The sequence below is a fragment of the Lathyrus oleraceus genome, chromosome 7 (genome assembly GCF_024323335.1).
Source record: "Lathyrus oleraceus cultivar Zhongwan6 chromosome 7, CAAS_Psat_ZW6_1.0, whole genome shotgun sequence".
In the NCBI taxonomy this organism is placed as follows: domain Eukaryota; kingdom Viridiplantae; phylum Streptophyta; class Magnoliopsida; order Fabales; family Fabaceae; genus Lathyrus; species Lathyrus oleraceus.
The window spans coordinates 120158172-120230260 of NC_066585.1; the positions used below are offsets into that span (position 1 = coordinate 120158172).

Consider the following 72089-nt stretch of genomic DNA (forward strand, 5'->3'; position numbering starts at 1 on the left):
TCATTTCAGATTTCTTTTGGAGATACTGCTCTAATATCCTCGGAGTGTCTTAGATTCAATTAAAGTATTTTTCCCTTGCTGGAATATTTTAATTATATCATATAAGATGTTGTTTCGACTCGATATAGAGAATCTCACTTTTACTGTTGAGATGCTGCTTCATCGATATGAAGAGTCTCATGCCAGATTTTCTTATATACTGCTCTAGCATCTTGAAAATTTTGAGTTTTAGCTAGGGATGTCATTCCATTGCTAACATATCTCGATTGTGACGTCCAAGATACTGTTCTGACAACTCCTAGAAAGTCTTGACTATTCCATTTTACTGTGGGATGATGTCTTTTGCCATTTCTCACCGCATTTTCTTCCTGTATTTTCTTCCTTTCATTGCCTAGGACAAAATTTGGGTCTTCTTGTATTTAATTATCTCCCACAGTAAATGCGCAAAGACTACTGTCATTATCACTTACCGGATTGAGGTAATTAAATAGGGGCAGCTGTCATACCCCAATTTTGTCCGGCCATTTATGGTTTACCCATGAGATCTCTTTGTTTCAAAGGCCTATTTGCATAAGTGTATCCATAATCTAAAATATGGTTTGAATCTTTTTACATTACTAATCCAAAACTTATTTTTTTATTAGTAAGTATTAAGAGCCATGTTGTTATTTCTATGATCACTATTTACTAGTCCATTTACATGTCCCAAATATTTATACCAAGTTCTAAGTTCTTCATGGGTTCCCAAATTAAATTTGCATTTTTTAGAAACATGTATGTGTTTTTTTTTTAAATTAAAAGTCCCATATTTAGATTTTTGTATTTAAAAAAGAATTGTGTTTTTTTTAAATAAAAAGTCCCATGTTTAGATTTTTGTATTTAAAATAGAATTGTGTTTTTTTTAATTAAAAGTTTCATGTTTAGATTTTTGTATTTAAAATAGAATTGTGTTTTTTTTAATTAAAAGTCCCACATTTAGGTTTTTGTGTTTAAATTAGAATTGTGTTTTTTTATAAAATTAAATTACTATACTTAGTTTTTGTGTTTAAGATTAGAATTATGTTGTTCTTTAGATTAAGTCATTATGCTTAAGTTAGAAGTGTATTGTTTTTAAAAAAGGTTGAATGATTAACATAAATAAATATTGAGTTAAATTTTGAAAGATTAAAAGGTAATTACATAATTAAAATTTAATTCAATAAGTCCCAAATAATCCAAACACACATTTTGTCTAAAAAAAACTAAACTAAGTAATTACAGTAAAAATTGTTACAGATGGAAATAGGTTCCTAATGACTAAAACCAAGCAATTAGGATGAAATCACTTTGGACTTGGTCACGAAAACAGGTTGTCTTGAAGCTTGGAGCAGCCACCTTCCATTCCAGCAGGTCATCTCAGAGTTGTAATCTACAAAGAACAAAAATAGCTTATTTTAAAAGCACTTTTCAAAAGCACTTAGAGAGCTGAAAAACAACTAAATGAATCATTCAGTTTGAAGCTTTATCCATAAGGTTAATCTAAATATCCAAAAGGTACTTTTAACATTAGCTTAAAACAGGAAAAAAACCAAATCCCACATAATCTGGGATGAGACAAATTGAAAAAAGAAAAGAGTTTTTTAAAACTGAGAAATTTTCTTCATAAAACGTTCATGAGGCGTTAAGAGGAAAGATACACAGTAAGAGATTTCTTCTCAAAAGTCAAAACCACAACAACAACAACAACAGAAAAACAACTTTTTCTCAAAAAGCCTAAAGAATAACACATCACAGTAAGAGATTTTCCCAAAATCAAGAACAACATAAACGCAGCAAAGCTATTTTTCAAAACCCTAAAACAACAACAGCAACCGCACGACAAAATTATTTCTTTCTCAAACCCTAAACAAGAACACGAAGAACACACAGAAGCATTTTTTCCTAAACCAGAACAACACAGCAAGAACACATCAATATCATCAAAAAACCCTAAAAAAGAAAAGAAGGAGGCTTATCTGGAGACGGGAGGCATCACCGCCGGCAGCTTCATTCTCTTCTCCTTCCAACGAATCGTCCAAACACCTCCTCAACCGTAACTCCGACGACGAGTCACTCGCGATCTCTTCTCGTCTCTCGCTTTCCTCCTTATCTTCAAGCTCACCGGAAAATACGTTTTCCGTTAAGGTATAGTTGGCGTGCTCCCTCCTCAAAATTTCTCTCATACACTTCCTGTTGATTTATATCTGAAGTCTTGCTTTCGGTTTCGTCGTTTCGGTGCCTTCGTTTTCTCTCATCTCTTATATATTTTTCATTTTCTGACAAGAGTATATTGTGTATGTTGAATAATGAGGAATCTGGGTTCAGATTCGTACTTAGGAGAGTGTTTTTATGGGTAAGGTGGAATTTGGTTTTGTTCGCCGGAGTAGAGGGGCGCCGCCGCCATAAGCGGCCGCCTTCCACCTTCTTCTCAGGAAGGTAGGTTAGAGTGAGAGGAGAGTGTGTTTGCAGAGCTTCATGAGGATTTAGAGGAAGAGAGAGAAACTTTTGTGGAAATGAGTTTTCGTTCCCTACGCGTTTGTATTGTAGCTGCTTCCTTTCCAACTTATGCGTGTTTCTGTTTTAGTTTTGTTGTGGATCCGGTTTGGGCCCAAGGCCCAAACTTAACTCTTCTTTCATACTCCCCCTATACCCATGAACCCCTAGTATTTGAACCAGGAACAATCCCTAGGCCCGGTCCAAATCTTAGAACTGCAATGTTATTAATAGATTTGAAATTTATTACCAGTAATTAGGAGTTTAAGTAGTTAATTAACATTGGTTTTAGAATCATGATTAGGATGTTACTTAGAGTTCATTTTAGTGACAATAATTTGGTGATTAATATTAGTTCTGTTAGAATTTGATTAGGGTAATGGCTTAGAACTTAATTTTTTGACGTTTTGTTTAGAATTTAATTCTTGGATAATTGTTGTTAAGTTTAGAATTGTTTTTAAAATTTTAATTTAATTTAGAATGATTTTAGATTTTAATCTTTGAAAATATTTTAGAATTTAATTAGATCCTTTTTTTAAAAATAATTGTAGATTAATTAGAATTATAAGTTGATTTAGAATTATTTTAGAATTTTTAATTTAATTTAGAATGATTTTAGATTTTGATCTTTGAAAATATTTTAGAATTTAATTAGATCCTTTTTTTTAGAAATAATTGTAGATTAATTAGAATTATAAGTTGATTTAGAATTATTTTAGAATTTTTAATTTAATTTAGAATGATTTTAGATTTTAATCTTTGAAAATATTTTAGAATTTAATTAGATCTTTTTTTAGAAATAATTGTAGATTAATTAGAATTATAAGTTGATTTAGAATTATTTTAGAATTTTTAATTTAATTTAGAATGATTTTAGAATTTAATATTTATTAGTATTTTAAAATTAATATTTTGGATAATAGTTTAGAATTGAGATTTTCGATTGTTTAATATTGTTTTGAGTTTTAATTTAATGATACCTTTGTTAATTGTTTAAACTTTAGTTATTTGTTTTAGATTTAACATTTTATTACAATTCTCTTGTTATTTCATGTTGATTTCAACTAACACCTAACATTTAACGATAAACTCTAATTTTTTAATTTCCGCAATTAACATCTAACTCTTTTAAATCCCGGTTCTAATATTTATTTATTTTTGTGTATTTACTTTACTTCGCTTTATGCTATATCATTGTACATTCTTCATCTCATCTTAAAATGAACCTAAAAATAATAAAGACTTAAAAATACAAAAAGATTATAATTCCCATGCCATAAATTCAAACCAATTTTAAAACAAACAGAACTGCTCGATTCAAAGTCGAGCCCATTTTAAATGCCTTTGTAAGTCGATCGCTTGAAAAAGCATCGCCATCAACCTCACATGGCTTACTCTTGGGCCTTCTTACAATGAGACCTATTCGATTTTAATTAATTCAATTCATTCACAAGAATGCAAATTTTAAAACCACGATCCGACATCGAAAGTTAAATTAAAATACTTAATCACATCTAAACAATACTTCATTTGAAAATGAAAAAGGGGATGGTTTTGAGTTTTCAACTCCTCTCCTCGATTATTTGAATACGAGTTTTCTTACTCGGTTAGTCAAATAGTCGTCATTTCTAATTCATTTAACTACAAACAAATCAAATCCTTTTATAATAAGAAACCAAAAGGGAGATAACTTTGAGTCTTTAATTTTTCTCCTCGACTATTTGAATACAAGTTCTCTTACTTGGTTAGTCAAATTATTGTCGTTCCTATACCAACTTCCAAACTCCGATTAATCAAAATATTTTCACAATAAGCTAAATGAAAAGGGAGTTGACTTTGAGTTTTCAATTTCACTCCTCAATTGTTTGAATACGAGTTCTCTTACTCGGTTAGTCAAACAATTGTCATTTTTACAAACATACAACTTAATCAAATCATTTCCATAACAAACTGTACGAAAAGAGAGATGGTCTTGAGTTTTCAATTCCTCTTCTCAAATGCTTGGAATATGAGTTTTCTTACTCAGTCATTTGAGCACTTGTCGTTCATTCTAAAATACATAAACCATACACAACCTTATTTTCATAACCACTCGGATGAAACAGAAAGTGGTCTAGAGTCTTCTATTCCTTTTCCGATTATTAGGATACGAGTTGTCTTACTCGATTATCCGAGTATTCGTCATTCGTTCAAAACACTTTAATTATTACCAAATCCTTTCTATAATTAAGGATGAAAAAGAAAGTGGATTAGAGTCTTCTATTCCCCTTTCCCGACTATTGGGATACGAGTTGTCTTACTCGACTATCCGAGTAATCGTCATCCAACCAAAAATATCTTAACCTATCAAGTTTATCCTTTCTCGCCCTCGTGCGATCGAAACCAATCAAACAAAATATCAAACATATCAACTCAACTCTTCACCCCCGTGTGACCAAAACTCTTTTCAAAAAGAATATTATTTAATCCTTTCTAACGCGCACAACAAACTAGTGCTTAAGCCTCCGCCGAGAGTAGACAAGCCAACGTTTATCCTTTAGGATGCGATCTAAACAGTTGTTCATTAAAAAAAACCAACCAACCGTGGTTCCCCGAACTACGAAGGCTCTGATTTCCTTATTATACCATAAGGATACGTAGGCAGGAGATTGTTGTATCTTCAATAGCACACTAATAAAAAACCTCTCGTTTCTCCTTTCTGAGGTTCTCATCCATTTCTATTTTCAATATTTTATAACTCAAAGATAACAAACAAACATAAATTAACACACGAAATGCAAATTAGAACTAAAAGGTTCCCGTTGAGTACAACGGACGCAAGGGGTGCTAATACCTTCCTCTTGCGTAATCCACTCCCGAACCCGAATATGGTTGTGATGACCATTATTCTATTTCCTACAAGTTTTATTGATATTTCCCTCTCCCTCTATTGGGATAAATAAAGTTCGATGACGACTCTGTTCGAACGTAATTTTTTCCGCGACCATCGCGAGGAATCGTATTTTTCGAGATGCGACACCTATGTTTTCCGAGAATGTTCATCAATAAAAGTCACAAAGAAATATGCACAACCAAGTGAGTGTGTCTTCATCGGACCACACACATCAGAATGTACTAATTCTAACACTTCCAATTTCTCCTTTGGTTCGGATGACATAAAGGAAACTCGCCTTTGCTTACCCTCCAAACAATGTGAATACTTTCTTAACTTTTCATCAAAAACACCATACAATACATTCTTCTTTTCCAAAATCTTCAAACCTTTTTCACTCATATGACCCAAACGCTTGTGCCATAATTTGGACGAGTCATCATTGTCACAAGTGTTGATGTAGCACTTTTAAACCCCAAGTTGGACGATATACAAGTTTGAATTCATTTCTCCTTTAGCAACCACCATTGAGCCTTTCTTTAACTTCCATTCATTTCCCAAAAGAGAATTATCATATCCTTCATTGTCCATCTTCCTTTTTCTAAACATATTATAGTGGGATCCATTCAAACTCACCATCCTAGATGTGTTCGTCTCCATCGTTACATAAATTAACCACGCCTCTAGATATAAATTGTTGGGAGGAAATCTACAATGTAATGGAATAATCAATAACATAATCTCTCCTAAAAATCAAGTGCAATTTATAGACAATCAATAAAACACACCAAACAACACAACACAATTTTAGCGTGGAAAAACATATGTTAACTAGAAGTAAAACCATGGCATCCGTAGGCCACTTAAATCTACACTATAACCAAATAATGGGTACAATCAAGGTTCTCACTAACACTAGTTATAGGTATACATCAACATACTAAATACTTACAATAAATCTCATAACATATCCTTCATTGTCCATCTTCCTTTTTCTAAACATATTATAATGGAATCCATTCAAACTCACCATCCTAGATGTGTTCGTCTCCATCATTACATGAATTAAACCACGCCTCTAGATATAAATTGTTGGGAGGAAATCTACAATTTAATGGAATAATCAATAACACAATCTCTCCTAAAAATCAAGTGCAATTTATAGACAATCAATAAAACACACCAAACAACACAACACAATTTTAGCGTGGAAAAACATATGTTAACTAGGAGTAAAAACCATGGGATCCGTAGGCCACTTAAATCTCCACTATAACCAAAAAATGGTATACAGTATGGAAGCAATTCTCCCTATAGAAGTAGAGATCCCCTCGATGAGAGTCCTCATGGAGGCTAAGCTAGACGAGGCGGAATGGGTTCAATCAAGGTATGACGAGCTCAACCTTATTAAGGAGAAACGCTTGAAAGTGTTAGGTCATGGTCAACTCTATCAGAGGCGTCTTAAAAAGGCATTCGACAAGAAAGTTCGTCCTAGAGTGTTTCAAGAAGGACATTTAGTACTGAAGAAAATCTTGCCTATTCACAAAGACTCCAGAGGGAAATGGACACCAAATTATGAGGGTCCATTTGTGGTGGTTATAGCCTTTTCCGGAGGCGCTCTAATTCTAATAACTATGGACGGTGATGAGTTGCCGCTTCCCACCAACACTGATGTTGTTAAAAAGTACTTCGCCTAAAAAAGTGGACTAATAAAAGTCGCTAAATTGAAAACCTGAAAGGGCGATTTAAGCAAAAAAAAATGGCTATCCCGGTGGATCGAAAACCCGAAAGGGCGATCCAGGCAAAAATTAGGAATAAAAATAAAAGAGTCTGACCCGCTGAGTTGAAAACCCGAAAGGGCGGCTCAAGCAAAAATGGGTATCTCGGTGGATCGAAAACCCGAAAGGGCGGTCCAGGCAAAAGTTAGGGATTAATTCCAAGGCAAAGAGTTGTACTTACAGACATCTGACATACCCTCGAAGACAAAGAATCGATCTACCTCACTTTTCAAAAGCAAAGTGCTCAGGCTATCGAAGATATAAGGATCATAGCAGTGTGGAAACTCAATAAGAACTCAATTCTCATTGCCATTTTGTTTTCTATGAACAACAATTACCTCATTAAGGAATTGCGTCTTTATGTACAATCACCCATTTAAGGGTCAAATCAATAAAAGAGAATTTTTCTCAACAAAGTGTGCCCAAATCATTTTTATTTTATCTGTTTGTTTGCAAAGAACCTTTTGTTTTTGATAAACATCACTTTTTAAAACTATTGGAGAAAATAAAACGCATGTTTTAATAAAGTTGTAAAATTACTTTTGAAACAGTAGGCGGACGAATCCTTTAGTCCCCAAGATTCACTTTTGTCTTTCATAAAGGTGCGGGACTGATTGCAGACGGTTACGTTCCTTTCAACTACTGATTCATACCTCTCATAAATGTACTCACGGTATAGCCAGACCGGGGCAAGGCTCCATCACATTTCCAATAGAAACATTGATAAATCATGGACGAAGTATCGCGTGTTGAAAATTTTGAACCTTTCAATGACTCGGAACAACCCAAATATATTCCCAAAACCACCTAGCAGGGGCATTAAAATTTGATCTCCATTGATCGCCCCAATGATAAAAAATACATACTGTTGGCATCATACCTTAAAGCGAAATGTCCTAACCGGGGCATATCCAATTACCCAGTTGCATTCCCACATGCATCACACGAATCATCCATACATGGTTTTCCTACCAAACAAAAAAAAACACAGTCATATCAATCACCAGCATACTCATGCATAACACTCCCACAAAATGGGAATTTCAACTAAATAAAAATCATTCGCATTCCTACATGTATAGCCAAATATCCCCAGCAATTGCATACTTGCATACATCCCATGCATCATCCCATGCATGGAATTACCACCCAAAGTGGGACATTATGCAAGAATCAAATATAAAATAACAGGATCCAAGGTCATTCGTATATGTCTCGGACATTCCTCATTTCCAAATGAAGTCACTACCCTACATAGGCTCGTAGGGTTATTTCTCAGCAAATCACTTTTCAACTTTTTTTTAATAATGATATTCCCAACATTTTTCTTTACAGTCATTGCTCCCCAAGCAGAGGTTACCCTAAAAAGTCTCTTATGAGCTTTTCCCTGTAGAGCATTTCTAGTAAATCTCCCAAAAGGAGTCTTTTCAAAAAATTTCCCCAACAGACGAATATTCGAGATACTGCTTCATTTATCTGAAGAATCTCATTTTTACTGTTTGAGATGATGCTTCATCAATATGAAGAGTCTCATTTCAGATTTTTTTAGAGATGCTGCTCTAATATCCTCGGAGAGTCTTAGATTCAATTAAAGTATTTTTCCTTGCTGGAATATTTTAATTCTATCATATAAGATGATGTTTTGACCCGATACAGAGAATCCCATGTTTACTGTTTGAGACGCTGCTTCATCAATATGAAGAGTCTAATTTCAGATTTTTTTTAGAGATGCTGCTCTAAGTATCCTCGGAGAGTCTTAGATTCAATTAAAGTATTTTTTCCTTGCTGGAATATTTTAATTCTATCATATAAGATGTTGTTTCGAATCGATACAGAGAATCTCATTTTTACTATTTGAGATGCTGCTTCATCAATATGAAGAGTCTCATTTCAGATTTTTTTAGAGATACTGCTCTAATATCCTTGAAGAGTCTTAGATTCAATTAAGGTATCATTCCCTTGTTCGGAATATCTTAATTCTATCATGTAAGATGCTGTTTCGACCCGATACGGAGAATCTCACTCTTTACTGTTCGAGATGCTGCTTCATCAATATGAAGAGTCTCATTTCAGATTTCTTTTGGAGATACTGCTCTAATATCCTCGGAGTGTCTTAGATTCAATTAAAGTATTTTTCCCTTGCTGGAATATTTTAATTATATCATATAAGATGTTGTTTCGACTCGATATAGAGAATCTCACTTTTACTGTTGAGATGCTGCTTCATCGATATGAAGAGTCTCATGCCAGATTTTCTTATATACTGCTCTAGCATCTTGAAAATTTTGAGTTTTAGCTAGGGATGTCATTCCATTGCTAACATATCTCGATTGTGACGTCCAAGATACTGTTCTGACAACTCCTAGAAAGTCTTGACTATTCCATTTTACTGTGGGATGATGTCTTTTGCCATTTCTCACCGCATTTTCTTCCTGTATTTTCTTCCTTTCATTGCCTAGGACAAAATTTGGGTCTTCTTGTATTTAATTATCTCCCACAGTAAATGCGCAAAGACTACTGTCATTATCACTTACCGGATTGAGGTAATTAAATAGGGGCAGCTGTCATACCCCAATTTTGTCCGGCCATTTATGGTTTACCCATGAGATCTCTTTGTTTCAAAGGCCTATTTGCATAAGTGTATCCATAATCTAAAATATGGTTTGAATCTTTTTACATTACTAATCCAAAACTTATTTTTTTATTAGTAAGTATTAAGAGCCATGTTGTTATTTCTATGATCACTATTTACTAGTCCATTTACATGTCCCAAATATTTATACCAAGTTCTAAGTTCTTCATGGGTTCCCAAATTAAATTTGCATTTTTTAGAAACATGTATGTGTTTTTTTTTTAAATTAAAAGTCCCATATTTAGATTTTTGTATTTAAAAAAGAATTGTGTTTTTTTTAAATAAAAAGTCCCATGTTTAGATTTTTGTATTTAAAATAGAATTGTGTTTTTTTTAATTAAAAGTTTCATGTTTAGATTTTTGTATTTAAAATAGAATTGTGTTTTTTTTAATTAAAAGTCCCACATTTAGGTTTTTGTGTTTAAATTAGAATTGTGTTTTTTTATAAAATTAAATTACTATACTTAGTTTTTGTGTTTAAGATTAGAATTATGTTGTTCTTTAGATTAAGTCATTATGCTTAAGTTAGAAGTGTATTGTTTTTAAAAAAGGTTGAATGATTAACATAAATAAATATTGAGTTAAATTTTGAAAGATTAAAAGGTAATTACATAATTAAAATTTAATTCAATAAGTCCCAAATAATCCAAACACACATTTTGTCTAAAAAAAACTAAACTAAGTAATTACAGTAAAAATTGTTACAGATGGAAATAGGTTCCTAATGACTAAAACCAAGCAATTAGGATGAAATCACTTTGGACTTGGTCACGAAAACAGGTTGTCTTGAAGCTTGGAGCAGCCACCTTCCATTCCAGCAGGTCATCTCAGAGTTGTAATCTACAAAGAACAAAAATAGCTTATTTTAAAAGCACTTTTCAAAAGCACTTAGAGAGCTGAAAAACAACTAAATGAATCATTCAGTTTGAAGCTTTATCCATAAGGTTAATCTAAATATCCAAAAGGTACTTTTAACATTAGCTTAAAACAGGAAAAAACCAAATCCCACATAATCTGGGATGAGACAAATTGAAAAAAGAAAAGAGTTTTTTAAAACTGAGAAATTTTCTTCATAAAACGTTCATGAGGCGTTAAGAGGAAAGATACACAGTAAGAGATTTCTTCTCAAAAGTCAAAACCACAACAACAACAACAACAGAAAAACAACTTTTTCTCAAAAAGCCTAAAGAATAACACATCACAGTAAGAGATTTTCCCAAAATCAAGAACAACATAAACGCAGCAAAGCTATTTTTCAAAACCCTAAAACAACAACAGCAACCGCACGACAAAATTATTTCTTTCTCAAACCCTAAACAAGAACACGAAGAACACACAGAAGCATTTTTTCCTAAACCAGAACAACACAGCAAGAACACATCAATATCATCAAAAAACCCTAAAAAAGAAAAGAAGGAGGCTTATCTGGAGACGGGAGGCATCACCGCCGGCAGCTTCATTCTCTTCTCCTTCCAACGAATCGTCCAAACACCTCCTCAACCGTAACTCCGACGACGAGTCACTCGCGATCTCTTCTCATCTCTCGCTTTCCTCCTTATCTTCAAGCTCACCGGAAAATACGTTTTCCGTTAAGGTATAGTTGGCGTGCTCCCTCCTCAAAATTTCTCTCATACACTTCCTGTTGATTTATATCTGAAGTCTTGCTTTCGGTTTCGTCGTTTCGGTGCCTTCGTTTTCTCTCATCTCTTATATATTTTTCATTTTCTGACAAGAGTATATTGTGTATGTTGAATAATGAGGAATCTGGGTTCAGATTCGTACTTAGGAGAGTGTTTTTATGGGTAAGGTGGAATTTGGTTTTGTTCGCCGGAGTAGAGGGGCGCCGCCGCCATAAGCGGCCGCCTTCCACCTTCTTCTCAGGAAGGTAGGTTAGAGTGAGAGGAGAGTGTGTTTGCAGAGCTTCATGAGGATTTAGAGGAAGAGAGAGAAACTTTTGTGGAAATGAGTTTTCGTTCCCTACGCGTTTGTACTGTAGCTGCTTCCTTTCCAACTTATGCGTGTTTCTGTTTTAGTTTTGTTGTGGATCCGGTTTGGGCCCAAGGCCCAAACTTAACTCTTCTTTCATACTCCCCCTATACCCATGAACCCCTAGTATTTGAACCAGGAACAATCCCTAGGCCCGGTCCAAATCTTAGAACTGCAATGTTATTAATAGATTTGAAATTTATTACCAGTAATTAGGAGTTTAAGTAGTTAATTAACATTGGTTTTAGAATCATGATTATGATGTTACTTAGAGTTCATTTTAGTGACAATAATTTGGTGATTAATATTAGTTCTGTTAGAATTTGATTAGGGTAATGGCTTAGAACTTAATTTTTTGACGTTTTTGTTTAGAATTTAATTCTTGGATAATTGTTGTTAAGTTTAGAATTGTTTTTAAAATTTTAATTTAATTTAGAATGATTTTAGATTTTAATCTTTGAAAATATTTTAGAATTTAATTAGATCCTTTTTTTAAAAATAATTGTAGATTAATTAGAATTATAAGTTGATTTAGAATTATTTTAGAATTTTTAATTTAATTTAGAATGATTTTAGAATTTAATATTTATTAGTATTTTAAAATTAATATTTTGGATAATAGTTTAGAATTGAGATTTTCGATTGTTTAATATTGTTTTGAGTTTTAATTTAATGATACCTTTGTTAATTGTTTAAACTTTAGTTATTTGTTTTAGATTTAACATTTTATTACAATTCTCTTGTTATTTCATGTTGATTTCAACTAACACCTAACATTTAACGATAAACTCTAATTTTTTTAATTTCCGCAATTAACATCTAACTCTTTTAAATCCCGGTTCTAATATTTATTTATTTTTGTGTATTTACTTTACTTCGCTTTATGCTATATCATTGTACATTCTTCATCTCATCTTAAAATGAACCTAAAAATAATAAAGACTTAAAAATACAAAAAGATTATAATTCCCATGCCATAAATTCAAACCAATTTTAAAACAAACAGAACTGCTCGATTCAAAGTCGAGCCCATTTTAAATGCCTTTGTAAGTCGATCGCTTGAAAAAGCATCGCCATCAACCTCACATGGCTTACTCTTGGGCCTTCTTACAATGAGACCTATTCGATTTTAATTAATTCAATTCATTCACAAGAATGCAAATTTTAAAACCACGATCCGACATCGAAAGTTAAATTAAAATACTTAATCACATCTAAACAATACTTCATTTGAAAATGAAAAAGGGGATGGTTTTGAGTTTTCAACTCCTCTCCTCGATTATTTGAATACGAGTTTTCTTACTCGGTTAGTCAAATAGTCGTCATTTCTAATTCATTTAACTACAAACAAATCAAATCCTTTTATAATAAGAAACCAAAAGGGAGATAACTTTGAGTCTTTAATTTTTCTCCTCGACTATTTGAATACAAGTTCTCTTACTTGGTTAGTCAAATTATTGTCGTTCCTATACCAACTTCCAAACTCCGATTAATCAAAATATTTTCACAATAAGCTAAATGAAAAGGGAGTTGACTTTGAGTTTTCAATTTCACTCCTCAATTGTTTGAATACGAGTTCTCTTACTCGGTTAGTCAAACAATTGTCATTTTTACAAACATACAACTTAATCAAATCATTTCCATAACAAACTGTACGAAAAGAGAGATGGTCTTGAGTTTTCAATTCCTCTTCTCAAATGCTTGGAATATGAGTTTTCTTACTCAGTCATTTGAGCACTTGTCGTTCATTCTAAAATACATAAACCATACACAACCTTATTTTCATAACCACTCGGATGAAACAGAAAGTGGTCTAGAGTCTTCTATTCCTTTTCCGATTATTAGGATACGAGTTGTCTTACTCGATTATCCGAGTATTCGTCATTCGTTCAAAACACTTTAATTATTACCAAATCCTTTCTATAATTAAGGATGAAAAAGAAAGTGGATTAGAGTCTTCTATTCCCCTTTCCCGACTATTGGGATACGAGTTGTCTTACTCGACTATCCGAGTAATCGTCATCCAACCAAAAATATCTTAACCTATCAAGTTTATCCTTTCTCGCCCTCGTGCGATCGAAACCAATCAAACAAAATATCAAACATATCAACTCAACTCTTCACCCCCGTGTGACCAAAACTCTTTTCAAAAAGAATATTATTTAATCCTTTCTAACGCGCACAACAAACTAGTGCTTAAGCCTCCGCCGAGAGTAGACAAGCCAACGTTTATCCTTTAGGATGCGATCTAAACAGTTGTTCATTAAAAAAAACCAACCAACCGTGGTTCCCCGAACTACGAAGGCTCTGATTTCCTTATTATACCATAAGGATACGTAGGCAGGAGATTGTTGTATCTTCAATAGCACACTAATAAAAAACCTCTCGTTTCTCCTTTCTGAGGTTCTCATCCATTTCTATTTTCAATATTTTATAACTCAAAGATAACAAACAAACATAAATTAACACACGAAATGCAAATTAGAACTAAAAGGTTCCCGTTGAGTACAACGGACGCAAGGGGTGCTAATACCTTCCTCTTGCGTAATCCACTCCCGAACCCGAATATGGTTGTGATGACCATTATTCTATTTCCTACAAGTTTTATTGATATTTCCCTCTCCCTCTATTGGGATAAATAAAGTTCGATGACGACTCTGTTCGAACGTAATTTTTTCCGCGACCATCGCGAGGAATCGTATTTTTCGAGATGCGACACCTATGTTTTCCGAGAATGTTCATCAATAAAAGTCACAAAGAAATATGCACAACCAAGTGAGTGTGTCTTCATCGGACCACACACATCAGAATGTACTAATTCTAACACTTCCAATTTCTCCTTTGGTTCGGATGACATAAAGGAAACTCGCCTTTGCTTACCCTCCAAACAATGTGAATACTTTCTTAACTTTTCATCAAAAACACCATACAATACATTCTTCTTTTCCAAAATCTTCAAACCTTTTTCACTCATATGACCCAAACGCTTGTGCCATAATTTGGACGAGTCATCATTGTCACAAGTGTTGATGTAGCACTTTTAAACCCCAAGTTGGACGATATACAAGTTTGAATTCATTTCTCCTTTAGCAACCACCATTGAGCCTTTCTTTAACTTCCATTCATTTCCCAAAAGAGAATTATCATATCCTTCATTGTCCATCTTCCTTTTTCTAAACATATTATAGTGGGATCCATTCAAACTCACCATCCTAGATGTGTTCGTCTCCATCGTTACATAAATTAAACCACGCCTCTAGATATAAATTGTTGGGAGGAAATCTACAATGTAATGGAATAATCAATAACATAATCTCTCCTAAAAATCAAGTGCAATTTATAGACAATCAATAAAACACACCAAACAACACAACACAATTTTAGCGTGGAAAAACATATGTTAACTAGAAGTAAAACCATGGCATCCGTAGGCCACTTAAATCTACACTATAACCAAATAATGGGTACAATCAAGGTTCTCACTAACACTAGTTATAGGTATACATCAACATACTAAATACTTACAATAAATCTCATAACATATCCTTCATTGTCCATCTTCCTTTTTCTAAACATATTATAATGGAATCCATTCAAACTCACCATCCTAGATGTGTTCGTCTCCATCATTACATGAATTAAACCACGCCTCTAGATATAAATTGTTGGGAGGAAATCTACAATTTAATGGAATAATCAATAACACAATCTCTCCTAAAAATCAAGTGCAATTTATAGACAATCAATAAAACACACCAAACAACACAACACAATTTTAGCGTGGAAAAACATATGTTAACTAGGAGTAAAAACCATGGGATCCGTAGGCCACTTAAATCTCCACTATAACCAAAAAATGGGTACAATCAAGGTTCTCACTAACACTAGTTATAGGTATACATCAACATACTAAATACTTACAATAAATCTCATAATACAACAAGAATCAAGAGATACAATCAACCAAAACAACCACAAAAACTGCACCTCAGAAAACCACTCGGCAGACAAGTCTAGAAAACTAAAATCAAATCTCCACCATTAATAATTTACCTCTATGAGGGATGAACACTGTCACCAAAATTTAGGACGCTCTAACGGTTGGATTGTGAGAAAACTTTGATCTTGTGGAATTGGTTTGTGTTGAATTGGGATTGCGAGAATAGTATTTTCTCTCTAGCTTTTCTTCTTTTTACTTCTCACCCACGTAATGAATGGCCTAATTCTATTTGTTGGATTGTAACAAAGGCTTACACACACATGGCTACTAACCCATATTCATTTGTGTCACTAGAAATAGGAGGGATAACCCAACAAATTGATTAAGTGACACATAAATATGGATTTCCTTTCTTGCCTTTACCTAATCGATTAGGTTTGTGTTAAGCGCAAAATCCCATAGATTATTGTATTTATGATCCGATTTGTTTCCTATATAAAGGAATGATTTCCTTGTTTTAATTATTATACATATTATGGTTCTATGTGATGTGTGTGTAATATCGTTAAAAGGTGTTAGTTTTGATGATGACATAAGAATTGTGTTGATGAAAACTGTCAAATGTTGGTGACATGTGTCAAATAGTGGTGTTGGTGGCAATTATCAAAAGATTTTGATTACAATAACTCTTCCAAAGTTTCTGGATGGCGACATTTGATCAAGAAAGAAATATCATAATTCTCATCATTCAAATGTATAAAGATCTAGTTTAAAGTACTAGTTTATGTTGAATAAAGAAAATGATCTTGAAAATGTGATGTGAAAGCTAGAAGTTCTCAGAAGTTTTGAAAGTGTGAAAGTTTAACTAGTCTTGTGCTTAGGGTTTTTTCTAATTCTAATTAGATTAATTAAAAAATAAAGAATAATAAGTCTATGTTCATGTGCACACACACACACATAAAAAGTATTGTCAAACTTTTCTTTTGAAAAGACTTCTCAAAATCAATTTGGGTCAGAGCTTAATTTATTAGAAGCTTAATCAACTAGGAAGGTAAAATACATTGTCGAATCGATTAAGAGTTTTTTTAATTTGATTAAATCAAAGTATAACGCCTCCTATAATCAATTAAAGGGTTGATAATCAATTAAGTGATTGAGAATTTTAAACTTTTCTAATTTAGCTTTGTTAAATGATTAACTTATATATTTAGTTTACTAACTCTTTAAAATGACTCATGTATTGTTTTTTAGGAAAAGTATTTCCTATATAAAGTATGTTAATCCTCATTTAAAAAAACACCCGTTTTCTGAACAAAAACGTTCTTTTAAAAATCTTTCACTCATTCTTTTATAAATTTCATTTTCGCTAAAGTTGTTTTAGTGAAGAGAGTGAAAAGTTTATTTTGAGTTGTTGAAAACTTAACCTGTTAAAAACTTTGGTTTAGGTTTTGAGTTTAAAGTGTATAAAACCTCTAGTGAAGATTATTGAGTTGAATATGTGAAAAGCTCTGATTTATGTTTCGAGTTGAGCCTGTATAAAAGCTATGTTTGTTTGTAGAAGGTTATTGGGTTGATCCAGTGCAAAATCTTAAATTGTATTGAAACGTTGTTAGGACTATTCCTATAAAAAAATGAAGTTTTATCTTAGTGGAAATCTCAAAGAAAAACTTTTAGATACTGAAGTAGGTCAAGTGTGTTATGTCGAACCAATTGTAGAACAAGTGATATGTGCATGAGAGCCAGTTCTATTTACACGAGAACATGTTTTATACATCACTAACTACCTATCTTTTCAGTTAGAAAGTTAGTTATAAAGTAGTTAGTGTTAGATGTTTATACTCTAAGAAACACTAGGGTGTCTTAAGGTGTCGAAAGGTTATAGTTGCAGTTCTCTTTCTTTCTTCATATTTGTCGGTATTTGCACTACATTGTTAGATGCAGTCCTCTTTCCTTCTTCATCTTCATCATCGATCCAACATGTCGTTGCACCTAGCACCAAGTCACCAACTTGATCTCGATTTATCTACTACATTCATTCAAGTGAATGTCCTAACTATGTAAATGGTACTCCAAAACTAGATAGTTCCAATTATCTATCATGGACCAGGTCCATGAAACGCGTTTTGGGAGCCAAGAACAAGTGGAAGTTTGTTGACGCATACATTAAAGTCCCTGGTGATTATGATCTCAACTTTGCTCAATGGGAATGTTATAATCATCTCATCCATTCTTGGATCATCAACTCGGTTAGTGATCAAATTACATTGACAATTATTTATCATGATCATGCATTAGATGCTTGGATAAATTTGCACAGACGGTTTTCAAAAGTTGACCGTGTTAGAATTTTAACTTTGTGTTCCACCATTAATAATCTGAAACAAGATTCCAAATCTGTTATGGAATATTTTATTGAGTTAAAGGGATTATGAGAGGAGCTCAATTCTCATCGACCATTACCAATTTTCACATGTGCTCATAGATGTCTTGTAATTAAGTTAAAAAGGCTCAATAACATAGACTTGAGGAATGAGCCATTCAATTTCTCATCATCTTGAATTATACATTCTCTGTTGTTAGAACTCAAGTATTGCTTATGGATCTCTTGCCTTCTATTAATCGCATATACTCTATTGTGATTCAAGAAGAGAGTCTTCATATGAACCTTACACTTGTTGAAGATAATCATGTTTTGGTGAATGTTTCACATAAGTCAGATTTCAAGGATAAAGGCTTTTCAATAACACCAATAATGCTCCTAGAGTGTGCATATTTTGCAATAGAGCTGGCCACACAATAAACTTTGGCTATCAAAATCATGGTCACCCTAACTTCAACAAAAACAAGTCATTTGTCAATTCAACTTAAGTTGAGTCCACTCATTCATCTCAACCAGTTGATGAACCTCGAGATGCTTCTCATACAAGTAACCATATGACTATATCTAAATCTCAGTATGAAGAACTTCTTAACTTACTTCAATACTCACATGTATCATCATCGGTCGCTACTTCCACTACCAATCAGGTTTCCTCTAGTTCTACTCATGCTGATCATGTTTCAGGTATTGTACGCAATACCACTTCCCACATCATTATATCTTATCACACATGGATCTTAGACTCAAGAGCTAATAATCATGTTTGTTCTTCTCTAGAACTATTTAATTCTTACTATAAAATCAAACTTGTTAAAATAGCATTTCCTAATGGTAAATGTATTATGGTTCATTATGCTGGTAACATCGGTTTTTCTTCAATATTAACCATGTTTTATTTTCACCTGATTTCAACTTAAACCTTATTTCTATTTCAAATCATTTTCAATATTTGAAATGTTCCACTGTCTTTTCTATTGATCAATGCATTTTACAGGAAATGAATACCAAGAGGATGATTGGTTTGGGTAGAAAAGAGAATGGTTTTGTGTAAATTGCATTTAAAGGATACTCACTTTGAAGTTCAAGTTTCTAGTTACCAAATTGATCACAAACTCAAATTTCCAACACAAGATAATACTTTCCATGTTTCCAGTCCATTACCTATTTCAAATTTCCAAAACATTGTAATTCCTAAGTCTGCCCTATGGAACTTTAGGTTAGGTCATGTGTCATCTAATAGAATTTCACAAATGTCCAAATTGTACTATTATTTTGAATATGAAAATAATGTTACTTGTGATATTTTCCACTTGGCAAAATAAAGAAAATTACCTTACCATATAAGTGATTATATTGCTTCTCATAATTTTGAACTTTTACACTTTGATATTTGGGGATCCTTAGCTACTCCTTCCATACACAATCGCAAATATATTTTTAACTGTCCTTGATGACGACACACCTTTTGTATGGATCATTATTTTTAAATCCAAATCTTAAGTCTCTTCATAGGTCAAAAACTTTATAATTATAGTCATTAATCATTTCACATTACGCCTAAAACTGCCTTGTCAGATAATGAACTTGAGTTCATGCTACATAAGCTTTATGCATCCAAAGGCATACTACATCAAAGGTCATGTGAAGAAAATCCTCATCAGAATGGTATAGTTGAGAGAAAACACCAGCACCTGTTGAATGTAGGTAGAGCCATCATGTACCAATATAAACTTCCCAAGACATGTTCGTCTTTTGCACTTAAATTTGCAACTTTCATTATCAATAGAGTTCTAACACCTATCCTTAAACAACAATCGCCATATCAAGTTCTCCATAACAAACTTCTTGATCCTACCTATTTCAGAGTATTTGGCACCTTGTGCTATGCTTCAACTCTTCAAGTTCATAGAACCAAATTGGATCATAAGGCAAGGTGTCGCACCCCAAAATTTGACTTTGGCTTTGTTGACCATATCCTGATTAATCTCGTTGTCTCGTATTCATCTCAATTTCTTAAACTTCGCATGACAACTGGTTTGATTAGGTTTTATGTGTTTTCGTTGCTTACCGCGTTGTATTTCGTTGTTTTAGCAAAACCTGGCCGATATCGTTGCCTCGCATTTATCTCGCTTATCTCTTTTGTGCGTGGCATCGCTTCGATTAGGTTTTGTGCGTTTTTATCTATTTAATTGTTTGTTTGTCGGTATTTTGACTGTATTTCGAATATATTAGGGTTTTCGTATTGTCCGATTATTTGTGATTATGTTTGTCAGCGTTTTCGTGATGTCGTGTTGATTTTATTATTGCCTAGGTTTGTTTATTTAATTACGTGTCGTGCCGTGTGTTTTAATCGAGTCCGGTAGTGTCGTGTTGTTGATTTTACTGGTTTACTGGTTTTTATCAATTTGTCTGGTTTGCTGTGAAATTGTCATCGTTTTTATCGTGTTCGTGTCGCTCGATTTTTATCGTGTTTTAATCGTGTGCCGTTTATTATTTGTGTTTAGTATTTAATTGTGTTTAGATATTAATTAGGTTTAATTAGTTTAATTATAGTTTATATTATTATTATTATTATTATTATTATTATTATTATTAATATATAAGTTTATATATTATTATTTGCTAGATATTTTGGTAGAAAACCTTCACCTTAAGTTACGTTTACACCGCCATAGTTGCTTTTGGACATAATATATATATTAAGTGTTAACATATAAGAGAGGGGGGAGATATCAGTAAGTAAGAAAGGAGTGGCGGTAAAGATCAGTAGAAAAAACAGAGAATACCAGAAAAATTTCCAAAGCCATCGCTTTCACCTTGTTCATCACTTGTTCTTCATTTTCGGTAACCCAAAATCGTCCCGATTATCCACCGAAATTCAGAAACGACAACATATCCGTGAAGTTCGTCGAGTCCAGGTCACAAATATCCAAGGTTCATTTCATTCCGGCGTCGTTTCATCGATCAAAAGTGACGTTGAAGTCAGGTACTCGCGAAGGTAGCCAGCAGTGCGTCGATGACGGTTTCCAGCTTTCGGTCGATCATTTGGACGATCAGAAGTTCATCCTCTTCACACAAGGTGAGGTTCTTCACTTATCTCTGAAATCGGCAAAGTTCCGGCTTGCCGACATGTGTTTTAATATATTATTTATCTATATATATATATATATATATATATATATATATATATATATATATATATATATATATAATATATATATATATATATTATTTTTGTCTATTATATATTATTTATCTAAATATATATATATATATATATATATATATATATATATATATATATATATATATTATTTGTCTAAATATATATATATATATTATTTTTGTCTACTATATATTTATTGTCTAAAATATAAATATATATATATATATATATATATATATATATATAATATATATATATATATATATATATATATATATATATATATATATATATATTACTTTTGTTTACTAAATATTGTTTATCTTTTATTATTATTTTGCATATATGTTTTATTTAAATGTTAGTTAAATTAATTATTTGTTTAAATGTTTATTTTAATTAAATGTTTATTTATATCAAATGTTTATTTTGTCTAAAGTAAATGTTTATATTGTTTTTTTATATTTGTTTATGTTGTTACTAACCGTTTCGTTTCAGTTTCAGCTCGATTAACTCCACTAACTATTCGTAATACTAACTATTCATAGCTAACTGTGTTGTAATAATTTACTTTCTCGCATTTTTTTTATTTTTTTTATTGTGTGTTTAATTGTATTGTTCACGTTTTATGTTAAAAATCGAAAAATCCAAAAAGAGAAACCCGATGCGATTCCAACGGTCGCCGTTTAAGAAACCCTTTTCACACACTCATAAGCTTACTCTTGGGCTTTCCTGTAATGAGCCCATTTATTTATTTCTTTAGGGTTTAGGCTCGTTCAAATCTAAAATCAACAAAACAGACTTTCCCCTTTTCTTTTGGGAGAACTACGTGGATTTTGATTTCTCCATTGCACCTTGGAGATACGTAGGCATGAAGTCTACGACTTTATCGAGTCCAAAAACAATAAAATCCAGTTCTTTTCTCATCTCCCCAATCAAACGATCAAAGCGAAAAAAGCAAAGCATTCACATAAACATAAGCAAAAAGGTTCCTGTGGAGTACCACAGATGTAGAGGGTGTTAATACCTTCCCTTTGCATAACCAACCCCCAAACCCGTAACTCTAAAGGGATTTATCGTTATTTTTCCCTTCCTCTTTTTGGATAAAATAAAAGACGGTGGCGACTCTTGCATTTAAAATATTTTTCAAACGGGTTAAGTTCAATCAATACTTAATCTCGTGAAAAATCCCGCCGCGACAGAATGGCGACTCTGCTGGGGAGTACATGATTAAACTTATTTGAGGGTTTAACCTATCTTTGCTTGTTTATATGTTTGCTTTGTGAATATTTGCTAAATTGTATTGTTTGTAATGTTTGTTATTTTGGGTTTTGGGGGATACTTGTGATAAATCCTATACCCGGATTTGGGGCACATTTGAGATAGGATGGATGATAATTCAGGTTGACTTGATAGGAGATAATCCTTACCGAGTTGACTTGAGCCTTTGTCCGCTTGGTGGAGGCCTCTTTGAGGGTGATAGTGCTAAACAAGTCATTTGTGAGGCATTGTTGCTTTTGACGGGCCCTTGAAGCCAAGGACCTTAGTTTACCTTTACCCCATCTTGGCCTTACTTAGGATGTGATGCGGTGACCACTTCGGACCAAAAGTCTGGTTTGGTTGATACGCGATATCACACTCAAGCGAGATTCTTTTGAGAATAATATTGGAAAGCGAGCAGTTGCTTAACCCGGTATTATCCGAAGAAGGATCCATAACCTTGGGAACTTTTAGAACCCGTTTGGCAGGTGAAACTTAGAACTTATCTTGGGGCTTTGTCCTAAACTCCATGCTGGTGATGAACTTTGAGCCTTGTATTGTTTGACCATGTTTGTGTTTGTTGCATTCATGCATGACATGCATTCATTCCCATCATTTCAACCTTTTTCCAAGGAACTTAAAGTGAGGATTGCAAATATTGTAGGAAACATGGATTTTGGACGGAGAAGTGTGAAAAAGTACAATCTCATCAATCCAAAGATAGATGAACTAAAGAAACTGGTTTCTTCGATCGCAGATCCTATTGGTTTCAGAGACAGATATGGGGCACTTATATCTTTATTGACACTTAGGATGGAAGAAGGGTTATTGCAGACATTAGTACAGTTCTATGATCCAGTCTATCACTGTTTCACATTCCCAGACTATCAACTCATGCCTACATTGGAAGAGTATGCCCAGTTGCTTCACATCCCAGTTGCTGATACAGTACCTTTCTCTGGTTCAGAAAAGTTACCCGAGCACAGTTCTCTTGCAAAAGTGTTGTACATGAAGAAGTCAGAATTCAAGAATAACTTCACCACCAAAGGCGGACTTCCAGGTTTCACTGCCTTTCTTATTTTGCCAGTCAAGGTTGTGATATTATTGTGGAGCATCTGTTTGCCTTGTTAATCTACGGTTTGTTACTATTTCCTAATATTGAAGGTTTTGTGGATTCATATGCTATACGCATCTTCCTAAGTGGTAATCCTGTTCCAACTTTGCTCGGAGACACCTATCATTCCATCCATTACCGTACTTTGAAAGGAGGAGGAACCATAGTCTGCTGTATACCGTTACTCTACAAATGGTTTGTCTCTCATCTTCCTAAGTCAGCTACTTTTTGGGATCGCAAGTCAGGACTTCAGTGGTCACAGAGGATTATGTCTCTTACCCAGTCAGATATTGCATGGTATAGTAGAGTTTTAGACGATGTGAAGATCATTGATAGTTGCGGGGAGTTCCCCAATGTGCCCCTCATGGGCACAAAGGGAATCATTTCTTATAATCCAGTACTTGCTAGGAGACAACTCGGTTACCCTATGAAGGACAAGCCTCCTAACATTCTTTTAGAAGGTATTTTCTTGAGGGATAACGAGGAGGACCCTACCATGAAAGAGAGAGTAGTAAGAGCTTGGCATCGTGTTTGTCGCAAAGGGAGACTTGAATTGGGTAAGAAAGATTGTACCTCCTATGAGCCGTACCTCCAGTGGATCAGAGCCAGAGCTATACAGTTGAAAATGCCATACCCACATCATGATCCTATCAAACCCGCTCCGTTGAAGACCCCCTACCTTCCGCTAGATGACAAAGAAGAACTCCAAGCCACCTTGGATAGGGTCGAGAAAGAGAGAGACGCTTGGAAGGATAAGGCCCAGGTGCTCGAAATGGAAAATGAAGAACTTCAGAGACAGTTAAAGGAGTAGAGTGGAGAAGATCGTGCAGGTAAACGTCCAAGGGTGCAAGAGGATTTATTTTCCTCAGGCACAACAGATTACTCCCAGATTCCACAGTCCTCAGGTGCATGGAAAGGTCTTGTAGACAGTTTGGTGAAGGAGAAAGCTTTTATGCAGAAGGCCTATGAAGAAAGAATTGAGAGACTTGAAGGACAACTCCTACTTGTTTATGCTCGTCCTGATGACACATGTCCTTAAATGGTTTTCTTGGTTGTATTTTGGGTTGATAACTTTGTATATTTTGATAAAAATGCTTAAAATGAAAATATTTGTTTTGTTATCAAAAATGTTTGCAATTCTATCTTTTCCTTCACTTAGAGTTCCTTGGAAAATCATTCATTTTGCATATCCATGCATCACGTGCATACAGGTTGTCTGTCTTGGTCCAGTCTTCTAACAATTGCTTCCCGCCAGCAGATCCATTTCAAGCTGACGCATAATTACAACACAAGAGCCAACTACAAAAGAAGAATGGAGATAACAGATAACGAGAACCGAGAATTGAAAGCTCAGGTTGACCGCCTTTCTGCTATGGTCGAGACATTGATAGCAAACCAAGCAGCCCAAGCTGCTCAACTTCAAACAGCACAAGCTCAGGTTGCCGAAGCATAAGATGCACAGATCCAGGCGCAAGCACAGGCAGCAGAGATGCGCAACCAAATGTTAACCGCCCGTCTACAAGCAGAGGAAGCCTAGGCTAGGGCTCAAGTTCATAATTCAGGACAGACTTCGGCACAGAATCAACCTCAAATTCAGAATCAGACAACAGCAGCACCCGTCACTACAGTCATCGCTTCAGAAATCAACGCTGTCCCAGTCACTTCTGTTACCATCACAGCATCCTGTCCTTGGGAAATACCCAGGGATCTTAATCAGGATAGATATCAACAAGAGTTCGTTCCACCAAATGCTCCTGTCTTCACTAATGTGCCTCCCGTTGTTCACTATACTCCTCACCTAGGAGAACCTATCTATCACGGCCCTACCCCAAGTGAGGATCCTGGTCTCAATGATAGAATGGATGAATTCCAGGATCAGTTAGCGGAATTACAAAAAGAGATAAAAGCTCTTCGTGGGAAAGAACTGTTTGGCAGAGATGTAAATGATATGTTTTTGGTTCGAGACGTAAGGATGCCAGCAAAATTTAAACTACCAGAATTTGAAAAGTACAAAGGAAGTTCTTTTCCACAGACCCATTTGGTTATGTACGTGCGAAAGATGTCAATGTACACCAACGACCAAAGGATGCTCATTCATTGTTTTCAAGACAGCCTTACCGGTGCAGCTTTACGCTGGTATATGGGATTAGACAGTTCTCAGATCAAGACTTTCAACGATTTAGGCGAGGCCTTTATCAAACATTACAAATACAACCTTGATAATGTGCCAGACCGAGATCAGTTGAGGTCCATGCAACAAAGAGAAAAGGAGACATTCCGTGAATACGCGCAAAGGTGGCGCGAAATTGCAGCACAGATTGTTCCACCTATGGAAGAAAAGGAGATGACGAAAGTGTTCTTAAAGACTCTTGATACTTTTTATTACGAGAGGATGATTGCAAGCGCTCCTACAGACTTTACTGACATGGTAAACATGGGAGTCCGTTTAGAGGAAGCAGTTCGAGAAGGGCGTCTAGTCAGAGAAGGAAGTTCATCTTCAAGCGGGGCAAAGAGGTACGACGGTTTTATGAAAAAGAAGGAACAAGAAACTAATGTTGTGTCCTATAATCATCCAAGAAGGATCAATTATCCTTACCATTCCCAACACCAACATATAGCAGCCGTGACTCCAGTAATCACTTCCGCTCCAGTTCAAGTCCAATACCCTCAGCAGCGTACCAACCGCTTCCAACAGAATACTCAGTATTAGCAACAACATCAACCTCAACAACATCAACATCAGTTACAACAACGTCCACCACAGCAGCAAAGAAGAACCAATTTTGATCCAATTCCAATGTCATATGCAGAATTGTATCCAGCTTTGATCACTAAAAACCTTGTGCAACCACGACCACGACCTCTTGTACCAGAAGTGCTACCTTGGTGGTACAAACCAGAGGTATCTTGTCCCTTTCATCAGAATGCTCCAGGTCATGACTTAGACAATTGTTTTGCTTTAAATTTGGAAGTACAGAAGTTGACAAGAGCAGGTATCCTGACCTTCAAGAACATGGGTCCCAATGTGAAGGACAATCCAATGCCAAGTCATGGTCCTTCATCAGTGAACAATATAGAAGTTTGTCTCAATGAACAACGTGTTACGAAAATAGAGGAGATTCGGCGGTCTTTGGTTGAAATTCATTTTGTTTTATGTGCTCATGGTCTATTCCAACATGACCACCAGATCTGTGGTACATGTTCGGTCAATTCAAGAGGTTGTAGGAAGATTCAATATGATTTGCAAGGCGTCCTTGATCAGGGTTTGATTCAGATTTCTAGACAAGTGAGTTCTCCAGAATCACAAGAACAAGAAGTGAATGTCATCATTCCTTGCTTCAACATTCTAGAGAAAGTAGAGATAGCTTATCATCCGAGGGAGCCGATGGTGATTTGCCCTCCGGGCCCAATGCCTTACACTTCAGATAAAGCGGTCCCCTACCGCTATGCAGCAACTATTATTGAGAACGGTAAAGAGGTCGAGATTAAAACCTTAGCCTCAGTTACCAATATCGCAGCAAATAGCCGAATGACGCGCAGTGGCCGCGTGTTCGCTCCGCCGGTTATCCCAAGTAGAAATGTTGAGAAAGATCCAGTAGTCGTGGTACCAGTGACAAGAGAAGCAGAAGGGCAAACAAGCAATTCAACCATTGACAAAGAAACAAATGAACTACTCAGAATTATCAAGCTCAGTGACTACAAAGTGGTAGATCAGTTGCTACAGACACCGTCAAAAATCTCGATCCTGTCCTTATTATTGAACTCAGCTGTCCACAGAGAAGCACTACTGAAGGTGCTTGATCAAGCCTTTGTAGAACAGGATATAACAGCAGAGCAGTTCAACAATGTTGTAGGCAGTATCACTTCGTGCAATGGCTTAGGCTTTTGTGATGAAGAACTGCCAGAAGAAGGAAAGAATCACAACTTCGCTCTCCATATCTCAGCCAATTGTCAAGGGGATTCTTTGTCTAATATCCTAATTGACACCGGTTCATCTCTGAATGTCATGCCCAAGTCTACCTTGTTGAAGCTAAAGTACAAAGGGGGGCAAATGCGGCACAGTGGAATTATTGTGAAGGCGTTCGATGGATCAAGAAAAACAGTCATTGGAGAAGTTGATTTTCCTATTGGTATTGGACCACACGTATTCCAGATCACTTTCCAGGTTATGGACATAGTGCCAGCTTATAGCTGTCTGCTCGGACGCCCATGGATTCATGAGGCGGGTGCCATTACATCCACGTTACACCAAAAGTTAAAGTTTGTCAAGAATGGGCAAATAGTGACGGTTAATGGGGAGCAGTCTATGCTGATTAGCCACCTTTCATCGTTTAGTGTGATAGAAGTAGACGAGACGGCTGTTGAAACTCCATTTCAGACCCTGACCATTGATGATCACAAGAAAAGTGAAGGTTCAATCGCGTCATTCAAAGACGCCCAGCAGATTGTCAAGACAGGTCCTACAGAAATATGGGGCAAGGTGATAGAGTTTCCAGAAAACGTTAACCATACAGGATTAGGCTTTGTTGGTGGAAAACAAGTGCAGACTTCAGTGGTGCGACCTTTCAAAGATATCTTTCACAGTGGTGGGTTTATCAACATGGTAGCAGTTGAAGAGGATACTTTTGAGAAAAAGACAGAAGACGAAGGCCCCAGATTTGTGACACCAGGAGTAGTTATGAAGAACTGGACCGTAGTTGACATCCCACATTGTGTCCACATATCAAAGTAATTAAGCTCGTCAGTTTTCAAAAATCTTCCGCTTTAGCCCAAAGCGCGAAGCATTAATTTTGTAAAATGGGCACTTTTGTCAAAAACGTACTATCAATGAAAAAGATCTTTTGTGTTCCCATACACTTGGGTCTTTTTATCTTTTCAGCCTTTTCGGAAAATGGTAACAAAAAAAAAACCTTAAAAAGAACACATTTTTGCATGTCATGGTCAGTCCTCTAAAAACAATTGTTTGTGCAGGTTACTTAAACCCGTTGAACACAATGACATCATGCCCTCTCCCAACTTTGAACATTCTGTATTCGAAGCTGAAGAGGAAGAGTGGGATGAGATTCCAGAAGAGGTCGCCCGCCAGCTTGAAAATGAAGAAGACACTATTCATCCATACAAGGAACCTTTGGAAACAATCAACTTGGGTTCGGAAGAAAATGTGAAAGAAGTCAAAATTGGAGCATTGTTATCCCCACAGGTCAAGGAGCAATTGATCAGCCTGTTGAAAGAGTATGTAGATGTATTTGCTTGGTCTTATCAAGATATGCCTGGTCTCGACACTGACATCGTAGAGCACAAGCTACCTTTGAAGCCAGAATGTCCACCGGTCAAACAGAAATTAAGAAGAACACATCCAGATATGGCCGTCAAGATTAAAGAAGAAGTTCTGAAGCAAATAGATGCTGGTTTTCTTGCCACTTCAGTGTATCCAGAGTGGATAGCAAATATTGTGCCAGTTCCTAAGAAGGACGGGAAGGTACGAATGTGTGTCGACTATCGTGACTTAAATAGAACAAGCCCAAAGGATGATTTCCCCCTGCCTCACATTGACATGTTGGTAGACAATACAGCAAAGTTTGACATATTCTCCTTCATGGACGGATTCTCCTGGTATAACCAGATCAAAATGGCTCCCGAAGACATGGAAAAAACTACCTTCATAACACCATGGGGAACATTCTGTTATCAAGTAATGCCGTTTGGGTTGAAGAACGCAGGTGCTACTTACCAGCGAGCCATGACAACGCTCTTTCACGACATGATGCACAAAGAGATTGAGGTTTATGTGGATGACATGATCGCGAAGTCTCGTTCAGAAGAAGGTCACTTAGTAGATCTATTGAAGCTGTTTCAACGATTGAGGAAGTTCCGTCTTCGCCTCAATCCGAACAAATGCACATTTGGCGTCAGGTCAGGTAAACTCTTGGGCTTCATTGTCAGCCAAAAAGGCATTGAAGTTGATCCAGATAAAGTAAAAGCTATCCAAGAGATGCCCGCACCAAAAACAGAAAGGCAAGTGAGAGGTTTTCTAGGACGATTGAACTACATATCCCGGTTTATTTCTCACATGACTGCCACTTGTGAACCTATCTTCAAATTGCTGAGAAAGAGTCAGAATTGTGTTTGGACAGAGGATTGTCAGAAAGCATTTGACAGTATCAAAGAGTACCTCATGGAGCCTCCTATCTTGTTACCACCTGTTGCTGGAAGACCGTTGGTTATGTATTTGACAGTGCTTGAGAATTCTATGGGCTGTATTCTGGGTCAACAAGACGAAACTGGAAAGAAAGAGCATGCCATTTACTACTTAAGCAAGAAATTTACTGACTGTGAATCACGATACTCCTTACTCGAGAAGACATGTTGTGCATTGGCTTGGGCTGCTAAGAGATTGAGGCAGTATATGTTAAGTCACACCACTTGGTTGATATCCAAAATGGATCCAATCAAGTACATTTTTGAGAAGCCTGCACTCACTGATAAGATTGCAAGATGGCAGATGTTGTTATCAGAATACGACATTGAGTATCATACCCAGAACGCTATCAAGAGCAGTGTGTTGGCTGAGTACCTTGCTCACCAACCCATTGAAGATCACGATGATAATGAGGATGAGTTTCCTGATGAAGATGTCATGTTCCTAAAATCTAGAGATTGTAAAGAGCCACTTCCTGAAAAAGGACCTGAACCAGATTCTCAATGGAGTTTAGTATTTGATGGAGCTTCCAACGTTTATGGACATGGAGTAGGTGCAGTCATTATCACTCCAGAAGGTTCTCATATTCCTTTCACGGCAAGAATTTGCTTTGAATGTACAAACAACATTGCTGAATATGAAGCCTGTATCATGGGTCTTGAAGCCATTGACCTCCGCATCAAAAATCTTACTGTTTATGGTGACTCAGCGTTAGTTATCAATCAGATCAAAGGAGAACGGGAAACACGCCACCCTGGCTTGATCCCATACAAAGACTATGCAAGAAGATTGTTGACTTTCTTCACCAAGGTTGAATTGCATCACATTCCTCGGGATGAGAATCATATGGCGGATGCTCTAGCTACGTTGTCTTCAATGTATCAAGTGGGTTTTCCAAACGAAGTACCCAGAATTGTGATCAAGCGACTTGATAGACCAGCACATGTGTTTACAGCTGAGGCCAGTTTTGATGATAAACCATGGTACCACGATATCAAGCATTTCCTTCAGACTCAGGAGTATCCTCTTGGAGCAACAGAAAAAGATAAAAAGACTTTGAGAAGATTGTCAGGCAGTTTCTTCCTTAATCAGAATGTGCTCTATAAGAGGAATTATGACATGGTCTTACTCAGATGTGTTGACAAAAAGGAAGCAGAAATGTTGATGAAAGAAGTTCACGAAGGGTCCTTTGGTACTCATGCAAACGGCCACTCTATGTCAAGAAAGATGTTGAGAGCTGGTTACTACTGGTTGACCATGGAATCAGATTGCTACAAATTTGTAAAGAAGTGTCACAAATGTCAGATCTACGCTGATAAGGTTCATGTACCACCAACCTTTTTGAATGTGATTTCTGCTCCTTGGCCATTCTCAATGTGGGGCATTGACATGATCGGTATGATTGAACCCAAAGCTTCCAACGGACACCGTTTCATTCTCGTGGCAATTGATTACTTCACCAAATGGGTGGAAGCAGCTTCGTATGCAAAGGTGACAAAGCAAGTGGTGGTCAGATTCATCAAAAATAATCTCATTTCCCGATATGGCATTCCAAACAAGATCATCACTGACAATGGCTCCAATCTGAACAACAAAATGATGGATGAATTATGTGAAAGTTTCAGGATCGAGCATCACAACTCTTCTCCTTACCGTCCCAAGATGAATGGGGCAGTTGAAGCTGCAAATAAGAATATCAAGAAGATCATTCAAAAGATGGTTGTTACCTACAAAGGTTGGCATGAAATGTTGCCTTTTGCACTACACGGATATAGAACATCAATTCGTACTTCAACTGGGGCAACCCCATTTTCACTTGTATACGGTATGGAAGTTGTGTTACCGATAGAGGTTGAAATTCCATCAATGAGGATACTAATGGAAACTCAGTTGTCAGAGGCTGAATGGTGTCAAAGAAGATACGATCAGTTGAATTTGATTGAAGAAAAAAGAATGACTGCCTTGTGCCATGGACAGTTATATCAAAAGAGAATGAAGTAGGCATTTGATAGGAAGGTTAAGCCGAGAGAATTCAAAGAGGGTGACCTTGTGCTCAAGAAGATGATACTATTTCACAATGATTCTAGGGGCAAGTGGACTCCTAACTATGAAGGACCCTATGTTGTCAAGAAAGCCTTCTCAGGCGGTGCTTTAATTCTTACAAACATGGATGGTGAAGAGCTTCCACGTCCCGTGAATACAGATGCAGTCAAGAAATACTTCGCCTAAAAAATGAAAAGAACAGCTCGCTAAGTTGAAAAACCGAAAGGGCGGCTTAGGCAAAAATGAGCGTCTCGGTGGACTGAAAACCTGAAAGGGCGGTCCAAGCAAAAATTAGAGACATAAAAAAACAAAGAGAATATTATCCCGGTAGATTGAAAACCCGAAAGGGCAATCTAGGCAAAAGTTAGGGATTTCAGGCAAGTAACTGCATAACAGAGATAAGATCATTGAAGTATCAGAATATTTTCAACAGTTCTCCAACTTTCTCAAGGCTGCAATACAGGTCAAAAGTGGAAGAGAGAATGATGTCATTGTAGTTCAACGTACCATTTTTCCACGAAATTACCATTTTCCAATTTGTAAAGATCTATGGAATCACGCTGTTGGCTGATTACCATCCTATCAAATCAATTTGAGCCTTTCTATATTTCTTGGCACTCTTAATTTTCATTTCAATTTACGAAAGTTCTTTTACTTTGACAGATATGTTTTGAAACAAAAGTTTTGAATTAAAAACAGTTTTTGAAAAATATAAAGATTATTTATTTTGATTTGTGGACATCAATAAAAGGATTGAGACATGTGGTCCCAGTAATTCTGAAATCATGTGATTCCAACTAGACATGTTCATGTTACTATCCTTATATGTATATGATGAAAAAATCTCCACAGGTGTCTTGGCAGTAATATTTCTCCAGCAGAGGTTGTGATTCTGGATATCCCCAGCTATGCTTCCTAGTTTTCCTCAAGAGATCATGCAAGAAATATTTCAAGAAGTTTATTCCCTTCACTTGGGGCATGAAGACTCCCTAGTTAATTGATCATGAAGACTCCCCAGTTAATTGATCATGAAGACTCCCCAGTTAATTGATCATGAAGACTCCCCGGTTAATTGATCATGAAGACTTTGATCCAGGTTTTAAGTTACAAATTTGGCCTATGGGATTACTACAGGTATTTCCCCAGTAATTTATTAAGGAGGGATCAGCAATGTCCCCAGCAGAGGATGAAAAGGAAGATTTGATTTCCTTGAGCAGGAGTAATACAGAGGTCTCCATCCCTCAGCGAGTGAAGAAAGTTGATATTCAGAAACTACAGGGAATCTCCTGTTGTTCTCTGTCCATTCAATAGAAGGATATGTCTCCTCCTCAGTAATGTTTTGTAGTAAAAGAAGAGTGTGTTATGCATTTTAAGCAAATTCAAGAATTGCAGGATTTCTCCTGAATTCTCATTTATATTCAAAGGTCAGACATCACTGTTCCCCGGCAGAGTCTCCTAGAGGAAAGATCTCGTAACCAGATATCAGACACCATAATCCCCTGCAGAGTCTTCAGATACAGAAAGTCTCCATGATAATTAAAGAAAAAAAATCAAGGATAAATTTCCCCTATATTCTTATTCCCTGGAAAGATACCACCTATCCTCAGCGGACTTTATCCCCAGCGGAGTCTTCCAGAAGAATAATCCCTTCTGCATTATCAGCAAATTCGAGAATTGCAGGACTTCTCTTACAATATCATCTTATTTCCAGAGGATAACACCTTGTATCCCCAGCGGAGTCCTCAGAAAGGTCCAATCCTCATATACCTCACAAATTCAAGAACCACAGGGAATCTCCTGCATTTTTGAAGTAGAAGGCATCTCCATTCTTCTACGGAATCCTCAGCAGAGACAGACTTTTAAAGAAACCTGGATATGGTGCTCTTGTACCAATTCCCCAGCAAGTCTTTGTACTACTCCCCAGCGAGTCTCAGTGCAAATCTCCAGCAAGTCCTTATGCAGCTGTTAACATTTTCAGTTATTCCTAGTTTTGTCTGTCCATCATGCATTCATTACTAAATATTCATGCATATCTATGACATATCATGCTTGCATTCATATGCACCTTGTTTCCTTGTTTATATTGTGGGTTGAGTCAATCTCTCCATATAGAGTATCCTCATAAGCAGCAAAATACCTTTTATTGGTCATGTTCCCCACAGAGATCTATGCCTCGTGGAAGATGGTTGTTTTAGTTGTAAATCCTGATGAGTTCATTCCTCTTCAGTTGAAGTCTTGTTTGACCGTTTCATTCTAGTTCTATCCTAGTTTGAACCTCGTGTCTCCAGATAAAGCTCAGAAATTGCCAGTAAAAGAAGGCAACAATATAGTCTTTGTGACTCTCATTCAGTAAAACAGACATGAGAGATATTGTGTCCAAGTCCTTTATACCTTCATCTTTGAGTTGGTACCCATTACAAACTTGAGTTACCTACATCCATGAGTGGTAACCTTTGTTATCCCTCGGATAAATTAATTACTATCTCCATCTATGAGTTGATAACATCCTCACACAAAGTTCCATGGTTCTACCTGCAACTTTGAGCTGGTAGCGTGCTTTCGTCTTTGAGTTTAGCACAGATTCCTTTTGATTCCACCTTCGTCTTTGAGTTGGTGAAGTACCTACACTTTTGAGCTGGTAATATGCATTCATCTTTGAGTTAGCAAGATTTCTTTTGATTCCACCTTCGTATTTGAGTTGGTGAAGTACCGTCATCTATGAGCTGGTAGTGTGCATTCATCTTTGAGCTTGCACAGGTTTCTTTTGATTCCATCTTCGTCTTTGAGTTGATGGAATGCCTTCATCTATGAGTTAGGTACACTTTATCCTGTTACCTTCATCTTTGAGCTGGTAACGTGCTTTCGTCTTTGAGTCAGCACAATTTTCTTATGTTTCCATCTCCGTCTTTGAGTTGATGGAGTACCTTCATCTATGATTTAGGTACATAGTGAGCCCTCATCTATGAGCTGGTAGTATGCATTCATCTTTGAGTTCGCACATTTTCCTGTGATTCCATCTTCGTCTTTGAGTTGATGGAGTACCTTCATCTATGAGTAGGGTATGTTTGATCCTTGTTGAACTGATAGTGTGCTTTCATCTTTGAGTTTGCACAGATAACTTCTGATTCCATCTTCGTCTTTGAGTTGATGGAGTACCTTCATCTATGAGTTAGGTACATTTTGTCCTTCCACCGTCATCTTTGAGTCGGTAATGATAAACATCTCCAGGAGAATATGTTCTAAATTCTTTTAAACACCTTTGTCAATGAATCGGTGGTTGCCTTCAACTTTGAGTCGGCATTTCTCTGTCTACCTCATCAATGAGTTGGTAGTGTGCATTCAACTGTAAGTCTGCACAATGATCCTTAGATCTGATTCTTCATCTACACCATCATCAATGAGTTGGAATTTGATTTCCCTAGCAGTGTTATTATCAATCTTTTGAAGCTTGCCTTCAACTTTGAGTTGGCATGTCCTGTTTACCTCATCAATGAGTGGGTAGTGAGCTGTCAACCGTGAGTTAACGCAGTTCGATTCTTATTATGCCCTTGTTATACCTTCATCCTTGAGTTGGTATTCATCTTTTCTGTTACCTCCATCTTTGAGTTGGTAATGTACTGTCACATCAGTACTCTTGTTATATTGATCTTTTCCCACTTTCATCTATGAGATAGTGATGTATCGTCAACATTGAGTCGATATCTCTTTTCCTCCTATTTTCCATCTATGAATAGGTAGTGAATCTTCCCCAGCTGAGTATTCTCAGTGTTTACCTTCATGCATTGAGTCGGTGTATGTCCTTCCCCAGTAGAGTTTGCACTCCTGTGTCTCTGTGTCTGTCTGTCTTTTGCATCATGCATACATGCATTTGCGGTCAAATTTTGTGGCGTTTGTCATATTTAATTACCTTACGCCATTCGATAGCCTCCGGCTATCTAGCCTAAGTTAATTAAATAGGGGCATCTGTCGCACCCCAAAATTTGACTTTGGCTTTGTTGACCATATCCTGATTAATCTCGTTGTCTCGTATTCATCTCAATTTCTTAAACTTCGCATGACAACTGGTTTGATTAGGTTTTGTGTGTTTTCGTTGCTTACCGCGTTGTATTTCGTTGTTTTAGCAAAACCTGGCCGATATCGTTGCCTCGTATTTATCTCGCTTATCTCTTTTGTGCGTGGCATCGCTTCGATTAGGTTTTGTGCGTTTTTATCTATTTAATTGTTTGTTTGTCGGTATTTTGACTGTATTTCGAATATATTAGGGTTTTCGTATTGTCCGATTATTTGTGATTGTGTTTGTCAGCGTTTTCGTGATGTCGTGTTGATTTTATTATTGCCTAGGTTTGTTTATTTAATTACGTGTCGTGCCGTGTGTTTTAATCGAGTCCGGTAGTGTCGTGTTGTTGATTTTACTGGTTTACTGGTTTTTATCAATTTGTCTGGTTTGCTGTGAAATTGTCATCGTTTTTATCGCGTTCGTGTCGCTCGATTTTTATCGTGTTTTAATCGTGTGCCGTTTATTATTTGTGTTTAGTATTTAATTGTGTTTAGATATTAATTAGGTTTAATTAGTTTAATTATAGTTTATATTATTATTATTATTATTATTATTATTAATATATAAGTTTATATATTATTATTTGTTAGATATTTTGGTAGAAAACCTTCACCTTAAGTTACGTTTACACCGCCATAGTTGCTTTTGGACATAATATATATATTAAGTGTTAACATATAAGAGAGGGGGGAGATATCAGTAAGTAAGAAAGGAGTGGCGGTAAAGATCAGTAGAAAAAATAGAGAATACCAGAAAAATTTCCAAAGCCATCGCTTTCACCTTGTTCATCACTTGTTCTTCATTTTCGGTAACCCAAAATCGTCCCGATTATCCACCGAAATTCAGAACCGACAACATATCCGTGAAGTTCGTCGAGTCCAGGTCACAAATATCCAAGGTTCATTTCATTCCGGCGTCGTTTCACCGATCAAAAGTGACGTTGAAGTCAGGTACTCGCGAAGGTAGCCAGCAGTGCGTCGGTGACGGTTTCCAGCTTTCGGTCGATCATTTGGACGATCAGAAGTTCATCCTCTTCACACAAGGTGAGGTTCTTCACTTATCTCTGAAATCGGCAAAGTTCCGGCTTGCCGACATGTGTTTTAATATATTATTTATCTATATATATATATATATATATATATATATATATATATATATATATATATATATATATATATATATATTATTTTTGGTCTATTATATATTATTTGTCTAAATATATATATATTATTTTTGTCTACTATATATTTATTGTCTAAAATATAAATATAAATATATATATATATATATATATATATATATATATATATATATATATATATATATATATATATATATTACTTTTGTTTACTAAATATTGTTTATCTTTTATTATTATTTTGCATATATGTTTTATTTAAATGTTAGTTAAATTAATTATTTGTTTAAATGTTTATTTATATCAAATGTTTATTTTGTCTAAAGTAAATGTTTATATTATTTTTTTATATTTGTTTATGTTGTTACTAACCGTTTCGTTTCAGTTTCAGCTCGATTAACTCCACTAACTATTCGTAATACTAACTATTCATAGCTAACTGTGCTGTAATAATTTACTTTCTCGCATTTTTTAATATTTTTTGTATTGTGTGTTTAATTGTATTGTTCACGTTTTATGTTAAAAATCGAAAAATCCAAAAAGAGAAACCCGATGCGATTCCAACGGTCGCCGTTTAAGAAACTCTTTTCACACACTCATAAGCTTACTCTTGGGCTTTCCTGTAATGAGCCCATTTATTTATTTCTTTAGGGTTTAGGCTCGTTCAAATCTAAAATCAACAAAACAGACTTTCCCCTTTTCTTTTGGGAGAACTACGTGGATTCTGATTTCTCCATTGCACCTTGGAGATACGTAGGCATGAAGTCTACGACTTTATCGAGTCCAAAAATAATAAAATCCAGTTCTTTTCTCATCTCCCCAATCAAACGATCATGCGAAAAAAGCAAAGCATTCACATAAACATAAGCAAAAAGGTTCCTGTGGAGTACCACAGATGTAGAGGGTGCTAATACCTTCCCTTTGCATAACCAACCCCCAAACCCGTAACTCTAAAGGGATTTATCGTTATTTTTCCCTTCCTCTTTTTGGATAAAATAAAAGACGGTGGCGACTCTTGCATTTAAAATATTTTTCAAACGGGTTAAGTTCAATCAATACTTAATCTCGTGAAAAATCCCGCCGCGACACAAGGAAGTCTATATTCCTAGGATATAAACCTAGTATGAAAGCACTACGCCAAAAACTGGAATAGACAGCGCACCTTAGAGGGCGCTTTATTACAAAAGCGCACTCTAAAGTGAAGCGAAAAAATAAGGAGCGAACAACTGGAATAGACAGCACACTTTAGAGGGCGCTTTTGTAATAAAGCGCCCTCTAAGGTGAAGCGAAAAAATAAGGAGGAGATAGAGGGACAACAATACAGGGCGCTTTTAAAAAAGCGCTCTATAAGTCCATGTGCATTTCCAGTTTATAAAGCGCTTTTGGAAAGCCTTAGAGAGCGCTTTCATAAGCGCCCTCTTAGGCCCCCTTTAGAGGGCGCTTTTTTTCCACAAGCGCCCTCTAAGGTCCCCTTTAGTAAACATTAAAATTATAACATACTGCACGTTTTGTTATTTCACTCTCTGTTATTTTCGTTCTTTTTCACGTTAGGGTTCTCACTGCTACGATTTTCGCTACTTCTAAGGCGTTCTCCTTCCACCTCTGTTAGATCTACGACGTTTCCTCCTTCTATTAATTCGTTGTTAGCTGTTCGATGTAGCAACATTTGGAGTCGGTGTTGTTCAGGTTCGACCAAAAGGAAACTAAATTTGTAACGTTCCAAATTTATCAGACCATAATCTGAACAATATTTACATGTCATTTAGGTTCTTGCTAGGATTTTAACTTTGTGGTTAGCAGACAAATCTGGTCGCCGGCTTTTACTTATTGTGAGTCTGAGCTTTTTCGATAATTTTTGCATTCACATTACTATTTGTTTGGAGGGTAATAAGAGATTAATCAAAATCTCCTATTGCAGGTTTCTTCATCTGCAATGACTTTGAGTCTTTTGGTTGTTTCAATATCATTCTACTTGAAGGTAATAATAATTTTTTTGTTTGTTGTATTTTTTGAACATTTTTTTTGTTTATTTTTATATATACATAATACATTAACTAGATATTACACATGCATTCATGCATAAATGTTCAGAAATTTGTAACACAGATTCACAGGATTATATATCAGTAAATTCTTCTTTATATTTTTGGTTTTTTATATGGATAATATATTTTATGTTGAATTTGCTCTCAGGAATATATATCACCAGATTCTGATTTATATGCGACATTGAGCCTCGTATCGGTGGCTAGAGTTGTGGTGTGTAAATACAACTTTATTACACAAATGATGGTTTCTATTGTTTGTTTCCCTAACTTCATTATTATAAACTTTCAATTTCTTTCAGGTCATGGTTATTGCATTCTCTCTGGGATTAGGAGCAATGCCATGGATTATAATGCCTGAGGTACAATTTTCTTCAATAATAATATGCATGACAACCCTATATGAACAAACCTTTGTTGTAATATAATGTGATAGTTGATGTGTTGAATATATTTTACATAATAGATTCTTCCGATTAACATCAAAGGCCTAGCTGGAAGTTTTGCAACACTTGCCAATTGGTTCTTTTCCTGGTTGGTTACATTAACAGCAAATTTGCTCTTGGATTGGAGTTCGGGAGGTTTGTGTGCATTGCCTATGTTAATTTTCTATAAATATCTATTGTTTCTAACCAGAAGCTTCCTATGTTTTTATCAGGAACCTTCACAATATATACTGCAGTGTGTGTTTTCACAGCAGGATTTGTTGCCATTTGGATCCCCGAGACAAAGGGAAAAACTCTTGAAGAAATACAACAGTTTTTCAGATGAAGTTTCCTTTCGAGTAGCACTTCAGCTAGTGTTCACTCATGTATTCACATTCATATTTTTTTTCTGAATCAACTCAATTCATTTTTGTGCTCTTTGGTCTTGTTAAATATGAAAAATACCAAAACAGTGTGATTTTCTAATCTAGCAGCATACTTGCATTTTTGTTGTAATTGATTGATTATAAACAAATAAATGAAAGAGAGTGGTTATTATACATTTCAATTAGAGTAGCAGTGGTTTCGGTTCATGACATTTCAAATAGCAAGAGGATCATATAAACAATAAGCATATATCAGTATTTGTATTTTAATATTATAAAAGCATAAAAAGAACCTTTAGTTGCTCTTGTGAATTATAACAAGCAGCTGTATGTCATTTTCTTCTGGTTACCTCTTGTGGCTGCAACATAACCTGAAATGAGAATATGGTCACAGAGACATGTGATGCATGTAAATGTTAAATAACCACCCACTTTAGAGGGCACTTTCCAAAATAAGCGCCCTCTAAACCCTTTAAATTTCCACTTTAGAAGCGCCCTCTAAACCCTTAAAGGTTTCCACTTTAGAGGGCGCTTTCCAGTAAAAGCGCCCTCTAAACCCTTAAAAGTTTCCACTTTAGAGGGCGCTTTCTTTAAAAAGCGCCCTCTAAAGTGGCCCTTAAAGGGCTTAAAGAGCCACTTTAGAGAGCGCTTTCACCAGGAAAAAAAACGCTGTCTTTACCTATGCCAGTGCCAGATTAGAGGGCGATTTAAAGCGCTATTATAGGCCAAAAAAAGCGCCCTCTTTTCCCTTATTTGGCGTAGTGAAGGTTATGTCTTGCTTGATTTTCATACCAATGAACTATTTGTGTCTATAAATATTATATTCCATGAACACATTCAACCTTACAATTCCATAAACTCATCACCAATCACTTCATGGTCCTATTTTCCATCCATAACTGACAAACATGTTTCTTCATACCAAGTCAATCCCAATACATTAGACTAACCTAACCTTGATCCTACTGTATTTGACCAAATTTACCCCATTTAAGAGTATAACACACACATTGAACCTGATCCTCTCACCATACACAATTCTTCCATAAATGACTCTCCAATAGATACTACCTTACCTCCTGCTTCCCACACCACTGACCAACCAATTCCACTAACCATAGTTTCTTCAAGAGTGAGTCATCATCCCTCTTATTTGCAAGACTACATTTGCAATTCTTTTTCTACATCAACTCAATCTTCAAAAGGTACTCTGTATCCTTTGTCAAAAATCATTTCACAAAAAAAAAATTCTCCTTCGCATTCTCATTATGCGTTGTCCTTAGTATCTCATACTAAACCCAAAACCAATGCTGAAGAATCTAAGAATGAGTGTTGGAAGCAATATATGCAGCTTGAACTTCTAGCTCTTGAGAAGACTGGTACATGGAAGATTGTGGACCTACCACCTGATGTTACACCAATTGGTTGTAGATAGATTTACAAAATTAAGTATTTAGCTAATGGTTCCATTGACAGATTTAAAGTACAATAGGTAGCCAAGGGTTATAATCAGATGAAATGTCTTGATTATTTTGATATTTATTCACCGGTTGTTAAACTTACAATTGTCAAAATCATCGCAGCTTTGGCTTCATGGAAGAAATGAAATTTACATCAACTATATGTAAATAATGCCTTTTTTCACGATGATGTATACATGATCATTCCACCAGGTGTATCTGCCGCTAAGCCTAACCAAGTGTGTAAGCTTGTTAAATCCATTTATGGGCTTAAACATGCTAGCACGAGATGGTATGAAAGTCTCACATCATTCCTCATTGAACATCACTATAAGCAATCTACTTCAAATTATTCTATATTTGTGAAAAATGAAGCACCATCCCTCACAATCTTGTTAGTATATGTTGATGATGTAATTCTAGCAGGTAGTGATTTTAATGAGTTAAATTTAGTCAAGATGGAATTGGATAAGACATTCAAGATTGAAGACTTAGGTAAATTGAGTATTCTCTAGGCATTTAAGTGGAACAATCAAAAGAAGGCATATTCTTAAATCAGAGAAAGTATTGTATTGATTTTCTAGAAGACTAAAGCTTCATCGAATCCAAATCAGTCACTACTGCAACTGATCCTACCATAAAACTATATCAGGACTCTATCATTCACTATCATGACATACCTTCCTATAGAAGACTTGTAGGTAGATTATTGTATTTAAATGAAACAAGACCTGATATCACTTTATGTACCCAATAACTGAGTCAATTCTTGTCATCTCCCACAGTCACACATTTCAATGTTGTTTGCAGAGTTCTCAAATACCTTAGCTCGAGGCATTCTTTTCCCTAGGGATTCAGCATTGCAGTTGAATGGTTACTTAGATATTGACTGGGCAGGATGCGTAGATACTCGAACATCAATTTCAGGCCAATGTTTCTTCCTTCCAAGATCACTCATCTCATGGCGAACAAAGAAGCAACTCACGGTTTTGAGATCAAGAAGATGAATATAGAGTCCTTGCAGCAACCACTTGTGAGCTTCAATGGCTCTTACATCTCATGAATGATTTGCACATGAAATATACTAGAACTTATTTGATTTATTGTGATAACCAAAGTGCTCTCCACATTGCATCATATCCTGTATTTCAGGAAAGGATAAAACACTTGGAGATCGATAGTCACATTTTAAGTGTAAAGCAAAGCAAATGTATTATGAAGTTACTTCCATACAAATTAAAGGACCAACTTGCTCACGTGTTCACGAAGGCATTACATCCTCAACACTTTAATGAATTGTTAGCCAAATTGAAGATGATAGACATCTATCATTCAACTTATGGGGATATTAAAATATGAAAGTGATAACTAAGTGGAACATGGAACAAGTGATATTTACATGAGAACAAATGATATACATCGCCAACTACCTCACGTTTCAATTAGAAAGTTAATTACAAAGTATTTAATATTAGTTGCTTATTATCTAAGCAACACTATGGTATTGTAGGGCGTAGAAAGCTTATGTTTCAAGTCACCTCTTTTATATATAACTCAACTTGTGATCTCCTTATTTTCTAATGAGAATTCTTTTCAATATGTTTACTCTGATTCTTTCAATACAAAATCTCACATTGGTAAGAATTATAAAATATCTCATTTATTGATAATTTTGATAAATTGATCAATAATAAAAACGCCCACTTATTTAATGGGATAAAATGTGGATGTTGTAGTTAATCAATAATAAAAAATAATTATTATATTCATAATAAAAAAATAACAATGATAATTAACCTAACATATTTTATCTTAAATATGACTTATTGTGTCTGAAAAGAATTTTTAAAGAGTGTCACCTCATGCTTTATTTGTTTTCAACATAAGAATTAAGTTTTTCCTTATACTTTCATATGGCTAACCTTATATCGACAAAACTAACATCTTCAAATCACTTGACTTTTATCAATGGTAGACTTTTGATTGATGATGAGGTGACTGTGAATGAGTGTGTCAATTTGGTTAAAAATACAAGAATAATTTACTTACTTTTATACAGGACTTTAAAAAGGTTTATAATTCTATTATCCCGTCATAAACGAGTCAATTTTGACGGGCTTTGTCTTTTATAGGGTCAGCTTAAAAAAAGTCAAGTTGTAATATAGGTTTAAAAATTAGGTTTAATATTTTTTTTCTCGTATGTTAATTTTAGGGTTCAATTTGGTCCCTTAATTTTAAAGAGACTCATAATGGTATGTTAACTCTTTAAAATATATTACATTAGTCTTTTTCATCTATTTAGCGACGAAAAAACTAAAGTATTGATACATTTTGAAGATTTAAGGGACCAATATGGACCATTTTTAAGTTAAGAGATCAAAATGAACCCCGAGACTAACATGCGAAATCAAAAAGGATATTAAACCTAAAAATTACTATATGAGTCCGGCTCTTTACGGACTTAGGGCTACCCGATCCTAAACAAATTATTTTTATATTAACTTTTACATAAAAATTTAAATAAAATCTAATAATATTTATTATAAATACAATAAAAAATTATATTATTTTAAATATAACATATTGTTAAGTAGTATATTAGTTTTTAGATATACATGTCTAAATTATATAAAATAATACTCAATTATTTAACATAAGAGAAACTAATATAATATGAGTAAATTATGAAGTAAAACACAAAACAATTAAATATTGTGAATATATTAATATATAATATTTAAAAAATAAATATTGAATAGCATAGAGATAAAACAGTGTGATGAGAAAAATTAATGTGTTGTTTTGGATTGAGACAATATAAATACTAAAATATTTTTTAAGAATTTATAGTTACGCAGATCTAACAGGCTACCTGCGACCCAGTCCAACCCTAACTGCTAGCAGATATTTTAAGCTAAGGCTAAAAAGACCCTGAAAAATATGTCTTCTAATTTAAGGTCCAAGTCCTATAGATTTAGGGTTTGTGATATGTGACGTACTTGGATAAGTTGAGCTCTACAAATTCTTATTAATGATTGTTCCACACCAGATATTAACCTTCATAGAGGCTCCAGAAAGGAGACCTTAACCCACTTCACGTTTCTCCTGGTTATAATAGTTTTATAATGAACTTTGTATCTGTATCAAATTATCTAATTATAATGATAAGGCATTTCTTTATTATATTTGTTTTTCTAAAATAACTGGTGGGATACTCGTGCGTTCAGACGGGTAATGGTGTGTTACAGGCATTTGTTTTTAAAATATATAAAAATGTAAAAACCAAAAACAATTTTTTTTTACAAAAGAGTTTATAATTTTTAAGAGAAAAACATATTTTGATTTATATATAGATTATAAATATAATTTTTTTAAATATAAAAATATTTGGATGAACAGTATATTTTCGTGAATGTAATATTATTTTTATTTTGATATTATTTATAAAAATATTTAGATAAAAAAACTTGTTCCCATCTAAAAAAAAATTATGATTCACTCATTAATTTAAAAATAATATTTGTCATTAATAACATATATTAATGAAATGATTACACACACACACATACATATATATATATATATATATATATATATATATATATATATATATATATATATATATATATATATATATATATATATATATATATATATATATATATATATCATTTTTCCATATATTATCTTAATAAATATTGTATCTTAAATTAATATAAATTTCAAAATAAAAATATTAGTAGCATAAATAATTAAAAAACAACACACTTTTCTGTTGTTTAGATTCATACATTATTTTAAATAATATTTACTTTTTTTTTTAATTGTACAAATTATATAATAACACGTGTGTAAGATCCCAATATTGACCCTAAGATCCCTCATGTTATTTCATCATTTGCATTGCCTTTGGGATCACACATTGACATCCTCATTACCCCTCATTCATTGAGTTTGTATTGGGAGAGATCACCAAGCACATTTGATTGTATTATACTTTATTTTCTTTTGTTTACTAACCAAAATACCAAAAAAATATGTCTATGTATGTCTTTGTTTCTTTTTAGGTATGTGTGTGTGTGTTCACATGTGCCCTACCAAGTTCACAACTAGGGTTTGAGACCCCCAATGCAAAGAGATCAATTCGACAATTGTTCACAATGGTTCCAAGCATCATATATGGATCCCTGTGTTCTTTATTTATCATTTTGATCAAGAATTCATCAAGAGTTTGAAGCTTGTTTTCCTTGGAAGCCCTAATTCATCTAGGTATCTTGTGTAACTTCCTCAGGAAGCTTCTTCAACAAATGGTCAATTATATCAAGGGATACTTCATTATACATCATCTTATACATATATGATCCTCCATGAGCACCAAATATCAATAGAAATTCAAGTTTGCAAGTCGGTTCAAAGAGGTTGACTAGAGAAAGTCAACTCGTCAAAACTAGGATTCCCTAGACCCTATCTCCTACAATTTTTATCATATGAAAATGATTCCAAGAGTCAAGTTACTTATTATGACATTATAAACAACTTTCATGTTTCTATAAAGAGCTAATTTTACTTGGAAAGTCATTTTTTATGGTGAAAGATTATATGTCATTTTGTCTGAGCCCTAGTAAGGAGGTCAACTTCCAAAGACCATAACTTTCTCAATTTTTATGATATGAAGTCCATCCAAGTTTCATGAGAACTTTACAATATGTATTCTCCAACATTTATTATTTTAGAAATGTAAAATTCAACTTGCAAGGGCATGTTCCAAGAGGAAACATTATAGATCATTTTGGGCCATTGCCATTGAACAAGCAATTTTCCTCAACTTCTAACATACATAACTCCCTCATACCAAATCCAAATGATGTCAAATTTATGACCAAATTGAATATAAATGTAAGAGATACAACTTTGATGAAGGAACCCTTTCCATTTCAAGCTCATAGATAAATTTATTTAAGGTGGAAGAAGTGGTTGTTTGACTCGGGACTTAAAAAAATTTCAATCATGTTTGATTTCTCAAACTTCCACCTCAAATTAATTATGATACAAGCTCCAAAGGGAAAATTGTTCAACATCAAAGTTGTTCCCCTTGATGACACCTTTTCAAAACGTCCAAGATCACTTCATTTGGACAAGGATTGAGGGGTTTTCATACAGTTCCTTTGTTGGGTTTTTTTGGCAAGTTTTGAATTCAAGTGATTATTTCTCTTTGCATGCTTACATGTGATGATTTCAGTATCTATTATGCATGAATTAAAATGGTATTACATCATGGTTTGGGCCCAAATAAATTCATATACATCCATGCACCAATATTACTATTTTTGGCCAAGTTTGAAAAGGGTGCAAAACTGAAATCCATAGCCTATATATACCATTGCGTTGACTCAAGATCAGTACACACACATTGCCCAAGCCTTGCCGGATCATTTTCTGAACCCTACTCCATAGAATACCTTAAGGATTTCTTTGAAATCGAGTTTGAATTTCACCTTATGTTTTGAGATTCAAACTCCAAGGATTCGTTGCCCTTTTCATCTCAATTGGTCACTACAAGCAAGAGGAGGAAGAACCAAGTGAATTCAGATCAAGATCAAGCCAAATTGGAGCTACCCGAAGGTGAATTTTCTCAAATTTCTCTTCTTCGATTATCCCTCATTTCTAAACTATTTTGATTGATTATTGGTTGTCTGAAGTCCTACCAATGTAGGCAACAAGATTATGTTGCTTTGAGGCCAAATCGAAGCAACTCAAATCATGCTCCTCAAATTTCAAATCTATGAATCTTTCAATATACTTGGAATTGGAAGAAATTGAGGCTAAATTCGAGCTCCTGAGCATTTTTCCTTTAAAATGATATCCTTACTTTTCATTTTGGTGGTGGTTGATGATGGACCAATCCGGTGAGATCCACTGGAGAAGATGACCGGAGCTAGGGCTCTGGTGATGCACTGGAACATCCCAGACCATCTGAATCTCATATCTACATTTTAATCGTGGCCCTCCTTTTTGATTACCACGAGTGTACACGCGTTGACTGTGACATTTGGTGGAAGCGCGCGCTTGGCCATCAGATCTTCCACCTCAATTAATGAGGGAGATCTGATGGCCCTTGTTTTTTTGAATTTTATTTTAATTTCTGAATTTTCATTTAATCCCTTTATATTGTTTAATTTGTAATAATTTCATTTTTAATCCAAAAAATATGAGACTTTCACGAAAAATCTTTAAATATTTTTCTCTTCCAAATTTTGAATGAAAATTAGTTTTTGGATTAATTTTGTTATTTTTCATGAGTTAAATGTTTTTATGCATATTTTTAATTGTTTTAAAATACTTATGACTTTTGAAAAATCATGAAATTTTTTGACTAAGGTCCTTTGACCTTGTTTGACCTAAGATAAATCCCTTGGCCATTTATTTGGTGTTTTGAAGGGATTTGAGGCTTTTACAAAATTATAATGCATTTTAATTCATTTTTTAAATTGATTTGTAATTGAATAATTGCTTGAAAATTATGTTGAGACATTTTTATGCTCTTGCCATGTTTGGCTTTCTGTTTGGGCCTTTGTCATGGTTGATTTGACTTTTGTTTGATCAAAACCATTAGATTTAGGGGATTGATGAAATGTACATTTCATCTCCCAAAATGAATGGATGGTATTGATCAGATGAAATTCCTCTCATGATCAATTTGTGTTTCTACTTCCCCTTCCCTCTTCATCTTCATCCATATTCTTTCCCAATCCTTCATTTAATCAATGATTTCTCTAAAGTCTAAATGCTAGTTGGTTCATCAATGACCTTGTGTAAGATGAATCAACATAAGTCTGACTGAGATAGGTATTTCCCATTTTTCTTTTAGTTTATGGTACTTTTTAGGAGTTTAGTTATTTGTACCAAGTCTCTAACATGCATTAACACCTATATTTTTATTGCCCGACCTTAGGTAGTTGTGACTTCTACATAAGTCCAATTACGATTGCTTAACATAAAACTAAATTTGATCAATAAAGCATATCATTCTAGTAAGTGAGATTGTAAGTATCCCATTCTTCATGGCATTGTGTGAAGACTTGACCTTTTTTCCTTTCATGAGAGCTAGTGGCATACTTGTTGAATTATCCAAGTTGGAGCCCTTCTCATGGAAGATGTTTTGGTTTAAGGATTCATACTTGTGAATGAATGGTTGAGTGTTCTCCAAAGAATGACTTAATCACTTAAAAATCATCACTAACATTTGACTAACCATTGAATAACTTCTTAATTAAAATTGCTTTAGTTTTAAGTCATTTACTTTATGCAATTTAAATTTCAGTACATTTATCATAAATTGCCATTTACATTTCATGCAACTTGTTTATGTTTCAGTCCTTTTTTCATTTGGTCACTTGAGCCATATCTTGTGGTTGTATATATTATTTGTTTGTCTTTGTTTTTGCTTGTGGTCTTAGGACTTTAAAACACCTAATAACAACAAAAACCCTAAAAAAACATCTTGGTGGACTGTTGGACTTGATCTGAGCTTTTGGACTTAGAATTAGGCAACTTTCCCTGTGCTAAAGGACTTGGCCAATGCCAACATTTGAGACTGAGATATCCTTTCCTATAGCTTTCATCTGATACAAGAGACCTTGAGTGAACTTTGACTCATTTTCCACTATGACTTGGTGCTTACTTGTTATACTGTTGTTATTATTGATGTCTGATGATTGTTCTGAGGTTGATCAAGGAATATTTCATCTGATGCATTGGAAGAAGTTGAAGACTGCTAGCTATTGGGATTGCTTACTTGGATATTCTGGCTATCTTTATTTGATGCCATGACCTTCATAATTTCTTGTATATTTCTTATGCTTGTTGTCTGCTAAAGTCCAAAGGAAAATGAGTTTCTATATGACATTCTTGTCTGTTGGATTGCATCCCATTTGTCAGATCTTTTCAACCCTTAACTAATAATTTTTGTCTAGGATGGTCCCTTCATCTCCTCCCACTTCTTAAATTTAAAAATCTCTCCCTCTTTTTAAAAACCTTATTTGCTTGTGATTTCAAACTCAGACATGTTTTAATGATTAGAAACTTTGGCCTTATGCCAATGAATTTTAAAGAACTTTTTCTTTATCAAATTTGTAAATGAACTTAACCATATTGACTTCAATTTCAAAAAAGACAAAAAGAACTAACAACCCTATTCAAAGTTTTGGCCTTTTGTTCCTTCTTATTAATTTTTTATTAAAATTAATTCACCGATTTCTTTGAAATTTTTACCACGAACTACGAGGTTTTGATCACTCATTTTTATGTTGGTACGTAGGCAGAAGAACGAAGGTCTTGTCAAACACAAAATATAATCAATGAATTCTTTTCTCATCCCCCCACTATATATTTTATCAAACATCATTTAGACCAAATCACTTGCACAGAAAAAAGGGCTCCCAAGGAGTATCTAGGACACTTTGGGTGCTAACACCTTCCCTCTGTGTAACCAACCCCCTTACCTGTAATCTCTGATATTTTATTAGTTTTTATTTGAAAACTTCTTATCTTTGGGTTTTGTTCGTACTTTTGCGCTTTTCCTTTGGAAATAATAAAAGCGCGGCGGCGACTCTGGTTTTATTGACGTCAAGTTTATCCATAACTTGACGGTCATGAATTTACCGCTATAGAAATTAAGTTGCGAATCTGCTGGGGAGTAGTCCTAAATGGGTTTAGCCTACTTTTTTGTGTGTATATTGTAAGAACAAAAATAGTTCTACAATAGATTCCAGGATTTTGATGATAACAAAGGATGAAACCAAAATTGGCACTCTAACAAAAAGTTTCTAAGTGTGCAGGACTCTGAACAAGAACAAAGGAATCTGATCGCTTTATCAGATACAGAATAAAATCAGATACAAAGTACCAGAAGATCAGAAGCATCTGAAGTGGAAACGCTCCCTAGAAGCTCTGACTCTGAGTAAAACAACATATCAAAATATCAGAAGCATCTGAAGAAGAAGCGCGCTCTAGAAGTTCTGACTCTGAGCAACAGCATATCAGAATACCAGAAGCTCTCAACTTCCTCTGAAGTCAACACTGATGATCTAAAAGACCAGGACTATCAGAAGCTCTAATGTCATTTCTTAGATCTCAGATTAATAGAGTAATTCAGACTCTGACGAAGAATTTCCTTATCCAGAAAGAGTAACGGCAACTACAACTTCAAATAGAAAGAAATTATATATGGAAAGAAGTTATTCAGGGAGACAAACTTGTTTTGGCAAGAAACAACAGAAGTTATGGCATTAAACTCTCATCAAGACAAAATATTTGCCATCACTACAACGGTCCTTTCACCTCTATATAAAGGACGACAAACCTCATTGAGAGATATACCTGAACGCACAGAAATACTCTACTCTCTCTCTCTTAATCTTTCACGAGCTTTTGCTCATAACGTGAAACTTCTTACTTGCTCAAATTTCTGTAATATTTGCTTTATCCTAGAAGCACTCTAGATTACAAATTCTGTTTTTACCTAAATTGATTTTTATTCCTCAAGTGACTCTGCGTAGTCTGTATACTTGGGAGGACTAAGAGATCTTTCTCTTAGACGTTGGTTGTAATAATCTTTCAAGATTAGTGGATTAAGTCCTTTTTAAAGGCGAAATCACCTTGGCCGGGTGGACTGGAGTAGCTTTGTGTTATAAGCGAACCAGTATAAAATCCTGTGTGTTCTGATTCTGAAAAAGCGCTTATTTTCCAAAACAATTCAAACTCCCCTTTCTTGTTTTTCTCACCTTCAATCTGTATCTGAGATTCGGCTCTGTTATTGATTTTCTAATCAAACACTTAACAATGTAGAGAGATCCAGAACGAGAAAAACTATGGCCCACACAAATGAGAGAGACAGTTACAATGTTAAGCCTTCTGTCTTTGATGGAGAGAAATTCGACTACTGGAAAGATAGAATTGAAAGTTTCTTTCTAGGCTATGACGCTGGTCTCTGGGACATTGTCACAGATGGATACAAACCTCCTGTAACAGATGCTGGAGTTGAAGTTCCCAGAAGTAAGATGTCAGACGATCAGAAGCGAGAATTCAAGAATCATCACAAAGCCAGAACGATACTTCTCAATGTCATATCATACAACGAGTATGAAAAAATTACCAACAGAGAAACAGCTAAAGACATACTCGACTCTCTGAGTATGACTCATGAAGGAAACTCTCAGGTCAAAGAAACAAAGGCTCTGGCTCTAATCCAGAAATATGAAGCCTTCAAAATGGAGGATGACGAAGCCATAGAGGTAATGTTCTCTAGATTCCAAACTCTTATTGCAGGTCTCAAAGTTCTAGACAAAGGATACACAACTGCAGACCATGTCAAAAAGATAGTCAGAAGCTTGCCAAAGAAGTGGAGACCCATGGTCACTGCCTTAAAGATTTCAAAGGATCTGAACAGCATCAGTCTTGAAGAGCTTGTCAGTTCACTCAGAAGTCATGAGATAGAACTAGAGGAAGATGAGCCTCAGAAGAAGAACAAGTTTGTAGCATTAAAGTCCAGATCTGAAAGACGCAAATCTGATAGAAACAAAGCATTCCAGGCCGAAACAGAAGATGCTGATGACTCTGAACAGGAAGATTCTGATGATGAAGAAGAATTGTCCCTCCTAACTAGAAGAGTTAAACAACTCTGGAAAAAGAGGAACAATAACTTCAGGAGACCAAGACCCAGAGGGGATCGATCAGAATCAACCTCAAAAGGTAAAACTAACAAAGATGTTATTTGTTATGAATGTAAAGAAACAGGTCACTACAGGAACGAATGCCCAAAGTTAAAGAAAGACAGCTCCAGAAAAGAGAGCTTCAAGAAAAACTCCCTCAGAACCAAGAAGGGATTAATGGCCACCTCGGATGATAGCGAATCTGACTCATCAGAATCTGACTCTGATGAACAGGCCAATATGGCATTCATGGCTACCACACCCAGGAACACTTCAGATGAAGAATCTGAATCAGAAGAGGTATTTTCTGAACTCTCTCGATCTGACCTAGAATCATGCTTGTCTGAAACTCTTAGCTCATATCAGAAACTAAAACAAAAATTTAAAGTAATAAAAGGCTGTCTTAAAGAAAAATTTGAAGAATGTGGCAAACTTGAGATGACAATTCTAGAACTAAAAGATGAAAACAAAGTTTTAACATCACTAAGAGATGCAGAAAAGAAAAATTGTTTAAAACTAGAAGAAGCGTTATCTCAAGCTCCACAAACTTCAAACACGATAATTTATAAATACGAAAAAGCCTTTCAAAAGTTTCTGAAAAATGGGATAGGAAGGAGTGCAATGGCATCCATGATTTATGGAGTCAGTCAGAACAATAGAAGAGGAATTGGGTATGATCCTAAGGAAGATAAAACTTCTACTAGTGACCAACCTAAATCCCCATTTTCATATCACTATACACACACACAAGAACAAAAGTTTGATAATGCTAGAAAACCCAAGGTAATCAGAAACTCTGGGAAAACTAATCATAAAGGACCCAAGAGACTCTGGGTACCAAAAGATAAGATTGTTTATGTTGCAGATATCTTATGCAGCAAAGTTCAAACACCAGTCATGGTACCTGGACTCTGGATGCTCGCGACACATGACGGGAAGAAAGTCTATGTTCTAAAGCCTGGAACTTAAAGACGCTGGATTCGTAGGTTTCGGAGGAGATCAGAAAGGAAGGATCAGAGGCTCCGGAACTATTGGTAATGATACTCTTCCCTCTATATCTGATGTTCTTTACGTAGAAGGATTAATGCATAACCTGTTATCCATAAGTCAATTAAGTGATAACGGTTATGATGTAATCTTTAATCAAAAAACATGTAAATCCATAAATCAAAACAATGGTTTTGTCCTATTCACAGGCAAGAGGAAAAACAATATTTATAAAATTAATCTGTCGGATTTAAAAGAACAAAATGTGAAGTGTCTGATGTCCGTTCACGAAGAGCAATGGGTATGGCATAGACGCTTGGGCCATATTAGCATGAGGAAATTATCTCAGCTAAATAAACTCGAGTTAGTCAGAGGCCTGCCTAAACTGAAGTTCTCTTCAGATGCTCTGTGTGAAGCATGTCAGAAGGGAAAATTTTCAAAAAGATCTTTCAAAAAGAAAACTATTGTTACTACCTCTAAGCCTCTGGAACTTCTCCACATTGACTTATTTGGTCCTGTGAAAACAGCATCAGTCAATGGAAAGAAATATGGACTAGTCATTGTTGATGATTTCAGTCGCTGGACATGGGTAAAATTCCTAAAGCACAAGAGCGAGTCTCACTCTGTATTCACTAGCTTCTGTTCCAAAGTGCAAAAAGAATTTGACTCTAAAATTGTAAGAGTCAGAAGTGATCATGGTGGGGAATTTGAAAACAAATTTTTTGAGGAATTATTTGACTCTAATGGAATATCCCATGATTTCTCCTGCCCTAGAACTCCACAACAAAATGGAGTTGTATAGAGGAAGAATAGGACACTCCAAGAGATGGCAAGAACTATGATCAATGAAACAAATGTGGCTAAGCACTTTTGGGCCGAAGCTATAAATACAGCGTGTTATATTCATAATAGAATCTCCATAAGACCTATTCTAGAAAAGACTCCCTATGAACTGTGTAAAGGAAGAAAACCAAACATTTCATATTTTCATCCTTTTGGATGCTCCTGTTTTATTTTAAACACTAAAGAACATCTGAACAAGTTTGATTCCAAAGCACAGAAAAGTATTATGTTAGAATACTCAGAACGCTCTAAAGGCTACAGAGTATACAATACAGAAACCAAAACCGTGGAAGAATCAATTCATGTCAGATTTGACGATAAGCTTGACCCTGAAAAGTCAAAGCGAGTTGAGAATTTTGCAGATTTGGAAATCACTCTTGCAGGATCTGACAAAACTCCAGAAGCACCTACCTTTCAAAATCCTGAGGAAATTAATCTTCCATTAATCCCAAAGAAAGCTAAAAGTCGCCTCAACATATATGAAGAATTGATTCTAGGTAATAAGGACGAACCTGTCAGAACCAGATCTACCTTCAAGACCTCTGAAGAGACTCCTCTAGGACTAGTGTCTCTAATTGAGCCTACGTCCTGTGATGAGGCACTTCAAGATAACGACTGGGTTCTAGCCATGCAAGAAGAGCTAGATCAATTCACAAAGAACGATGTCTGGGATCTTGTTCCTAAGCCCAGAGGCACTCACGTTATCGGAACCAGATGGGTATTCAGAAACAAGCTGAATGAGAAAGGAGAAGTCGTCAGAAACAAAGCTCGACTGGTAGCTCAAGGTTACAATCAACAAGAAGGTATTGACTACAATGAAACCTTTGCTCCAGTCGCCAGGTTAGAATCTATTCGTCTTCTTGTATCCTTCGCTATAAATCATTCTATCAAACTGTATCAAATTGATGTCAAGAGCGCATTCCTTAATGGTTATATATCAGAAGAAGTGTATGTCAACCAACCTCCAGGTTTTGAAAATCCAAATTATCCAGAACATGTTTTTAAACTTAAAAAATCTTTATATGGACTTAAACAAGCTCCTAGAGCTTGGTATGAACGATTAAGTAACTTTCTTCTGGAACATAATTTCATCAGAGGAAAAGTTGACTCCACACTCTTCTGTAAAAACCTTAACAATGATCTCATGATATGCCAGATATACGTTGATGATATTATTTTTGGTTCAGCTAACGCCTCTGTTTGTCAAGAATTCTCTGAGTTAATGCATGCAGAATTTGAAATGAGCTTAATGCAAGAACTAAAGTTCTTTCTGGGAATTCAAATTAACCAAACTTCAGAAGTCACGTACGTTCATCAAAGCAAATACATAAAAGATGTTCTGAAGAAATTTGACATGGCTCAATGCAACTCTGCAAAGACTCCCATGCATCCAACATGCATTCTTGAAAAGGAAGAAGTCAGTAAAAAGGTTTGTCAGAAGCTCTATCGTGGTATGATAGGCTCCCTTCTCTATCTGACTGCTACTCGACCTGATATTCTTTTTAGTGTCTGTCTCTGTGCCAGATTCCAATTAGATCCTAGAGAAACTCACTTAACTGCAGTTAAGAGAATTCTCAAATATCTGAAAGGAACTCCTAACCTGGGCCTGATGTATGAGAAAACATCAGAGTATAGACTTTCTGGTTACTGTGATGCAGATTACGCAGGAGATAGATTGGAACGAAAAAGCATATCTGGAAATTGTCAGCTTCTGGGAAACAATCTGATATCCTGGGCAAGCAAAAGGCAATCAACTATCGCTCTGTCCACTGCAGAAGCAAAATACATCTCAGCATCACTGTGCACGACTCAGATGCTCTGGATGAAGAATCAGTTAGAAGATCTGCAAATCTTCGAGAGTAACATTCCTATCTTTTGTGATAATACTACTGCCATTTGTTTAAGTAAGAATCCCATTTTGCACTCCAGAGCTAAGCACATTGAAATAAAACATCATTTTATCAGAGACTATGTTCAGAAAGGGATAGTCACATTGAAGTTCATTGATACAGATCATCAATGGGCAGATATCTTCACTAAACCCTTAGCTGAAGATAGATTCCTCTTTATCTTAGAAAATCTGAACATTCAAAACTGCCCTGAATAAAATGTGCCTCTGAAGTGGTTAAATGAGACTCTGACATAAACAAATGGATTCTGCCTCTGACTCTGATACTTCTACCTAGTTAGAAGTTATCTGAGTTGGAAATCTCTAGGAACCAATCGTTTGGTATTCCTGAAGATCAGATAAATCAAAACACGTGGAGTGACTTGCGTCTAACTTTGGAACTTCTAGACAGCTGTCCAGCAGTAATCAAAGAACAGACTCTTGAGATCTCCTCGAGCAGTGTGCAAACTGTTGGGATTAGACATCATTTATGAGCCATAATCATTTCTCCCTCTAAACGTGCTAACTTGGTTTGTGTGCTAAAACTCTGATTTCTGTGTCGTTTTGCATGCGTTTTTTTGGGTATTTAAACACTCTTTTCACACTTTGCACACACTTCACTCTCACTCACTCGTTTAACCCCAGTTCTCTCAGGCATTTCTGCAAACAGTTCATCTTCATCTCAGTTCTTCATCAACTCCATGGATACTCAACAACAATTTGTGTTCAACTACTCTTAGCAAATGGATTCCAGCAACCCAGCTCAAAGCACCAGCAACCCTACTCCAACGGTTACAGGCGTAGTTACAACACCAGTTTACAAGGAGCCTCACATTCTTGACCGTGAACCCCATATTAACCTTGCAACACCTTTTGAAAAACTGGACGTGCTGTGTGAATCCCTGGTGGATTTTGATAACATGAGAAGAAATGGCGTAGACCTCACTGAAGAACTCCATCAACAAGGTTGGGGAAACTACTTTCAACGCCTCTACGGTCCAGTTTACCCTAATCTCATTAAGGAATTCTGGAGATTTGCTGATGTTGACGATCATTTCATCGTCTCATACGTTATGGGAGTAAAGATTGTGATAACTGAAAAGTCCATCGCTGCTTTGCTGAACATGCAGAAAGATGGAGGAAGAAGGATTTACAACATCAATCCCAGGGCAAAATACATAGCTCAAGAAATCAACCCAAAAATCTTCAAACTAAACGCAGAAGGCAACCCCTCAAAGAACAAGGAACTGCATCAGAACCTCCGGGTCTGGCTCAAAATCATTCTGGGAATAATCCATCATCGCCCAACGTTGAATTCATCAGATTACATCAATACAGATCAGAAATGTATTATGTACTGCATTCATAAAGGTCTGAAGCTTTGCCTCCTTGCACTTCTTTTCAAATACCTCAGAGACTCTGTACGAGAAACCAGAAATCACATGAAGCCCAGAACTTACATTCCCTTGGGAAGACTCCTCTTAGATGTATTGATAGAGAATGGTCTCGTGGACCATCTGGTAAAGCTCAGGCTTATGGAAGACTAGGCAATCGACACTGGAAGGCCTCTGAACTCCAGGAATCTGAAGAGCATGGGAATTCTGGAGAAGGTCAACGTCAGACCCACTCTGGACACCTCTTGGGAAGCCTTAAAAGATCAGAGGAAAAATCCCCATGGTCTATATCTGTTATCCAAGGAAGAACCCAAAGAGGCAATTCTCCACTATCTCCAACGTCTGAAGGATGAAGGCGTGGATATCTCAGAATTCAGGTTGAGCAAACTGCCAGATAAAGCTCCCAACTTCGTGAGGCATAAAAGAGGTCCCTCTGAGAAGACATCACAGGCGAAGAAAGCGAAGCTAGGAGAATCCTCTGAAACAAGACCTCCAGCACCTCTGCATGAGTCTTCTGGTAAGTCTGCCTCTCCTGCTCCTTCTGTACAACAACTTGCCTCTTATATTCCTCCACCAACCCCTCTATACACCCCATATGAAACCCCTCCTTCAACGACTAGAACATCTCAACCACTCCCAAAATTCAATCTCACCACTACCTCATTACCCATATCTGAAGCTGAACAAATGAATGAAACCACCTCCTCATCCTCAGCCCCAGAATCACCCCCTTACTGTATCATCTCATCTGACACAGAATTCTCTGACCCCGCTTCTCCCACTCTAGCCCAACTTCAGACACAAAACCTTGCCTCCCAACAACCACAGCCACCTCCACCTGAACCTGAAGTAACCTCACCACCCACAGAACAACCAACCGTCACTCCATCTGACGTTCAACCCTCTGACCCCAACGCCTCTGAACTTACCCCTCCAAAAACTTCCGTTGAACCTCAAACTCTCAACCTAAGCCCTCCCACTTCCTCACCTCTACCATCTGAACCTGACCACTCCCTGCCAACCCTAGAAGAGGCAATTATGTTGTTCGCAGAAGCATTAGTGGAAAAGGTTAAGTCCCTGTCCACAAACTCTGGCATCAGTGATGATCTTTCCTCTGTTAGGACACACTGGAACAGAGTCATTGGCTGGATGACCTCTGAGGCCTTTAAGCTGAAGAATCTCTCTGAGCAAGTCAGAAACGACTTTATCAGAGACGCTGAGGCAAGACTACAGGAGCGCTTAGCCAGAGAAGCTGAGGAAGAAGCCAAAAGGGAAGCAGAAGAAAGAGCAAGACAAGAAGAACTTCAAAGGGTAAGGGAAGCTGAAGCCAAAGCTCTAGCTGATGCTGCTGCTGCTGAAGCAAAAGCTGCTGCTGAAGCTGATGCTAAAGCCGCTGAAGAACAGAATGCTCTGACTCAAGGGGAGTCCTCTACATTTGCCCATTTGGTTCTCAAAACCCTTGAGGAGCTTCAGAAAGAGCAGAAGGAAGTCCGAGCCAGATTGGATCAACAGGACACAGTCAACGCCAACATCCAGAATCTGCTGACTCAACTGCTTCAGAGAATGCCTCCTCCTCCCAACCCTTAGGCACTTAGGATGTTTTTCTTGCTTGTTGCTTTGCTTCTTTTGTCTCTGATGTTTTTGCTCTTATCTGGATATATATATATATATATATATATATATATATATATATATATATATATATATATATATTTTCTTCCTGCTTATTACCTTTTTAATTCTTTTTTATTTTGACAAAAAGGGGGAGAAATCAAACAGCTCTGATGAAAAATTGTCTAATTCCTCAAGCACTCTGGAAACATACTATTCAATTAAAATCCATCTAACACCCTTTGACTTAGAAAGATGCAGAAAGGTATCTAGAAAACTTCATTGCTTGGAAGCTCTGGTAAGAACTTCTGAACTCCCTAGCTTATCTCAGGGTGAGCTCACTTCTATCTGATCTGATAAACTCTTATATCTGAATGTTTCATCTGTCATTTAAGTTTGTTTTATCATCATCAAAAAGGGGGAGATTGTAAGAACAAAAATAGTTCTACAACAGATTCCAGGATTTTGATGATAACAAAGGATGAAACCAAAATTGGCACTCTAACGAAAAGTTTCTAAGTGTGCAGGACTCTGAATAAGAACAAAGGAATCTGATCGCTTTATCAGATACAGAATAAAATCAGATACAAAGTACCAGAAGATCAGAAGCATCTAAAGTGGAAACGCTCCCTAGAAGCTATGACTCTGAGTAAAACAACATATCAGAATATCAGAAGCATCTGAAGAAGAAGCGCGCTCCAGAAGTTCTGACTCTGAGCAACAGCATATCAGATAACCAGAAGCTCTCAACTTCATCTGAAGTCAACACTGATGATCTAAAAGACCAGGACTATCAGAAGCTCTAATGTCATTTCTCAGATCTCAGATTAATAGAGTAATTCAGACTCTGACGATGAATTTCCTTATCCAGAAAGAGTAACGGCAACTACAACTTCAAATAGAAAGAAATTATATTTGGAAAGAAGTTATTCAGGGAGACAAACTTGTTTTGGCAAGAAACAACAGAAGTTATGGCATTAAACTCTCATCAAAACAAAATATCTGCCATCACTACAACGGTCCTTTCACCTCTATATAAAGGACGGCAAACCTCATTGAGAGATACACCTGAACACACAGAAATACTCTACTCTCTCTCTTAATCTTTCACGAGCTTTTGCTCATAACGTGAAACTTCTTACTTGCTCAAATTTCTGTAATATTTGCTTTATCCTAGAAGCACTCTAGATTACAAATTTTGTTTTTACCTAAATTGATTTTTATTCCTCAAGTGACTCTGCGCAGTCTGTATACTTGGGAGGACTAAGAGATCTTTCTCTTAGACGTTGGTTGTAATAATCTTTCAAGATTAGTGGATTAAGTCGTTTTTAAAGGCGAAATCACCTTGGCCGGGTGGACTAGAGTAGCTTTGTGTTATAAGCGAACCAGTATAAAATCCTGTGTGTTCTGATTCTGAAAAAGCGCTTATTTTCCAAAACAATTCAAACCCCCCTTTCTTGTTTTTCTCACCTTCATAAATATTTGTATATGTGATGTTGTTTATATATATTATTGTGTGATATTCTGTCTGTTGTGCTTGGTGATCTCTGTGTGGTGAGATAAGTTCTAACCCGAACTTGAGTGCAATCTAAGATAGGAGGGTGGTATAGTCATATTGACTTTGAAGGAGTAGTCCTAAAAGAGTTGACATGAGACCCCTCACTCAGTGGAGACCTCTTTGGAGTTACTGATGTCACACGAGTAAGTCGTGGATAGACATTACTTTCTCCAAATCTGGGGTCTGAGAAGCTGAGGACTGTAGAAAATATAACCCAACTTGGCCTATTTAGGACATAGTTCAGAGACTATTCAAGTGTAGACTTGATAACAATTGTTACACGATACTAAACTCAGACGAGTTTCTCTTGAGAATACTATGGGTTGATGAGTCAGTCATCCTAACCTATAGTATCCGATGGATGGGATTAAGACTCTGGGAACTTTTTAGAACAGGATCTACATGTTTTTACCCTTACTACACTCCTTTAGGATGGTTCTTAACCAGACTTCATGCTCGTGACTCACAACAAACCCTTTTATTCTTGGTTGATCTGATCAAGTCTTGTCAATATCAATGGAACTTGGGTGTTGATAAGGTGAAAACCATAATCCACCAAAATGGATGATTGATCTTGATGATGACTCAATCCATCCCTTGACCTTTGTTTGTGTTTGCCTTATGTGTGATCCCTTGTGTGTGATTTTTGCATTCATGCATACATGAACATCATGACATTCATCACAAAGAAAATAAATTTCAAGGAACTAAGGTCTTGTTTGCAAATATTTTCAGACCAGGGATTGTGGACAAAGGAATACTAAGAAGTACAATTTCAGGTGCCCTTATTTGAAGGAGCTAAGGAAGTTATCATCCTTTGTATTAGATCCCTTGGACTTAGAGCAACATCATGGGAAGCTCTTGTCTGTGTTATCTACTGATGTGGTTGAAGTACTTCTGAGTGTTTTAGTTCAGTTCTATGACCCTCTTTATTGGTGCTTCACTTTTCCAGAGTATCACCTTATGCCCATGTTGGAGGAGTATTCCCATCTCTTGGGTATACCCGTATCTGACAAGGTTCCTTTCAATGGATTGGAGGAGATCCCGAGATCTCATGTCATAGCCGAAGCTCTTCATCTGAGGAAATCTAAGATTGATGCTCATTTGGTGAAGAAAGGAGGGATTATTGGGTTGACTTTTGAGTTTCTCATTGGTAGGTATATTATTTTTGCTCAAGCCAGTAGCATGGATGATTTTGAAGCTATCTTGATATATCTCATTTATGGCTTGGTTTTGTTCCCTAATATTGAAATTTTTGTTAATCTTAACGCCATTAGAATTTTCTTGATTGGGAATCTTGTTCTGACTATATTAGGTGACATGTATTTTTCCTGGCATTTGAGGAATTCTAAAGGTGGTGGGACTATTGCGTGTTGTGTTCCTCTTATGTATAAATGGTTTATTTCTCACTTGCCTTAGACGCTTGCTTTCGTGGAGAACCGATAATGTCTACAGTGGTCCCAAAGACTTATGTCTCTCACTAATGATGATATTATTTGGTAAGATTCTGAATTGGGTAGTTTGGATATTATTGACATTTGTGGTGAGTTCTCTTACGTGCCTCTCGTTGGTACGCAAGAAGGAATAAACTACAACCCAACATTGGCCCGTAGTCAACTTGGGTTCCCCTTGAGAGATAAACCTAATAACACTCAGTTAGAAGGTTTATTCTATCAAGAGGGTAAAGATCCCCAACTTTTGAAGAGTAGGATGGTGCGTGCTTGGCACAATGTGCATAGGAAAGGAAGATTCGAGCTTGGTCCATGCAACTGTGTAGCTTTGGAAGTTTACACTATTTAGGTGAAGAAGAGAGATTTGGAGCTCAAGATGTCGTATGCTTCTGAGAGACCTATGTTTGTGGTTGTGGCTGAGTCGTCAACTCTCCCTAAACAAGATATAGAGGAGTTGGAAGATACACTTGCGAAGATGAAGCGAGAGAGAGAGAGAGAGAGAGAGAGAGATTTATGGGAAGAACGATTCCATGCTTTGAACCGAAAGGATGAGGAGTTGCAGCTTGAGTCGAAAGACAAGGATGCACTTATTAAGATCCTTGAAAACTGTGCACTGAAGAGACAGAGAGAACCAAAGGGTTTAGTTGCCTATAGTATACCTCAGCCTTCCGGTGCTTGGAAGAAGATTGTTGACCACCTTGTCCTCGAGAAGGCTCAGATGAAGACATCATTTGAGTCTGAGATTCGACGCATCCGAAGGAAGTATGCTCCCATAGCCAGATCATATGATGCAGTTGCTAGGGATCCTTAGGACGATAGTTTCCTTTTCTCTTATATTTGTACTTTGGTTTCTTAAATTGTACTCAGTGTAATCCTTCCAAATTTTATGAATAAAAAGAGATTTTATGGTCAATTGAATTGTTATTACTAATTGAAAATATTTGCAAATGAGACTTTATATGTTCCTTGAAATTAAAAACAATAAAAAACATTGCATTTCATGCATCATTTTATTAACAAGGTTCTTTTACCAGGTGTCTTATCAGTTCTTCTTCTGTATATCAGCCAAGTTGACTCACCACTATAACACTCGAGCTAATCGTTTAAGAAGAATGGAGCATCTAGCACAAGAGAATAGAGAGCTGAAGGATGAGATCGCCAGACTTACGGTGCTGATATAATATGTGATAGCTGCTTAGAACCAGCCGCCTCCGCCTCCTGTAACTTCTTCTCCTTATAGGATTGTCATTTCAGAGATTGCTTCTCCATCTGTAATTGTTGCTCCTGCCGGCCAGTCCGTTCCTGTTATGCCAGCTGGGTTCCCTTGGGGAATTCCACCAAATTTTGTGCCTGAAGGGCATGTGCCCACTTTTGCTTCTCTGTCGGCATCTAGCTCGATCATGTCAGTGCCTTCTCCTATTGTTCATACTCTTCTTCGTGTTGAGGAAACTATCTACCACTCTGAGTCGTCTGAAGGTCCAGATGTATATGAGAAGATGGATGAAATGAAGGATCAGTTTCTATAATTACGCAAGGAATTGAATACTCTGAGAGGAAAAGATTTGTTTGGAAAGAGCACTAATGAACTCTGTTTGGTTCCCAACGTCAAGATTCTAGTGAAGTTCAAGGTCCCCGACTTTGAAAATACAAAGGGAATACCTGTTCGCCGATCCATCTTGTTATGTATGCCGTGAAGATGTCTACTAAAACCAATAACGATCAGCTGCTTATTCACTACTTCCAAGACAGTCTGAATGAAGTTGCCCTTAGATGGTATATGGGCCTAGACAGTGCTAGCATCCGTACTTTCAACGACTTGGGCGAGGCCTTTGTCAAACAGTACAAGTATAACATAGATATAGCATCGGATAGAGATCAATTGAGGTTAATGTCTCAGAAGGATAAAGAGATATTCAAAGAATATGCTCAAAGATCAAGGGAGTTAGCTGCTCAGATCAATCCACCTTTGGAAGAAAAAGAGATGACCAAGATTTTCCTGAAAACAATGAGTTGGTTTTACTATGAACACATGATTGCAAGTGCCCCCAATGATTTTATTGAGATGGTAAACATGGGGATGATATTAGAGGAAGGAGTTCGTGAGGGACGTTTATCCAGAGACGAAGCAACAACTAGCAAGAAGTATGGTGGGAGTTTCTCAAAAAAGAAAGAAGGAGAACTAATGCAGTATCAGCAGGGAGGCAGAGGAGGCCTCATGTGAGGAAGAATTCCCAATCCCGTCAGCATCAATATCAAGTATCACCAGTGAGTCCAGTTTTCACCAATAATTCAACCAATCAATCAATTCCAATTCAACAACAACATCAACAACAACCGTAACAACGAACCAACTACAACAACAATAATCATCAGCAAAATTTTAAGAGTAAAAAGGTCTCTTTTGAACCTATACCTATGACCTACACAGAATTGTATCCGTCCTTGGTACTCAAGAATCATATCCAGCCAAGGAATCCTCCGCAAATTCCTGAGCCACTACCTTGGTGGTTCAAGCCTGACCTTCATTGTGCTTTTCACCAGGGAGCCCCTGGTCATGATATAGAGAATTGTTATCCACTGAAGTATGAAGTTCAAAAGCTTATGAAGAGTGGTATGGTGTCCTTTGAGGACAGAGTGCCAAATGTGAAAGCCAACTTGTTTCCTACTCATGGTAACGCTTTTGTCAACATGGTGGACGGCTATCCAGGAAATTTTAGAGTTTTTGATGTACGTCGTATCTGTAGGTCTTTGGTGGAGATGCATAAAACTTTGTGTCTGATTAGTGATTGTGAACATGACCATGATGGTTGTGTCATTTGCAGTATGAACCTCCGTGGATGTGTAATTATTAAAAGGGATATTCAAAAGTTGATGGATGAAGGTGTTATTCAACTTCAACAGTCAAGAGATATGGGAGATGATGTGAACATCATTTATACCAGTGTTCAAGACCCTTGAGCGGGTAGACATTCAGTTTGATAGTAGCAACATCAGTAATGTCAACAGATCGGTATCACCGTAGGTAATATGGTTAGCGGGCTCTGTCCCATACTCATCCGATAAAGTTTTGCCATACCAGTATAATGCCACCATGATCGAAAAGGGTCAAGAGGTTCCTCTCCCAGTACCAGATTCAGTAGTGAACATTGCGGATGTAGTAGAGGTGACCCGTAGTGGTCGTGTGTTCATTCCGGGTTTTCCTAAAATTGTGAAAGACGTGTCAGTGGGTAAGAAGGCGAAGATTCCTGCAGTTAATCCGATTAGTACTCTGACATGTCAGTCTGGTGAATCTAGCAAGTTGAAGACTAATGATGATGATGAGGTGTTACGACTAATAAAAACAAGTGAATTTAACGTTGTAGAGAAGCTGCTCTAAACACCGTCAAAGATTTTTGTGTTGTCTTTATTAATGAATTCTGAGGCACATAGAGAAGCATTGCAGAAAGTGTTGGAACAAGCTTATGTGGAACATGATGTAACTGTTGACCAATTTAACCATATTTTTTCCAACATCACTTATTGTAACAATCAGAGCTTTTGTGATGAAGAGCTTCCTGAGGAAGGCAGGAATCACAATTTGGAATTAAACATTTCGATGAATTGCAAGGAGGACGTTATGTCCAATGTTTTGGTTGATACAAGATCATCACTGAATGTGTTTCCAAAGTCAACTCTATCAAGACTCTCATATCAGGGCGCCCCAATGAGGTACAATGGCATGGTGGTTAAAGCGTTTGACGGTTCTCATAAAACTGTCATTGGAAAGTGGACCTGCCGGTTAAGATAGGTACGAGTGATTTCCAAATTACTTTTCAAGTGATGGATATCGACCCAGCCTATAGCTTCTTGTTGGGAAGACCATGGATTCATGAAGCTGGAGATGTGACGTCTACTCTGCACCAAAAGCTGAAATTTGTGAAGAACGGAAAGCTTATCGTTGTTGGTGGGGAGAAGGCTTTGTTGGTGAGCCATTTGTCATCTTTTACTTACGTTGATGCTGAGAAGGAAGTTGGAACGTCGTTCCAAGCTTTATCTATTGCTGATGAATTGAAAAAAACTAGGGCACCCATGTCTTCTTTAAAAGACGCGCAAGAGGCCATTCAGGCTGGCAGTATTAATAAGTGGGGTCGTATTGCGGAAGTCGCCGATAACAAGAATATAGCAGGGCTAGGATTTCAACCAGGTCCGTTCAACGCCAATGTCAAGGTTATGCAACCAATTTTCCACAGTGGAGGGTTCATTCATGGGAATGATCAACACTCAGCTGCCATTATTGAGGATTGTGATGAAGACGAGGCTTGTGACAACTTTGTGACACATGGCCAGACTTGGAACCACTGAGTTGCTTTTGATACTCCTATTGTTATTCACCATTCTAAGTAATTTGTTTTCATTATTTTAAGAAAAATACTTCTCCTATGCCTAAGGGAGAAGTGAACATTGTTAGGCATTTTCTTATTATCATCAATAAAATATAATTTTATTCATCCACATCTATGATGTTTATTTTACTTTTTGCTTTTTCTGAAAATGGAAATCACAAAAAAACATAAATAAATAAATAATGAACTTTCCATCATCATAATATTTTTTTGCACTCCATTTCTCTAAAATCAAAATATAAAACCATTATGCACGTTGGTTCTCAAACACATTAAATATAATGATCTTACTCCCTCTCCAAACTTTGATTTCCATGTGTTTGAAGCTGAGAAAGAGAATGATGATAAAGTAGTATCTGATGAGTTATCCTGTTTGCTTTAGCACGAGGAGAAAGCCATTCAGCCGTTTGAAAAGCAGATTGAACTGGTCAACTTGGGTTTTGATGATGATGTGAAGGAAGTCGAGATTGGGTCTCAATTGTGTCTAGAGGCTAAGAAGGGGTTGGTTGATCTGCTTCGAGAATATTCATATGTGTTTGCTTGGTCCTATCGAGACATGCCTGGTTTAGATTCTAAGGTTGTGGAGCATAGATTTCCTTTGAAGCCAGAATGCCCGCCAGTCAAGTAGAAGATGAGAAGAACTCATCCTAATATGGCAGTAAAGATCAAAGAGGAAGTGCAGAAACAAATTGATGTTGGTTTTCTTGTTACCTCTAAATATCTGAAATAGGTGGCTGTAGCGGGGTATTCGTTACCATTAGAGTATTGACTAAATCTAAGGTAAACCATACAAGTCGAGTCACCACCGCACTTCTATTTATCCAAAGGAATGATTAGAAAGCGAACAAAAACCTAAAAGTTCTATCGAATCAAAAACTAGTAAAAATGTCAGAGATCTGGGTAAGGGGGTTGGTTATGCAATGGGGAGGTTTTAAGCACCCAAAACATCCTAGGTACTCCTAGGGAGCCCTATTTATACTTGTTGTAAGGTTGGTATTTTTTGAAAATTTGTTTGTGCAAACATGATTGAAGAGATGAGAAGAGAATATACACGCTTATTTACATTTTGTGTTTGGATGGATAAACCCATTGCCTACGTACCATCTTAAAAAAAGATTAGGATCAAAACCTCGTAGTTCGGGGTAAAAATCTCAAAATGAGTGGATGGATTGATTGGTCTAAAAGCCTTAAGGTCCTTTGTTATCCAAGGGAGAAAACTCAACCTAAAACCACAAATCCACCATGTGAGGATAGCTTCAACATGCTAGTGAGGGGTTAACCCTATAATAAGCATGGAAGACTCATTGTCCATCACTAAGGATATAGGTGAGTATTACATCTACCTCAAGGATAACTCAAACCTAATAGCTAAAGGTTATGAAAAATTAGATTAAGAAAGTGGACATTGAAACCACAAAAGTATTTGAATGAGTGGTATTTACCAATGAAAAGTATTTACAAAATATGGTCAAAGTTGACTTAAAGATTCAATTCAAAATAAGTGTTATGAAAAGAAAGTTTGAGAATCAAAAGCATAAGGCTTAGGTTTCTAATTGAAAAGAAGTGTTAAATGTTTGCACAAAAAGTTTTGGCTTGGGTTAGAGTGGAGGGAAGAAGAAGAATGGCTAAAGTCCTAATCATACAAGAGATAAGGGATAAGAGAACAAGACCACAAATGGAGTTCCTCTCTTGAGATCATATTGATGATCCAAGTAGCTCCCATCCTTTGGAATATGCAAGCAAAATAATACTAAGCTCAAGCAATCAACAATCAATTTAGCTCTTGGAAAGTTCCTCAATGGCTCTTAGATCTCTCTCTCTTAGAAGCTCATAGCAATGGTTCGTCACTTAGGCTCAATGTTGGAATCCCTAGCACAAGAACACACACATTAAAAAGTTCCATCAAACAATCAAGAATGAACAAGAAGGAGTTTTAGAGATTGGTCCTTTCAAAGTTCTCTTCAACATTTATAGCATTCTAAAGGCCCAATGCCTAGTTGCTCTTTGACTTTTATAGCACTCTAAAGGCCCAATGCCTAGTTGCTCTTTGACTCCAAATTTGCATAGGGAAAGTCCTAGAGTCTAAGTCCATTTGTCCATTTCTTTGCATTTGGTCCACAATAATCAAAACAAAACACAAGCACAATGATATATACACAATTATGTACTCAAGTGAGCAAAAGGCAAATTGCATTAACATAAACATGTGCCCAAATGAGCAAAGGAAAAAGCAAATGAATAATATGTATAAGAATAGTAAATTGCATAAAAGTAAAGAGCAAAAAGTAAATGTTAATTGTTAATGGTTAATGTTAGTAGTTAGGGTGCCATAAGGCAAATTTAGCATTATGTTAAGCAATCGTAATTGGACTTATGTAGAAGTCACAACTATCAGAGGCCGGTCAATAATAATATAGGAAATAACACAAGTTAGAAGTCTTAATTAGTGAACCAAGTTCCAACAACTTGCCATGCCAAAAAAGGAAGAGAAATGATCTTGTATTGGTTTATGTCCTTTGCATGATTTAGAAAGCAACCTATCCTTAATGCAAAGCCATTCACTTGATCATTTGATCAAGATGAATTAGATTTGAATCAAGGAATATTAAACCTCCCTAATCAATGCTAACTTATCAACCTTTAACTCATTGATCAAATAGAAAAGAAGGAGAAGAAGAAGAGGAAAAAAGAAGAAGATGGATAATGGAAAAGAAGAATATAAAATGCATCAAATGATAAGGAATGTACCAATCCATAAATGTTGACCAAAGATAGGGAAGATCAAGGTCAAACCACAAAAATCAGAAATGAGATGAAGATTGGAAGTTAAGAAATAAACAAAATACTTTGGCATTTTTAATATTGGAAAATAAACTTGAATTAAAATATTAAAGAAAGGTCAAACTTCAAATTCACTTCAAATCAACTTTAAAAAGTCCAAGTGAATTATCCCAAGTTCAACAAGGTCAAACAAAGTTTGACAAAAAATTTAAGCATTTTTAAAAGTCAGAAACTATTTTTAATCAATTAAAAATGAATAAAAATAACCTAATTGAACTAAAATCTCAAATAAATCTTAAATCAATTAATAAATTGATGAAACTATTTTTCATAGATCCATCATCATTAAAGAGGTTAGAAAAATATTTTCGTATATTTTGGATATCAAAAACTATTTAAAATGAATTAAAAATAACCAGAAAAGAGAAATTCACAAAAAATATCAAATGATAAAATAAAAAATATTAAAAATCATTTTTCGAAACTAGTATTAAAAAGAGAAATAATGCAATTGGTCCCATATTTTTTGGACCAATAATAAAAGAGATATGAATTTTTGAAATAAAAGGAAATAAAGAAAATAAAAATCAGAAATAAGAAAATAGCAAAAATCAGGAAGCGTTGGATGACTTCATTAATTGACGTGGCAACATCCAATGCATCAGGAGCGCGCGCGTACCATAGTCATTAGTCAAATGAGAAACATATTGAATTAAAAAAAGTCATAACAATGGAGCATGGAGATTAGATCTGGAGATTGAGATCAATGGCTCACAATCAATCTGGCAATGAGACGGTGGCCAGCGCCACCGTCTTCTCCAGTGAGGTCCGGCAAAGGTCAAAAAATGCAGAGATTCAAATGCTCACTAAAATGGACGATCCAGGCACCATTCGAAAGGTGAAGTGATGTACATCACTCCTATATCACTCACTTCCACTCTAGATTCCTATTAAGAGAGAAATCAGAGATGGAAGTTTGGTGATGTTCAACTGAACTTGCTCGATTTCAACAATTAAACACTCAATAATGATGCCTCTATAGAGAGGACTTCAGACAACACAATATCAAGGCCAATGGATCAAAGAATAAGGAGATTCGAAGCAAAAACCAGTTGATCCAAACCTTTGGATTATGAAGATTTGAGTCCCTTTCCTTGGTTCCTTTGGCAGAACAGAACTTCAATAGATCAAATGATGAAGGTCTAGGAACTTTAGATCTGAAAATTCAACCAAATGCAATTGAATTTCAGATCTGAATTTTTGAAGAAAGATGAACTTGTTCCTTTAGGTATGGCTAGGGATTCAATCTTGCAGCATTTCAGGTACCTTCAGGTTGGAGAATTATGAAGCATAGCACATGTATTTATAGTTGGAAATGGCTGAGTGCATGAGTTAGCTCGTGTGCATGGCAAATGGATTTTTCATTGCATGGGCTTGTGTGATCATGTGGAAGGCCCAATGAAGACTGAAATGACCTGCTGAGTCCATGTCAATTGCAAATGGACGTGTACATTAAGTATAAACAACTCATGCATGGCAATTTGAATTGAATTTCACAAAATGCACTTAATCTTCATGCCTTCGAAAATGGTGCTTCCAAACTCCAAATGCTACCTCATGAGTAATGGTTAGAAAGCTTGTTGCATAAGGAAAAAATGAAATGTTGATCAAAATTTCAATTGGGCCTTGGAAATTAGTGAATTTTGAGTTTAAAGTGTAGGGTGCAAAACATGCATGAGTGAAGTTTCCAAATTTGGCCAATGTTCAAGCCCTTCTGTCTCAATGATTCAAACTTCAAATGGAAAAACCTTCAACATGAAAGTTGTAGATATTTTCAAAACAATCAATTTGGACTTACATTCTACATCATTTGGATTTTTAATGAAGAAGTTATGGGCACTTGAAGTTGGACTTTTTTCCATTTCAATGCATTTGGCCCAAAGTGACCTATAATGTTTTGCATTGTCACATGTATTTATGTTGCGATTTTGAAAATTTTCTCAACATAACATTTTAAGTATACACAATAATATTTCCAATTCATTTGGTCCCACCTCAAAATCATAAAAATTGAATGAGTTATGTTCTTGGGAAGTTGACCCAAAATTAGGGTTTCAGTCAAAATGACCTATAATGTCTTGGAATGGAAGTTGACCTTCCAAGCTTCAAATCAAGTTTTGATGAACATGAAAGTTGTTCATATTGTTCGTAAGAACATTTTTTCTCTTGGGATCATCTCCATTTGACTAACACATAAAACGTTAGGTCTCAGTGCATTTCAAAATAATCAGATGAATTGATTGACCAACTTCTCAAGTCCATGCCTCAAATCTTGATGAATTGATGATTGAGGGCACTCAAATAAGTTCATATATGCATGTAATAGTGGATTAAAGAACTTCCCTTGATTGTATTTGACCATGGGCTGAGGTTGCTTCATAAGCAAGGCATTATTGATGATCAGATGAACTAGGGTTTCCTTGGGAAACAAACCTCAAACCCCTTGACTTGTTTCGATCAAAATGATGAATTGAGATACTAGGTAGGCATATTTGATGGATGAGAGCTTTGGTAGCCATTTCGATGCTTGCTTTCATCTTCTCTTGGCCTTATCATTGCACATAAGATCTCCTAGAAGCTTTTGACCTTGTGACTGCTCAAGCTACAAACAAAAGATGTTAGTGACATATTTTTGTGCTTTTAGTTAGTAAATAAAATGAGAAAAACAATGATATACAATTCAAGCATGCTTGGTGATCTCAAACCACTCACAAGAGGTCCCACCCAAAGGCAAAGGGAACCCAGATGCTCATGATCCTTGAGGCTTTGCAAATGCAATGTTATGATTCCATGAGGGATCTTAGGGCCAAAATTGGGGTCTTACAGATGCCCCTATTTAAGGTCATTCTAGCCGGAGATATAAAGGTTAAAATCTTCGTCTCGACGAGGTATAATGGGCTTAAATAATAACCAAGAGACGAATTTTGGTCCCTACGAGACCTCATGATGCAGATGTATGTATGCAAAAGGGTAATACTTCGTGGGGGGAATATGTGTCCACAAAGAGAAAAGAAGTCAGGAGAAACTGTCAAT

At 35.9% G+C, this 72089-nt stretch overlaps 1 protein-coding gene across 1 annotated transcript; it reads left to right on the plus strand.

Moving 5' to 3' along the window:
- The first annotated feature begins 26652 nt into the window (after nucleotides 1-26652).
- On the plus strand, nucleotides 26653-41428 carry LOC127102348 (uncharacterized). The gene is made up of 8 exons (XM_051039725.1): nucleotides 26653-28332; nucleotides 38843-38905; nucleotides 38995-39054; nucleotides 39270-39335; nucleotides 39424-39483; nucleotides 39588-39702; nucleotides 41216-41311; nucleotides 41409-41428. Exons 1-8 carry the CDS (start codon nucleotides 26653-26655, stop codon nucleotides 41426-41428), a joined length of 2160 nt encoding a protein of 719 aa, XP_050895682.1.
- The last annotated feature ends 30661 nt before the right edge of the window (nucleotides 41429-72089 follow it).

Coding starts and splice junctions, on each gene's coding strand:
- LOC127102348 (XM_051039725.1), top strand. CDS start 26,653: ATGGGTCCCAATGTGAAGGACAATCCAATGCCAAGTCATGGTCCTTCA. Junction 38,906..38,994: donor GTCGCCGGCTTTTACTTATT/GTGAGTCTGAGC, acceptor CTCCTATTGCAG/GTTTCTTCATCTGCAATGAC. Junction 39,484..39,587: donor CATGGATTATAATGCCTGAG/GTACAATTTTCT, acceptor TTTACATAATAG/ATTCTTCCGATTAACATCAA.